The following is a 72,089-nucleotide window of genomic DNA, read 5'->3' on the forward strand; positions in this document are numbered from 1 at the left end:
GGCTATCGACGAATGGCCCACTACAAAAAAATCAAGTTTTAGCTACCACCAAAATCGGTCGCTATTTAGGTAAATTCAGTCGCTATTTCATTCAGCGACCGAATTAGCGACCGAAAAATTGCGTCGCTAAAACCCTGGTCGCTATTTCAAATAGCGACCAAAATTTTTTCCGTCGCAATTTAGCGACCGAAAATTCAGTCGCTAGACAATAAAAATCCGTCGCTAAAATTTTGGTCACCTAACTTCTGGAGACCAATTTTGCGACCGAATTTTTTGGTAGCAAATTCCGTCGCTATTTTTTGTATTTATTTAATAAAAACATTTTATGAATCAGTCGCTACTTCGGTCGCTAAAAAACTGATATAGCTACGGATAAAATCGGTCGCTATTTCGGTCGCTAAAAAACTAATGTAGCTACGGATAAAATCGATCGCTATTTCGGTCGCTAAAAAATTGATGTAGCTACGGATAAAATCGATCGCTATTTCGGTCGCTAATAGGTCGCTAAAATATACCAGTATTTTAAATTCTTTTTAAATTATAAATTTATACCTGTTAACGAATATGAAATTAATAATATATTTATTACACAATTTATAATAATAAACTAGAACATATTAAAAGACATAATCTTATCGATGTAAATTTATATTATAATGAAAACTAAATAAAATATAAGTATGTTAATATAGTATGCTAAAAACAAAATAATAACATAAAACGTTTAAACTTCAACAAAGTAATAGTAAAATACAATAAAATATCCTGAAACAAGTAAAATAAAGAAGCTTAATTAAGGGTCTTCTGCTATGTCATCAAGAACATCATCAACAGCATGGTCAGGATCATCTGGGGTAGTACTCGGTGCAGGAGGGGTTGGCCTTAAAGGGTCAATGTTGAGATGGCGTAGTATATACCGCATCTGCTCATCATGCTGTCGTATATGCTCTTCTAATGCTTTTTCCTTTGCTTCCTTTGCAGCAAGCTCAGCATTTAATTTAGTTATCCTATTTTGCATTTCTTCTATCACCCCTGCAGTGACTGGTGATGGCTGTGACTTGGAAGATTGTGGAAGTGTTGAACGAATGAAATCATCGGTCAATCCAGCAAGCCCATACAAGTTCCCCTTCGGATTCTTTTTAACCACCTGCAAATAAACTTCATTATCACTAATACAAGTAGAAGCAGAGCCCTCTGTATCATCCTGTGTAGCTTGTTGCTTGACTTCAATTAGATGCTCCTTATATTTCTCCTAAAAAAATAAAAAATATTATTTCAACAAAAATTTCAAGACAACATATTCTTTGATTTTAACTCCAATCAAACAAGGCCAAAAAAAACAGCCAAAACATAAAAGTCTACAACAAGGGGTCTCCCATCAATGCAAAAGAAGCTTAGATGGATAGCACTATGTCTCCAAAGTACATGCAACTTTTACATATAAAAGCAAAGACATAGCTGGACTTTCCAAGAATGAAAGATGAGAAGGGAGCATAGAGATTACAGAGAATATAATCTGTGAAGCAGTGTGGATAGAAATGATGCAAGTAGTGGAAAGTATATGAGCAGACAAAAGAAGATTAACTATAATGCATGGTAAAGTTATGGCATGAAAGAAGGGCTACACATAGATAGGTCCGAGAGATAATTTATATCCTAAGTTGACCAGTGCCACTACCATGGAGAAAAGATTAATTACCCACCGCCCATGCCAAGCCACATTGCATCCAACAACCCTTATCTCAATAACTATAACTTACTAAGCATAGTTATATAACAAAGAAAGCGCTTAAAATTTATATTTCATGCGTATTCATTACAAAATCATAAATCATAATTATTTATTGCTTTATAATACAAACCATTAATTTATTTTTTTTTGGAGAATTAGTTTGTTAGAGCTAATTGCTAGTTGTAATTAGCTCAACATACAGAGCATCTTGTATCGTTTATCAACCATACAAATTGATTTTCTATAGTTCTCTTGAGGTTTTTCAAACAATTAATAAAATTTGATGCAGGGATGAAAAAAGTAGAAGGTAAAAATGCAATTTCATGAAATCTATTATATTGTACAAGCATGTTTTCTTCATTTTCCACCATTTTTATCTAGAAAACATTTTGAAGTGTTAAATTTAACTAGAGAAAGGGAAACGTACATCTTTTTTATTTTTCCAAAAATCAGTAAATCCACCAAACGAGACAAACCAAAAATAAAAAATTTCTAACATCCTTATAGAATTTGGGAAATTGTGTATCAAATGCAGACCACACACTATTGTTATTTATATTTACATGAGTTGGGTAAGGTAATAAATGCTAATAAAGTCCTAATCAAATGTTAGTATGTCACTTACGTTACATGTGCTGAAATTGGAAATCTGATTAGGCACATGATTCATCATACATGTGTAATATATGTCATATCTAACAATCCTACTATAGAAAGACTGAGCCAATTATGACAGTAGTAGAGTATACATATATTCATTTTATTTCACTGTAATTTCACTTGTAATTTTGTTACTCTAAAACAGAGTTAGCTTTGCTGTTATGAATTACTTACTTGCTGACTCAACAGTGAGTTATCTAGAATAGGTTTATAATGATCATCTCTCTGTATTTTCCAGCTAATGAATCAATTTCTGTTTTCTCTATCACTGCTCTCAATTATCTCTCTATTATAAATTTTATTAAACGGAACACGTGACACTCTCATTTGATTAAAACTTAAATCCATAGAGGTTTACTTTAATATATAACATTTTCTGTCCTTATTCCTGAATTTAGCGAACCTCGCCTGTTTTGAATATGTAACAGAAATATACTTCATTTTTGGCATAGACACATAACACTACATAATGTGAAAAATAAAAATTCAGAAGCCCAATTTACTCTTCTCAAAACTGGACAAAATGTACAAATACCCAAGAACATGAAGATAAGCAAATTTCCAGGATGCTACTTCACCATGAAACAAACAGAGGGTATTGATTAATCAACTTAAAAAAGTATATATAGATGTCTGCACAGCCAACAGGATTGTATTTGTAAGTTGTAACCCAATTGGAACCAACCCAAGTCAGGCTCTATCCTCCAGGAGCCCACTTATTCCCCTACCCTACCAAGGTGCTTGCATTTTCCATCACGAGTCACAACACCAAACAACTCTTGATCCCAAGTGTGGGATTTTGGAAAAAGGATGAATACTCTAAAAAAAATCACAACATTTAAGGAGAATATTCAACTAAAGGTCGTCCATTCTATATATTTACCTCAGACTTAGTGAATTCGTATGGTAATTCCTTAGCTTCTTTTCTCAAACTTTGGCTATTGGATCCTGGATTTTGGACTATGGTGCTTGTGATCATACATACACAAAGGGTGCGTTTTGTGAAGAAATTTTTTTTCATGTCCGAAAATCATACGTTAAATGCCCTCTTAAGTATTTTTTTCCAACTATATAACTAGCACACACACAGTGAAACATGCTCAAACAACAAAGTTCAGTTTTCCTTATACTTTCCTGATGAATATCTATGACTAGAGTTAATTCATTAAGACAGCAGCCATTCACAAATCAAAAGGAATGTTGACAACAACACACACACACAAATAAAAAATAAATAAAATAAAAGATTTAAAAAAATAAAAAAGAAGATTGGTTTGCTTTACCTCTGCAGATTTTTCTGGACCCTCAAATGCTCTTGTTACCTGCAATACCTCAAATGCTATACAACAAGTGCACAACATATTCCTAAGTTGTACTATATCATTAGAACCGCAAGGGAGCATATCTTAGCCAAATTAACACCTAAAGATCAACTATAGGTCTATGTTTACTGTTTAAATTAATGGAAAATAATGAAATGGAGTAAAAAGAGAAATGAAATAATACTAGGTTCCATTGTTTACGAATTGCATGTTTAAAATAGGATGAAATCGAATGGAACATAAAAGAATACATTCCATTCCATTCAATCAAATACCTTTCTCTTCCCATAGGTTCACCTAAAACAGGACCAAGTTAAGAACTCACCGCCGGCAAGAGAGTGTTGGAGCGATTTAACGGAGAAGGAAGCATAGTGGCCGGCGTTGGAACAGAAAAGAACGGAGAAACGGAGAAGAAGGGCTCTGCTAGGGCAAGAGTCACTCGTATCACCGAGAAGGAGGAAGGTTTCACAAAACTAAATTATAAAAGTAAAAAAAAATTAATTCTTTATAATCATTTTTTTAAATTTTAATTTGTGCTTTGTTTATTTAAAATAAATAAATAAATAAACATTTATTTTAAAATTTTATTTGAATCAAACATGTTATTATTGAATTAGATTAAAATAAAGGAATTATTTTAAATTTCACTCGAATAGGATAATCATATTAATTTATTATCAAATTTTTAATTAGTTTCACATCCTATTAATATAATTAAATAATTATGTTAATAAATAAAGTTTATAAATAATTAAATAATATTTATCTTAAAAATAAACATTATTTTTAAACGTTAAATTGTTAGATTATGAAAATTAAATCATAATAAATCAAAAGATTATAAAAATTATAATTCAAATCAAAAGAAATAAAAAATATTAAATACATTAAAATATTATGATTAAAAAAATTTCAGTATTAAATCAAAAGAGTATAAAAATCATAACTAAAATTATAATAAATATTCTAATATTAAATATTTGTATCAAAGAAATGCTATAGATTTAAATTTTATTTATTATGTTTTATAATCAAAAGATAGCTAATATTAATTCAAAAGATTATAATAATTATATCTCAAATCATAATAAATAATTTGATATTAAATTTATTATATATTAAACCTAATTAAATATTTTTTATTAAAGAAACTGATAGATTTTAGATTTTATTTACTATATTTTATAATCAAAAGAAATCTAATATTAAATTACATATAACTAAAATCATAATAATTTTTCTAATATTAAATTTAATATATACTAAAATTAATTAAATATTTGTATTTAAGAAATTGTTATAGGTTTTAAATACATATTTTAAAGTTTTTATTTTATTAAATTAATTGAATATAAATTATATTTTATCACTTTTTAATAAAGTGAGTGAATGATAATAAATTAATTAAAATTTTAAAATATATTTTAATTAAAAATATTTTTTTTATCAATATAGTGACTAAAAATATTATAATAAATAATAAAATTAAACAAATTAAATCTTATAATAGTTATTTTTAATAATGCTAAATTAAATATTCTTATTCTTTTACAATAAATTAAAATGAAAAGGTAATAAAATATTTTAATTGATATTTTAAATAAAATATATTAAAATATTATAATCAAAAGAAATCCAGTATTAAATTAAAAGATTATAAAAATCATAACTAAATTTATAATAAATATTTTCATATTAAATATTTGTATCAAATAAATTATTACAGATTTTAAATTTGATTTATTATATTTTATAATTAAAAGATATTTAATATTAAATTAAAAGATATCTAATATAATGCGGAGGATTTTTCAAAGTTTAGAAAAGATATTATATTATATATGTATATTATTTTTAATATTTTACAAAGAAATTAAAGTGGCACAGCGGTACCATGCGTGGCTCATAATCTCCATGTCCATGGTTCGAATCCTAACTTTGACATTTTAATAAAAATTGCCACATCAAATTGACATTTGAATGATAAAAAAAAAAAAAAAATTTAGCGACCGATTTTAATTCGGTCGCTAAAATATTCAAAAGTTTAGGATTAGCGACCGAATTAAAATCGGTCGCAATTTATTTTGATATTTATTCAAAATTGGTCGCTAATTCCGTCGCAAGCCATGCTTTCATAAAACACAATTAAATAGCGACCGATTTAGCGACCAATTTTCTCGCTACCACACTATTCCGTAGCTAATTTGGTCGCTAAATAGCGACTGAAAAATTTCGGTCGCTAAATCGGTCGCTATTTTAATCAGTCGCTAATTCGGTCGCAAAATAGCGACCGAAAAATTTCGGTCGCTAATTTCGGTCGCTATTTAGTATTTTTCTTGTAGTGGCCCGGGCTTGGGTGCCATGAGCATGGCATGTAGGGCGACCTCGGGATTCAGGTTCCTGATCTTGACCGAGGTGGCAGCGAATCGTTCCATGAACGCCCGAAGCGGTTCATCGTCGTTTTGCCTGAGACTGGCCAGGGCGGCTGAAGTCACATGGTGAGGTCGGCTCGTTGCATATTGCGCGGTGAACCTCCTGACTAGGGTGCCGAAGCTGTCAATGGACTCGGCAGGCAGTTGGGTGTACCAGTTGAGCGCGGCCCCCTTAAGTGAGGTCAGAAACACCCTACACAAGATGGCATCGTTGTTAGTGTAGAGATTTACCTGTGTTGTGTACAGGTCGATGTGCTCATCCGGGTCCGTCGTGCCATCGTAGCGATCGAGGTGGAGAGGCTTCCACCCGTGAGGGAGTGGTGTTTTCATAATTCCATCCACAAAGGGGTGGCAGCGGAAGGTTGCATGATCTCCTGCGGTGTGAGTAGGATCCTTGCTGACATCATGGGTCGGCTTGTGCGTCGGTGCATGAAACCGATGTGAAACAGGTCTAGGGGTTGGAACCCTAGTTGTAGTCCGGGATTGGGAGACTGAGTGCTCCTCTTCCTCATTGTGGTTGCCCGTATGAGGAGGATGATCGGAGTGGTGTCGAGGGAGTTGAGCGCGGATTCGCTCGTTCTCGGCGCGTAGCGCCGCCAGGTCGGCTTCATTAGTGGTACGCATTGTCGCTAGGTTAGTGTTGTGCTTGGCACGCATGTTTTGTAGGTCGGCGGCGTGTTGCTGCCGCATCTGTTCGACCTGGTTGATTAGTCTCCTCAACGCTGCTTCGTTACCCATGGTAGTTGAGTGATTTGCATCGTCTGTTGTGCGTCTACTATGGCTTCTGGTGAAAACCATAAGCGTGGCTGATAAGAGCTGTCTTGATTGGCCCCACGGTGGGCGCCAAATGTTCTTACCGAAAATCTGCTGTAGAGCTGATCCGCCAGGTAAGATCGATGAGCCTCCTTCGCTAGTACGCTTAATGCTCCAAGATGGGGGTGATACCTGCAAAAGAGACTCCGATGCTAAAGTTAGTGTTTGTGGGAGTATCAGTCTCATATAAGTAATGCACGTACCTTAGTGTGAATTAGGGTTGCTTTGGGCCCTGGGCCTGAGATAAGATATGATAAGATTAGATGATGGATCTCGTCTAGAGCGAGATCCATTGAGATCAGTTATGATCCACTTAAATGCCGAGCTGACGTTGTGTAGCGCGTGCCCGAGGTCATCTTGCGCTGTGATGCCGAGCTCCCGAGCTCGGAGCTCGGCTTCACAGTTCGGACATTACACTATTTTTACTAAATTATTAACTTTATTCATTTTTTTTTCTAAATTATGTTTATTCATTTTTTTTAACAAATAAAAAATTAAACTTAAAATTCATAAATTAAATGTGTTTCTCAACTTTAATCATGTTTTACCATAAAATTATGTTAATTTCTACAATAAATATTAAACTAAATAATATTTACTCAATTTTTATTTTTTATATAATTTTTTTATTAAACTTAAAATAATAAATTCAATGTATTTTTCAACTTTAATCATTTATTACCATGAAATTATATTAATTTTATAAGTTATGTTTTTCATATCATAACAACCAATGTTTATTTATTTTGTATTATTCAACTTTTTTTCTTAATGTAATTTAATTAATTTTTAACTTTTCAACTCTATATAGTCATTTACCATTTTTTTAAGATTGTACATACGTCAGTTAGGTGAGTTGTGAAAGTCTCTACAATATATTTCTTATATATATATTGTTCTTACCGGAAATCTGCTGTAGAGCTGATCTGCCAGGTAAGATCGGTGAGCCTCCTTTGTTGGTACGCTTGATGCTCCAAGATGGGGGTAGTACCTGCAAAAGAGACTCCGATGCTAAAGTTAGTGTTTGTGGGAGTATCAGTCTCGTATATGTAATGCACGTACCTTAGTGTGAATTAGGGTTGCTTTGGGCCCTGGGCCTGAGATAAGATATGATAAGATTAGATGATGGATCTCGTCTGGAGCGAGATCCCTTGAGATCAGTTATGATCTACTTAAATGCCGAGCTGACGTCGCGTAGCGCGTGCCCGAGGTCATCTTGTGTTGTGGTGCCAAGCTCCCGAGCTCGGAGCTCGGCTTCGCAGTACGGACAGTACACTAGCCCCTCGAGCTCCGAAGACCGCAGGTCGAGGAGTTAAGACCGAGCTTGTTGGGGAAAGTGAACTTTCATATGCACTGGCCTGTTAAGGTGTCGTGTTTCGTAACTGTCATTTCCAAAAACGTGCAAGTGGCGCGTTAATGGGGGGTGACGGTTATGTACTGATGATTTGCGCTTGTCATGATGGTTTTCCATTAATGTGTCGTCAGACGTGTCCCTAGGCTAACACGTGGCGCAACCGTTTTGAATTTGGGGGAAAACCTTTTCTCTCCCTCGCGCCTCTTCCTCTTTTCACTTTATCCTTTTTTCGCTTTTCGGCTTCTCGAGTACGATAGTTCTTCTTGCTTTCTTGCCTTCGTTCGTTTTTCGTCTCCGTTTTCACAGTTCCTCTTCGAGTCTTGTTGCTCCTCTTGATGGCTGGTGGACGTGGCGCCGGTTCTTCTGCGCCTGCCAGGGGCAAGGCGCGCGACAAGGCGGTGGCTACCGCGAGGGGCGCCACCGAGAGGAAGGTCCCGCCTCCGCCCAAGGACCTGGAGTCGGGCGTTCCTGGCTACGACTGGGTTAAGCGCGAAATGGGGGGGTCCAAAGTGTGTTCAGGTCGCCTCTAGAGGTCAATGCGGTTTGGAAGACGCACCGGATTTGTGACCCTTCCATTTCCCGGATGATTCGACTCAAGTCCTGTCCGGCCGATGAGGGTGTGTACATGGGGAGGTCTACCAACCCTCCTCATTTCTATGTCTATCAGTGTTTCTTCAGGGACCTGGGCGTTTGTCTTCCTTTCACTCAGTTTGAGTGTGATTTCTTGAACTACATCAACGCGGCTCCTTGCCAGCTACACCCCAATAGCTGGGGTTTTTTGAGGGCGTTTCAAGTCCTGTGTGCGGTCCTAGGGATAGAGTTGTCCCTTCACGTTTTCCTTCACTTTTATCAGTTGAAGCTGGGTGTTCTGCCTTATGGCGTTCTTTCTTTGAACGGGAGTAAAGAGGGGGGTTTATTCACTCTTTACTCCCAGTCTTATAAAAATTTTAAAACCGAGTTCTTCTGGGTTGCCCTCGTGGACGTTGACCCCTTAGAGGATGGGGGCTTCTACTTCGGTGGATTGCCGAAGTTCCCTTTCTATTGGTGCCCCAAACCGTCTACGTTCCACGGGATGGACCCTTCGCAATTGACGGCCTCGGAGGCTGCCGCCATTGGGAATCTTTCGGCACTTCCTCGCCCATTGGACTGCAAGTCGATCTTGTCGCTGGTGAACTCAGCGCATAGGGAGAGGGGCCTCGAGGGTGAGTATCTTATGTTTTGGTAGCTTGTTGAGGTTTGTGTAATTCTTCTTTGCTGATGTGCCCTATTTTCTGTCTGCAGGCATTATAGGGGAGGATTTGTGGCTTGAACTGAAGCACTGCTTCAACGTGACCGAGCTCGAGGTCCCCAAGCCTCCAGAGGAGGAGGTTTCCCCCATGAAAGTGAACTGGAAAAGAAAGAGGGGCGGGAGAGAAGTCGGGGGGACCTCTGCCCCTCGTGGAATAGGGGAGGTTGCCTCCGAGGCTGCTGAAGCCGGCGTGGTGGACCTTGCTGGAAGTCCGCCGTCGGAGGGGGTCGTTTGTGTGGTCGCCGAAGAGGTGGCATCGGCTGTTGAGCCTATCGCTTAGCCTAGCGAGGTGCTGGCCCAAGCTGCTGAGCGAGTTATCCAGGCCGCCGCGGTGAGTATTTTTCTTTTCTTAGTCTTGTTTCTATTTTCTTCATTTTATGTTGTTTTTCTACATTTTGACTTGAGGTTGTTTCCTGTAGGCAGGGGATGCTGCCGAGGAAGTGGTCCTTGCTGCCGGGTGGGTCACCTCGGCTGCTGAGGAGGCGATCCGGGGTGTTGTGCCTGCTGCTCTGGTTGGCGAGGTAAGCGGTTGGCCCTTATGTGGCATTGTCGTTTTACCCTTCTGTTTACCTTTTATTCTCAGAAGAGTGTCTTTGTTTCTTGCAGGCGGGGAACGACACCGGGGTCTCGGGCCCTCCGAGTTCAGGGGTGTCGGAAGGGAATCCTTCCGTGGTCGCGCAGGGGTACCTGCCTCTACTTCTGCCGAGGCTCGCAGGGAGGGGCCGAGCTCCGGGTTTCCCACCCCTGGTCCAGTGCCAAAGCCGAAGCGACCGTATCTTGCGTACCGCTATGTGCAAGAGGGCGCGCCCATGCGATTAGAGCATTTGAGCGCATCGGAGGGGGTCGACTCTCTGTGGAGCGCCGCGGTGACTCCGGAGAAGTTTTTCCCAAAGGGGTCACTGAGCACGGCTGATCAGGTGATGATCGAGTCAGCCGGGCCAATGGGGAGTTTCGATGCCGCCCAGATCTTCCTGCAAAGAGGCACGACCATTGTGGATTACTGGAAACACAAGTGGTCGAGGCAGCAAGAGGACATGGCGAAGCTGAGGAGTCTTGTTCAGCCTCTGAAGGATAAAAATAGAGTCCTGAGGGAGGAGAACAGGGTTCTGACTGCCGCCCTTGGCGAAGCAAAGATGCAGGGGGCCGAGCTCCAGGCGGCGAGGGGGGGCCTCGCCAGGGTCCAAGAGTCATTGGAGATCGCCTTGCGCTCCAATGAAAACTATGCCTCCCGAGTGGGTGAGTTGTGGGGGCTTGTTACCTCGTCCCGAGGCGAGGTGATGTCTTCTCGGGAGCAGGTTTGCTCTTTGGAAGATGAGGTCGCATTTTTGAAGAGTGAACTGGTGTCGTTAACCGAGGAGCGTCTTCGCGATGAAGTCATCATTGGTAGCAAAGAGGAGGAGATTGTTGCCCAGAGAGTGGACCTTTCGTCGCTGGAGGCCGAGAAGGCGGCGCTGGAGAGGAGACTTGAGGAGGTAGAGCGCTCCATCATGGTGGAGCATAAGAGGGGCTTCCTCAAGGCTGCTCGCCAGGCCAGGCTCCTTACGCCCGGGTTTGACTTCCCCGACATGCACGTGGAGAAGGTCGTTCGCTTTGGGAAGCTGGTCAAGGAGGATGATGTCGAGGACAACTCCAGCGAGAATGCCTCTGTGTAGGCCATTTTTTTTGTAATAGTTTAGTTTTCCTGTTTTCGCTTTACTTTCCTTTGAATTCATGTATTGAACTTGGTAAGCATAGCTCTGTATATACGTATTTTGCTTTGTTTATTTGCGCTTGGTTTTTACTGTTTTGCGCATTTTGAGACACGTTTGGTGTCTGTTGTGTGTTTTTATGGATCCGAGGTGGTCATGCCGAGGTTAGACCTCGACCTCGGTTTTTCATAAATGAATCTTTTCGGGGGGTTCGAATCCGACCTAAGGTTCGGATTCGACCTCGAATTAAAGTGAGCTGAGTTGTACGAAAGTTCGGATTCGTCCTGGTATTTTTGTTGAGTGACACGTTGCGAAGGTTCGGGCTCGACCTTAATCATTCCGAGGTTTGAACTTGACCTCGGATTAATGTTTTAGCGTTCGCACTCGACCTCGAATTTGTGTAAAGCGTGTTAGGGTTCGTATTGGACCCTACATCAGAGTAAAATGAATCATGCCAAAGTTTTGGACTCGACTTCGGACGGGTGTTTCTACGGTTCGTTCTCGACCTCGAATTTGTGTAAAGTGTGTTGGGGTTCGTATTCGACCCTAAGTCGGTGTAGAATGGATCATGCCGAGGTTCGGACTCGACCTCGAACGTTCGTATCGAAGGTTCATTCTCGACCTCGAATTTGTGTAAAGCGTGATAGGGTTCGTATTGGACCCTACATCAGAGTAAAATGAATCATGCCAAAGTTTTGGGCTCGACTTCGGACGGGCGTTTCTACGGTTCGTTCTCGACCTCGAATTTGTGTAAAGTGTGTTGGGGTTCGTATTTGACCCTAAGTCGGTGTAGAATGGATCATGCCGAGGTTCGGACTCGACCTCGAACGTTCGTATCGAAGGTTCATTCTCGACCTCGAATTTGTGTAAAGCGTGATAGGGTTCGTATTGGACCCTACATCAGAGTAAAATGAATCATGCCAAAGTTTTGGGCTCGACTTCGGACGGGCATTTCTACGGTTCGTTCTCGACCTCGAATTTGTGTAAAGTTTGTTGGGGTTCGTATTCGACCCTAAGTCGGTGTAGAATGGATCATGCCGAGGTTCGGACTCGACCTCGGACGTTCGTATCGAAGGTTCGTTCTCGACCTCGAATTTAGAGTAATATGTGCTTCATCAAGGTTCGAATTCGACCTCGGATAAGTGGTTCGTACTCGACCTCAGATTAAGAGTAATATGTGTTTTATCAAGGTTCGGATTCGACCTCGGATAAGTGGTTCGTACTCGACCTCAGATTTAGAGTAATATGCGTTTTGTCAAGGTTCGGATTCGACCTCGGATAAGTGTGTTAAACGTAAGGCATTTTGTAGTAAAACAGTGAAGGTAAAAGAGTGTGAATAAAAGGGAATGAGTTATCTTATTGATGGAAATATGTGCCTCGTTAAAAACCCTCTCAACCAAAACCCATTTTCTTGTTTTTTGGGATAAAAGACTGAGGTGGGAAAAGAGTGCACAACTCATTGATACAAAATTCAGCTGAAGTAGAACTTGAGATGCGTAGCATTCCATGTCCCCGGTATGGGCTTCCCGCTGAGTTCTTCTAGCCTATACGCTCCATTTTCCAAGTCTTCTGTAACTCGAAATGGGCCACCCCAAGTAGGTGCAAGCTTTCCATCCGTCGTGTCCTTTCGAGCTTCGCCTAGCAATCGCTAGACCAAGTCACCAGTCCGGAAAGAGCGAGGTTGTACTCGGGTGTTGTATCTTCGGGAAGCTCGGAGTTTGCATGCTTCTTCGTGGATTTGAGCTTTGTCTCTAAGCTCGTCCACCAAGTCGAGGTCAGCTGCCAACTCTTGAGCGTTCTGCTCGGTATCGAAGACCTGCCGTCGGTGGGACGTCTCTCCGACTTCTACTGGGATCATTGCATCAACTCCATAAGTTAGCCTGTAGGGTGTTTCTTGCGTGGTTGATTGGGGGGTGCAATGATACGCCCAGAGGATGCTGGGAAGTTCGTCGGGCCACTGTCCCTTGGCGTTTCCCAGCCGTTTCTTGAGTTCCCGGAGGATGACTTTGTTGGCTGCTTCGGCTTGGCCGTTGGTTTGGGGGTGTTCCACCGAGGTCGGGAGATGCTTGATACCGAGCTCTCGGAGGAAGTCCTCGAATCCCTGCGCGATGAACTGTCGGTCGTTATCGGTTACGAGAGTGTGAGGGATTCCGAACCTGCAAATGATGTTCTTCCATGTGAATTTTTGCACGTTCTCAGTGGTAATTTTGGCGAGTGGACATGCTTCAATCCACTTGGTGAAATAATCGATTGCCACCAGGAGGAATTTCAGTTGACCTTTCGCAGGGGGGAATGGTCCGAGAATGTGCATTCCCCACTGGGGAAAAGGCCATGCCGACATCATGTGGTGGAGAGTTTCGGGTGGTTGCCGGTGTGTGTCGCCGAATTGCTGGCACTCTTTACATTTTTGAATATAGCTTTGGCAGTCCAACTTCAGAGTGGGCCAGTAGTACCTAGCTCGGAGTACCCTGGTTGCCATTGAGCGCGCCCCGGAGTGCATGCCGCATATCCCCTGGTGAATTTCCCTGATAACATAGGCTGCCTGAGACGCAGTCAAGCATTTGAGTAGTGGAGAAGAAACTCCACGTTTGAATAACTCATCTTCGATGATGATGAACTTAGCCGATCTCATCCTTATCTTCCGAGCTTCATCTTTGGCCTCGGGCAGGGTTCCTTCTTTCAAGTAGTTCCAGATGCCTGCCATCCATCCCAGGTCTTCATTGTCACTGATGTTGATGACTTTATCGTCTAAGCTGGGTGAGTGCAAGGTTTCCTGAATGATGGTTCGGTGCTGTCCAGGCCTTTTGGTGTTGGTGAGCTTTGATAGGAGGTCAGCTCGGGCGTTTTGTTCTCGCGGCACATGCTTTATGGTGAATTCGTCGAAGGACGAGATCTGGTGGGACGCAGTGTGAAAGTACCGCTGCAACAGAGTGTCTTTTGCTTGGTTAGTTCCGCTGAGCTGCTCCACCATGAGTTTTGAGTCGATGTTGCAACTCACCTTTCGGGCTTCGAGGTCGCGGGCTAGCCTTAATCCCGCGAGAAGTGCCTCGTACTCCGCCTGGTTGTTGGTCACTTTGAAGCCAAACTTAAGGGATTGTTCCAGAGTGACTTGGTTTGGTCCCTCCAATATGATGCCTGCACCACCACCCTTAGAGTTGGAGGATCCGTCCACATGTAAGGTCCACACCTGAGGATCCTCGGCAGTGGTAGGCGTGAGCTCGGCTACGAAGTCGGCCAGGCACTGGGCTTTCAGGGGTCCGCGACTTTCGTACTGGATGCCAAACTCAAACAATTCTACTAACCACGCAATCATTCGTCCGACGAGCTCGGGCTTTCACAGAATTTGCTTGATGGGGTAGTCGGTTTTGACTACCACTTGGTGACTCTGGAAGTAGGGTCGGAGACGCCGAGCTGCGGTGACGAGTGCTAGTGCCAGCTTCTTGATCATCTGGTATCGCTTCTCTGCATCTTGGAGGACTCAGCTGATGAAATAGATTGGTGTCTGCATTTTCTGGTGCTCTTGTACTATTATTGCGCTGATAGCGCCTTCTGCTACGGCCAAGTAAAGGAGGAGGTCGGTCTTGTGATCCGGCCTCTGTAGGATCGGCGGGGTTGTGAGGAAGGTTTTGAAGCTTCGGAAAGCTTCTTCACACCGATCCATCCATTGGAAGTCTTTTGGTTTTCGCAGTAGGGTGAAAATGGGCCTTGCCTTTTCCGCGAGTTTGGGGATGAAACGGGATAATGAGACCAGCCGTCCAGCTAGGCGTTGGACCTCTTTTACCGTTTGTGGGCTTTGCATCTGTATGATTGCTTTACACTTCTCGGGATTGGCCTCAATTCCTCTGCTAGTGATCATGAAGCCGAGGAACTTGCCTCCCTGGATGCCAAAGACACATTTCTCCGGGTTGAGGCGCATGTTGTGCTTCGTGACCTGGGCGAATACTTCCGCGAGGTCGGCAGCATGGTCTGCTGCCGAGGTGGTCTTGACTACCATGTCGTCGACGTAGACTTCCATGTTCCTACCGATCTGTTGTTGAAAAACCTTATCCATCAGCCGCTGGTAGGTTGCGCCTGTGTTTTTGAGGCCGAAGGGCATCACCCGGGTAGCAGTAGTTGGCGTGGTCGGTGATGAAGGATATATGCACTTCGTCAGGTGGGTGCATCATTATCTGGTTGTACCCGGAGTAGGCATCGAGGAAACTGAGGAGGGCGTGTCTGGAGGCTCCGTCGACCAACCTATCAATGCTCGGCAAGGGGTATGAGTCCTTGGGGCATGCTTTGTTCAGATCAGTGTAGTCGATGAACATCCGCCACTTCCCCGAGTTCTTCTTTACCAGGACCACGTTCGCCAGCCATGTGGTGTACCTGACCTCACGGATGAAGCCAGCATTCAGCAGTTTCTGCGTTTCGGCGACGATGGCCTCCCGCCTTTTGCCGCCTACCTTCCTCTTCCGCTGGGCGACTGGTTTTGCCTCCTTGTGTATTGCTAGCTTGTGGCAGATGAAATCAGCGTCTATGCCCAACATATCAGCGCTGGACCAGGCGAAGAGGTCGGCGTTTTTGAAGATTTCCGCTTCGAGTTGTTGTCGCAACTCTGGGTCAACTGTCTGCTGATCTTCGTGGATTGCCCGGAGAGTTTCCCGATCTGAAGGTCATCGAGCTCGTCAACGGGGCTAGGCCGTTCGTCATGAGAGTCGGATCTTGGATCGAGATCGGTGATTTCTTCGTGGTTGGTGTGAGCCATGGAGGTGGGGTCGCTCTTGCACTGTTCACCGAGTGAGGCGATTTCCAGGCTTTCGGTGTAGCATTGTCGTGCCTTCTTCTGGTTTGCCTTGACGGAGATAATTTTCCCATCATGCCCTGGGAATTTCATAGTGAGGTGTGGGGTGGATACCATCGCTCCGAGCTGGTTCAAGGTTGGCCTCCCGATGATGATGTTATAGGAGGTGTCGGCTTCCACGAGGAGGTATCGAACCATGATCCGTCTTGTATCCGGAGGTGCTCCGAAAGTTGTCAGTAAGTCCACGTACCCCGCGTGTGAACGCTTCTTCCTGCAAAACCAACTAGGGGCTCTGTGTGAGGTTGTATGAGAGAGTGGGGGACGTCTAACCTGAGGAACGTTGGCCAATACAGGATGTCGGCCGAGCTCCCTTGGTCGATCAGCGTTTTGTGAACCTCCCAATTGGCTAACGCTACGGCTATAACCATGGGATCGTCCTGGTTGGGGTTGACCCCGGCATAGTCGTCATTTGTGAAAGTAATCGTCGGTGCACTCTGGTGCGAAGCTGAGGTGGCGAAGTGTATGTGGTTGACGTTGCGCAGGTGTCTTTTCCGGGCCGAGCTGCTGGCGCCCCCTCCTGCGAAACCACCCGCGATTGTACTGATTACTCCCTGTAGGGGAGTTGGTCCTTTTTCCTGGCTTACCTCGGCTCGCATTGCTCCGCCGGGGTTGAGTTGGGAGGCAGAGGGCTGTTCCGTGCGAGCTCCTGAATCATGACCTCTGTCTCGTCCTTGTCCTTTTCTTCGACCTTGGTCGGGGAGAGTGGAGTGTTTCTCTTCCTCATTGTGGTTGTTTGTATGAGGGGGGGTGATCAGAGTGTCGCCGCGGGAGTTGAGCGCGAATCCTTTTGTTTTCCTTGCGTAGAGTCGCTAGGTCAGTCTCATTGGCGGTTCGCATCGCGGCTAGGTCGGTTTCGTGCTTGGCACGCATACTTTGTACATCTGCGGCGTGTTGCTGCCGCATCTGCTCGACCTGCTCGATCAGTTGTCTTAATGTTGCTTCGTTTTCCATGTTAGTGGTGTGATCTAGGTCGTCTGTTACGCGTCTGCTATGGCTTCTGGTGAAAACCATAAGCGTGGCCGAAAAGAGCTATCTTGATCGGCCCCACGGTGGGCGCCAAATGTTCTTACCGAAAATCTGCTGTAGAGCTGATCCGCCAGGTAAGATCGGTGAGCCTCCTTTGCTGGTACGCTTGATGCTCCAAGATGGGGGTGGTACCTGCAAAAGAGACTCCGATGCTAAAGTTAGTGTTTGTGGGAGTATCAATCTCGTATATGTAATGCACGTACCTTAGTGTGAATTAGGGTTGCTTTGGGCCCTGAGCCTGAGATAAGATATGATAAGATATGATAAGATTAGGGCTTATATTCAAAATTGGTGTGGAGCCCGATCTCGTGACGTTTAGCACCCTGGTTAATGGGCTTTGCATAGAAGGTAATGTGGCTCAAGCAATGAGGTTGGTGGAGCATTTGGAAGACATGGGATATCAACCCAGCTTCCACATGAATGCTACAATAATTAATGGATTGTGTAAGGTGGGAGACACTTCTGTTGCTATCTCATATTTCAAGAAGATGGAACATTCTTTGAATTTTGCAGCTTGGAATACAGCTATCGACAGCCTTTGCAAGGATGGCAAGGTATGCGAGGCTTTGGATTTCTTTTCAAAAATGACTCGCAAAGGTATTCATCATACTCCCGCCACTTACAATTCCTTAATTGACGGCCTTTGTAATTTTGGTAGATGGAAAGAGGCTGCAACTCTACTGGGTCATATGATGAGAAAGGGAATCATGCCAGCAAACTTTTAGTGTTTTTGTTAACCATTTTTGCAAAGAGGGGATGATTGCAAGGGCTAAAAGTATAATGGACTTCATGGTTCATTTTGGAGTGGAACCTGATGTTTTCACATATACTTCACTGATTAGTGCTCATTGTTTGCTAAATCAAATGGAGGATGCTATCAAAGTATTTGATTTGATGATTCAGAAGGGCAGCATACCAACTGCTGTGACTTATAGTTCATTGATCCATGGATGTGTAAAATTAGAAACATAAATAAGGCTATGCATCTCTTGGGTGAAATGGTTAATTGTGGACTAAGTCCAGATGTTGCCACTTGGAACATTCTTATTGGGGGGTTTTGTAAAGCGGGGAAACCATTAGCTGCGAAAGAATTGATTTCTATAATGCACAAGTATGACCAACTTCCTACTCTCCAAACTTGTGCAATTATTTTGGATGGCCTATTCAAATGTCATTTACATTTTGAGGCAATATCATTGTTTAGGGAGATGGAGAAGATGAATTTTGATCTCCATATCGATATTTACAATATTGTGCTAAATGGATTGTGTAGGTTTGGAAAACTGAATGATGCACGAGAATTGTTTTCTTGTTTGCAAAGTGAAGGCAAGAAAATTGATGTTGCTTCTTATACGATAATGATTAAAGGTCTATGTAACGCGGGACTATTGGATGACGCTGAAGACTTGCTGATGAAAATGGAAGAGAATGGTTGTCCCCCAAATCAGAGGACTTATAATGTGTTTGTCCAAGGATTACTGTGGAGATATGATATTTCAAGGTCAACAAAATACCTTTTACTGATGAGAGGCAAAGGTTTTTCTGCAAATGCTACCACCACAAAATTGCTTATCAGATATTTCTCAACTAATAAAGAAAATCCTACATTACAAGAATTCTTGCAGAAATTTGTTTGAGTATATAACCGGTATATTTGAATACCAACATTTCCTTCAGGGCTAACCTGTTAGCATAGTCAGACTCTATGTGCTTGGTTTTATATAAGTTACTATGTCATTCCTCTTTCAAATATACCCATGAACTATGTTAAGGACCCTAGTTGTAATCTTGTTTCGTGTAATTTTTAATAACAGCCTCAATGTGCCATTATTTTTGTCATTACTCTGTTTTAGTTGGTAGGTATACTTACATTTTAGTCTCAATATATACGGGGTTGTGTTTGGCATTAAAATTCAGTATTATTCATAGGCACTTAAAGTAGTACCATCTAATATTTGTGATGAATAGATGAAAGAGACTTTTTTTTGGGCTAGTAGATGTGCACCCATGCCCTATCTATCTATTATTAGGGGGGGGGGGGGGGGGGGGGGGCAGTAGTTCATACATAAATATAATTATAGTGCTTCACCACAGACTACTAGTGCTAGGGAAATTTATTCATCATTATCCGTGTCTTAACCCTCAAGGAATGAGCAAAATCCCATTTTAACATTTTATCTTGTTTGTCTATTTATTGTATATCAACTACTTGTGGTATTCAATGTCCTATATAATGAGCATCTTTACCTGGACCTGTAAACATCCGAGTTTGATACAGTTTCCAATCCTCTGATCCATTGAGCTTAATTAGTTTAATTTTAAAACAACAAATGGCGTACTGTGTCTTGACAACAGTAGCCAATTGTGGATACACCCCTATTATGCTGTGCAAGGTTGTGTTAACTAGGTTAACATCAGGTGCAATTTGGTTGTCACTTGTCAGTAATTAATGGAGCTTAAGGGTTATTATTATTATTATTATTATTATTATTATTATTATTACTAAATGAACAAACTTGAAAACCAATTTTATAGTTACTGTACAAGAAAGCTAATTTGTGATTTAAGTTTTAGTAATGGTTCTATGGACTGTTATTTTTAAAGTTTGTTGTTAAATCATGTTATATGATGTTTCAGATTGACTGTCAGTGATGGAGATTGGGTCACACTCTGATCAGAGTAAATCAACATTTTGTCTGGTGGATGAGGATCATACATTTGCCAATCCTGTCCGATTCACCCTAAATCAAGAGTTAGTAGTGTGGATTTTGAGTTTTCTTATGTGACTACCTCTGTATTTGTCTGTAATTTTGTGAATTCATATATTTTCAATCAATGAGGTATGTTGTGTCCTCTGGTGCCCAAAGAGCATGCAATATCAATGTGTGTTCTTTTATTTGTATTAAATCATTGAAACATAGATATTTTTAGAGAAGAGCAAAAGTAGAAACAAGTGGAAAATATGATATACTCCAAAACAGAAAATTGTGGACACAAAAAGAACATTAAAAAGTGAAGAAGCCATGTGCAGAGCTTGTAGTTGTGGTACAAACTAGATCCTATCCCGCATCAAATTTTGGAGCCAAGAAATACACAAAGATGCAAAATCATTTCACTACGCACATGTGTGCAAAACCATAAACTGCACATTGCTCTAAATTTAGGCCATCATTATGATGGACTGTCAAAATTTGCTCCAACATAGGACACAATGCACCCAAATCATTATGATTATCTGCAAAGGATCGTGAAATAAACATAAACCGTATCCTTGTGTTATGAAACAACAAATAGGTTGACGTATCCCTACTACTCTCTTCCTTGCATTCTTTGAAGAAGGAAGAGACCTAAGATTAAGACATATAAATCTTTATTTTTATTGATTTCATTGTATACTTTATTTAGGAAATAATTGATTAATCCATTTTGATGCTTGTTAAATTAAGTTTGAGCCTTTGTTTGGAATGGTTTTTGGTTGTGGAAAGGAAGGGAAGAAGCCAAAGGATTAGCTTGGTATCAATTTAGTAGTTGAAAGGAAGATATTTGGAGTGATTTACTTTTCATTTTCCTTTTTTGTACTTATGAGAAATGTCAAGTTTTGTTTGGCTTTTAAATGTCTCTCTGTGTGCCTCCTTTCTTCCTTATCGTGGGTTCAGTTCAATATATCCTGATAAGTTGAGGTCATCAATATTGTTTTGCAGTCCAAGAGTGACATTTTGCGGGTACAGCATTCCTCATCCTTCAGATAATCGTGTAAATATCAGAGTCCCGACAACAGGTAACAACACATGAAATGTTTTGATGTTAGTCCACACAAAATAATTGCAGTCAACAAATTTGTGCCACGACAAGTGCTGGAATCTCTATTTCCATTAACACAATCACAAATGAATGGCTAGCCTTGAACCAACTATAAGGTTGCTACCTTATGGTTTTGAGGTTATTATATGTTTTAAATCTTGGAAAAAGTCTTTCCACATGGATGTGTATAAGGATGTGGGTCCTTTTGCACTGGATTGCCCTTTTTTACAATCACAAGTTTTATAGTCTGCTACACAATCTATATATGCTGCTGGACCTATATTTTTGCTAGTTTTGTTAGATAGTTTATATGACATTTGTCATCTAATGATACTAAAATTGTCAAAGCAAGTTTAATTTATCACACTAGATATCATGATACTAAAAATTTTCTCATGGTTTTCTCTCTTGACGTTGAACTTGAGATGTTTTTGTGGATAGCATAGGGTTTAGGTAGTGCACTATAATCACTGCAGGGGAAAAAATGATAGGGTCAGTGTAAAGATAGAGCATCTTAAAGTACCTTTCTGAATCCGATGTTTGCATAAAATTTATTATTTATTACAATCTGCTTTGACATTGCAATTTTCTGTTCAATGTTCATGTTTAGGGGATCCGGCAAAAGAGGTGTTAAAAGATGGATGCCAGGAACTGATGCATGTGTGCCAGCATGTTAGGGGAACTTTTGATAAAGCTGTGATTGATTTTAAAAGGACCAAAACCAATCCTGAACAGAATATGGATACAAAATAAAGTCTGCTTTAGACTATTTATAATTTGGATACTGACCTGGCTGTGTATTGTTGGTCTTAATAGTTTAGTCTATAAGCATTGGCAAATGCTTATATATTTGTTTGAGTATATAACCGGTATATATGAATACCAACATTTCCTTCAGGGCTAACCTGTTATCATAGTCAGACTCTATGTGCTAGGTTTTATATAAGTTATTATGTCATTCCTCTTTCAAATATACCCATGAACAATGTTAAGGACTAATATTTTTAATATCTTCTATCTATCACTTTCATTCATAACATTCCTCAGGACAAGCTCTGGTTTTTATTTTGTTAGAAATATCAGTAAATCCAATTAGGAGAATATATTTCATTGGTACAGTCTGTAACATCCCGAATTTTCTACTAGTATGATGGTTATTTATTATTTATTTTATATCTGTGGAGATTATTTTCTTATAACTATTTTAATAATAAATATTTATGAAAACTATTTTTGTAATATTTTTATTTTTAATAGCCCAGAACGGGTCGTTCTCAAACTGAAACGGGCCGTTCCAGATTACTAAAATGGCCTATAAAGACTAGGTTGGAACGGACCGTTCCAACACATGATTTTATGAGTAAAACTCGAACTCAGAACGAGATGTTTCACTTTGGGAACGGACCGCTCCAAACATGGCTGTTGTAAGGAATATGTAACTTCAGAACGGGTCGTTCTAGTTTTGGAACAGGCCGTTCTAGACGTGAAATTTACGTATGACGCATGAGCCCAGAATGGGCCGTTCCGGATTTGAAACGGGCCATTCTGGTCACATCTAATGCTTATAAATAGAATGTTCTGACACTCCAAAAACACATTTTTTCATTTTGACCTTTTTTCTTCTACACTCTCTGAAGACCGAGGGGAACTCAGAGAAGGAGATTAGCAAGATCCTGTTTTGGTTTCAGCTCCAGCTTATCGAAGGGGGAGTGAGAAACCTTGCTCTGGGTGTGGGAATGTATGCTGGGTAGTGGGATTGGCCCCCAATCCTATGTTTGTTATTGTTGTTGTATGATCCCATGTTTGTTGTTGTTGTATACTTATGTATGAGGGGGTTTTTCTAATTATATATGTTTCTTCTATTGCCCTTTCGATATTTAAATATAAATGTATAATTTTAATATATCTATGGGTTTCTATGAGAAACCCTAAGAGAATGCATTGATGATTGTAAGAGGAGATTGTTTGAAGAGATAATTATATGAGTAAATTGTACTGTTTTAAATATTTATTGTATGAATGAGAGTGCTCTATAGGTTCCTGTGGGAACCCTATGAGAAACAGACATATTTTTAATATTTTTTGTTTTACGTTTTGATTGTTCTGTTGTATTCCTTGCTGTATGAGATGTATGAATATGTGTTTAATTTTACAAATAGATGAGTTTTGTTATGAATTAAAGTGCTCTGTAAAAATTGTGAATGACATGTGATAATGTGATGTGACAATGAAATGTGAATATAATGATGAAATATGATGATGAAATATGATGATGAAATGTGGTGATGAAATGTGATGATGAGATGTGATATGAGAATGAGACATGATAATGTGATATGAGAATGCATAGTCTTGATTGACATGCATCATGTGTATAAATGTTTTTAAGGGTACGATATGGAATACACTGCCAAAGAAGGCACCCTAGTGTAAAAGCTTTGGGGATTAGTTCTTGGGGATAACTCGGTTTGTAAGTCTCAGTCTCGCCCATTGTGTGCATGAGATGTATCTTCCGTGGCTTAGCTATCCCGACGAGACTCTGCTAGTATATCCTTCTAGTGAGAGTGCGTAGAGGGTATGACCTGACATGTACTCCTAGATTACTCTTCGTGTATTGCTAGCGACAATATGTCATGTGATATGTTACTGGCGCCACATGCATGATAAAATGTAGTCCGTGTCCATACATGTGCATTTTAATGTTATATGAAAAATTGATGTCTTGGATGAGTGAGATGTGATGTTTTTATTAATTTATCTATGTTATACTTGTTTTGTTTGTGTTTGACTATCTGGCGTATATTTCTACACTGTGAGCTAGAGTGAGATGTTTTTCACTCCTTTTTCTTGTGTTATTTTTCCTTGACTGTCTTACGGGTAATTATCCGCATGAAGCTGAGGATGTTGGTGATGAAGCTTAGGCTTCTATGTTGGGATTTGCTCTGATAGGACATATGACATCGGGGCGTAGATAAGATTAGATTATGATGTTATTTCTGTTAAATTATTTTGAAAATCTTATCCTTATTTCTTTTGTAATTACAAATGATTACGTTATTTATTTAAGTTATGAATGTGGTGCTCTCTATCTGAACGTGTTTGGTATTTAAAAAAAAAATGAAAAACTATGGTATTCAAATTTTATTATTTGTATTATGATATGCGGGGTAGAGGGTGTCACACAGTCTAAGCTATAGGACAAGTTGTGTTTACTTTCCCAATGAATGGCATGTGCAACAAGAAATTTTATTTTATGATGCTATTACACACTTCCTTCTGGCCGCAGGAAAGAAAAGATAGTGCACTGGTGATGATTAATTCATTGAAGTTGTTTGGCATGAACATCTATTTCATTTATGGTATAATCTTTTAGTCATTGGTAGTTTGATAAGTGCCTTGTTTTCTACAAGTTTTTTGAAGACCCAATAGCAGTTTATGGTGCAAAACATGCTATTCGGTCTCACTGCATGAACACATGTCTAATACCGAGTGTTTTTAGTATTAACTACGATTTTTCTATCTTTTGATTATAATCTAGGGTAGATTTTCCCGGTAAATATCAAGATTGGTCAGTCGCAGATCCATGAGATCTTTTTTGGCTCCAGTTATAAAGACAGCATCAAACCTAAAGGTATTTATTTACAAATATTTCCTTTCAGTATTAGCTCCTACTCTTCTATGATATCCTTGGTTTGTGTGTGAACATGATTCACAATAGAACACTTTGGTGTTGTTTGATCCTTATAATCCTTGGTTTGTTTGGAAATCTAATACCAGTTCCGTCAGTGTCACACTGCTAGATTTCTTGATGGTTGATCAATTTACTAGCCATGGCAATGAAAACCCAAAAAGGGATTATACTTTGCTTTGCTACCCCCCATACCATAGCTTTTATGCCCATTGTCCCTTCAATGATCATTCAGACACAATGATCCTTTTTACTCATTCAGGGTCAAGCCTTGAGAAGTTGAGTTCTACATATGCTACTATGGTTGGGGTGACTTCAAACACATGCAAGTCAAGCAGGATATTCATAGCCTTTTCATTCATTATTGGTGATTCAATCCTAGTGTCATTTCATTTTTACTTGTTGAGAAGAAAGATAGGATATAACGGGTTGAAGTATTTCCTCACTATTGCAGTTGTTTGCCTAAGGCAACTTATAAAACCTTTTATAAGAAAAATGTCTCCCCAAACCTTTTTAAAATCCTAATATAACACACTTCCCTTGCAAGCAAAACATGCAATTAAACTTTTTTAATGTTATATCTCATCTTTCCTTTAAATATGCATTTTACGTACTATTCTTACTAACTAAAAAATTTCTTCCTAAACCATCTCATACTTTTTGATTTCAATCTACATTCCTTTTTGATTTTGTACTTTAATTTATAATTACTTTTAATCAAAATACTTTATTTTCATTATTATTTTTTATGTTTTCATTTATCATAATTTTTAATCATAAAAATAATATTATCTGAATAAGAAAATTCTTTTAAGTCACAAGCTATCCTACGTTTTTTTTTTTCAAGATTATACCACGAAATCCACCACCATTATATTTATACCAATAAGAGTTAAATTTTCAAATAGATGAAATATAATTATTTCATCAAACTCACTTGGGTCATCCTAGTGAGAGGCTTGTGTAATAAGTAAAAGATCTTAAATTTAACTTTGTTATTATCATTGTATATCATATATATATATATATATATATATATATATATATATATATATATATATATATATATGTATATGTTATTTTTGTTTTTTAGCTTATCTTTGTATGTTTTCATGTAATTTGGACTACGATGATTATACTTGATATGGGAACAAGACAAGGGTATGGTTAGAGTGTTGCAGTGGAAGTCATACAGTAGCGTAGGAGTTGGATGGTTTTGATGACTACTTGTTGGTGGTAGATTTGTGTAGATGACTATAGTTGCTTGACTGAAAACTTAGTTGTATATTTACATATGTAGGACTTATATGTATATTACACATTGGATTAGTTGTTTTCTCCTTATATGCATGCAATATTGTATTTATTCTAGTATTTGTAAGTATATGATCTTAAGTTAGTAGTTGTGTCATTCAGTGTAGGGATCATAACAGATCGTTACAATTGTAATTTGAAATCTCATTTTTTTTTCTAGCTAGTTATAAAACTCTTAAATGATACCAATTGGTAAAACTATTTGATGATGCATATTATATTAGCTCAATAAAAGAATAAAAGACAAGCTTATTGGTGTTTTACTTTTGGGTTTTTGGTATAAATAATTTTAAATTGTAATATAATTTTGAAATGCATTTTTTTTCCTTCAATGTCAATTATTCCTTTAAATAAAAATATTTTTTTGGTGTACACTAACAACTTAATATTATAACGTAGTAAGTTGATTCAGAGGTTTAGTTGAGGCTAGAGAGAAGAGTATATAAGGTTTGCTCTTAGAAGGGAGCCTCATAAGCTCATTCTCAAAGAAATTCTAGAGAGAAGTTTTAGAGAGAAGGACTCTGGGTCCATGAGCTCCTTTCTCTCCCAAATTTCTCTGTGTGATTCTTCTACTTCTTTAGATCACTAATCCCTTCCGTCTTTTCTTAGAATTTAGGCTAGGAAGCTTGTTTTTGGAGGATTGAAGTCCGCAGGTCGAGCTTTGGAATAATTTCTTCTTCTTCCTAGTTCTTGGCTATTTTGAGCCAAATTTCAGGTGAGGGAAGTTAGAACGTAGGTTGTTTGGTTGTGTGTGAGTTTAGGAACTCAATTGATGCATAAATTTTGAGAATCCAAGGTTGGATTGAAGGAATTGCTCATTTTCTGGGTTTTGGGAAAAATGAGGTTTTTGGTGATTTTGATGCATCTAATGGGTGCATGTTGAATCTGGGAACGTTTTTGAATTGTATGGGGTTTAAGTATTATATTGCATGGATTGCATGTGATGGAAATCTTCTGATTTTCAGGTTTTGATGATAATTTCGAAGTTTTAGAGGTTGTTGTTTGAATTTGAGCTAGGCGCATGTTCTTGGCGCCAGGTGCGAGGTTAGTCGTGCCAAACGCGAATTTAGATGGGAGTCTCTAGATGAGTCACGTTGGGCGTGAAGAGAACCACGCCGGGTGTGATATCAGATAGTGACCCTGTTTGACATTTTACTAATATGGCGCTGAGCGCAGGGTGAGTGCTCTGGGCGTGGAGCAAATTGGAGGTCTCTGTTTGATTTGGCTCGGGCACAGGGTAGGTGCATTGGGCGTGGAGACTCATGTGAGTCTCTTTTTGAATGACACTGGGAGCGAGTTGATTGCGACGAGCGTGAATGAGCCTTAGAGCTCTCGGGTTGGATGTTAGGCCGGGTGCGAGCTGGCTGCGTCGGGCGTGAGTATGTTTAGAAATATTAATTGAAAATGATTCTTATACATGTTTAAAGTTGAAGATTTGATCATGTATGTATGATATATGATGTATGGTGATGTATGATTCATATGTATGCTTGGTAATGATATATATGAATGTTTAACACTATAAGAAAAATGTAAATTTCTGACAGACATAAATCCGTCAGAAATTTTAGACGGATTTATATTCGTCAGAAATTTTTGAAGGATTTAAATCCGTATGAATTTTTGACAGAATTTTCGACAGATTTAAATCCGTATGAAATTTTCGATGGATTTTTCGACGGATATAAATCCGTCTGAAATTATTAAATAAAATACAAGCCAATTGCTTTTCAAATGCAGGCAATCGTGATCCCGTCGATACACACAACAATGCACTATATAATATTTTCATTATTATATGGGTGTTTTCAAAATATAAATATATTGTAATGAATAAGATAAATGAAAATCAGAGTGAGTGAGGTATGACTTACCTATATATAATTATATCTTTAGGTTATTATAAATTATAAACTAATTAGCATAAATGTGTTTTTTTTACTTATCTTGAAAAATACCAACACATGATGTCCAAATTTAAGAATAACATATCTTTTCTTTAATTTTTAAAAATTACTCATCTCTTTCAAAATAATGTTATTAATTAAATAAGGGGAGGGGGGAGTTAATTAAATTATGTTCTGCAAGTCATATGTGTCTATCATTTATTTCTAAATTACATCCAATACAATGTCATTTTGATGAAAACTTTCATTGATTTTCAATTTTGAAAATAAGATTTTTTTCAATTCATTTTTTAAATTATTACTTAAAGTTAATATATTTTTTAAATCACAGTGTGCATGATATTTAAAATATATTTCAAAAAAGTTGAAATGAAATAAGAGATCAAATCTCATTTAATTATTGATATTTGTATTAATAAATTATTTTTTCTTAATAATATATAAATAGTATTATCTTATATAAGTAGTTGTATGTGCCACTTAAATAAATAAATAAGAAAATTAATACTCATTTAAAAATTTGAGAAGAGATATACGACGTCATTGAGAAAAACTTCAAGTAGGGATTAATAGAATTTTTTCTAGATTAAATCTTCTTTATTTAAAACTCAAAACATTATATTTAAAATAATTACACTAAATAATTATTTTTGTTCCTAATAATTGATTGATTTAAAAGTATCTCTCCAAGCTGTAGTAATTTCTTAAATTTACATTTTATTGATTTCTGAATTTTATATTTAAGTAAATCAGTAAAATACAAGTAACGAGTATAAAAATAAGTATTTAAAACTTCAATGAATCTATATATAAAAAGTATAAATAAGTAGATTGTTAATTATAAAAATAAGTATATATAAATAAAGATTAATTAAATATATTATTATTATTATTATTCGTAATATAATTATTATATATTATTATATTTGCATAGTAATCTAACGGTTGGATTTACAAAATTCACATTTAATATAAAATTATTGAGCTGTGTATAATACTTAATTAGTAAAAGTTACACCAGTGTTAGTATAACCTATATATATATGTATATATATATATATATATATATATAGAGAGAGAGAGAGAGAGAGAGAGAGAGATAGAGACAGAGAAAATGAATGGAAGAAAAATAGTTAAATATATAGTTATTTGATTATCTATAGTAATATATAAAGGGAAATGTACGTCATCTTGTAACTAATTTTTGTCTAAAAAATAATGGATAATTATACCCTTAATTATTAAGAAATAAATAAATAATTTTTAATTATTTTACTTTTAAAAAGATTTAACGACACAAAGTGTCTATCTATAACATTATATAAAAGGAATAAGAAAAGTCTTAGTTTCCACTTTTCTTTGGTCTCTTTTACCCTTTAGTAGAAAATAAAATTACCTCTTAAATTTGTAACTACTTCTTTCAAAATTTATAAACCGTCAAACTGCTACTTCACTTCTTATTATAATTTCTATTAATTTCTCTTGCATCTCTCACTTTTCATCTCTATCACACCCAATTCTTTTTATCATCCGTACAATCTTTGTCTCTCATCTTCATTTTTTTCTACTACGTGTTTTTTTTATTGAGTTCGCTATATCTCTCGCATCTCCCACTTTCCATCTCTCTCACACCTTATTCTTTTTAGAGTTAATCATCTGCTACAATCTTTGTCTCTCACATCTTCATGTTTTTCTACTACGTTTTTTTTTGTTTTACTGACTTCGCTATATTTGTTGTTCGCATTTTCAAGGTAAAACTCTTCTTTGTGTGTGGTCACTGTGATAGCAACCGTAGAGAAGTCATTCTTTCATACAACGCAGTTGGTAATTTCTATTTTTTGCTTTGTATCAATAATTGAGTCCTCATTTATCATATTTAAAGATAAATTACATAAATAAATAAATGGTCAAACTATCTTATGACACCTTTCGAATATACGACGGATAAATTTGATAGAGGCACAAATACGATTTTAAAACTTTACTCCGTATTCATCCATCCACAAGATAGCAGAATTGTTCTTTATCAGATTTTGCCTATATAATAAATAAATTTATATAAAGAAATCAAAACCTTTCTTCATTTAACATGGAGAAAGATGAAGGCAAAATCTGATAAAGTTTTTTTTGAAATGAATATTTATAACGGTTTTAAAACTATAGAAATTCAATTTAAAAATTATAATCAAATAAATTTAATCAACATTTTAAAGTTGAGTTTTCAGAAGATAAAACATAATGTCAGAGGGTGAAGCTTTGATATTTCAGAAATACGCGCAGAAGTTGAAGAAAGATATCAAAGTGCTCTAAAGAATGAGCGGTTTCTTTAAGAATAGTAACCAACTCATAACTGATTGTACCAATGGGTAGTTTGCAAAGGTTATATATTGAATGGTAACTTCATTGGCCAATAAGATAAAGAAAAATAATGTATTTGATTTTTAAAAATGTTTAGTTAATTCTGGAAATTATTTTTTATTATTTAGAAAGAATACAATAGTTCAAAAATTAAAATATGTATAGATTTAATTTCTTTTCAGTTTTTTTTTTAAATTATTATTATTTTTTAACTAAATTATTAACTTTAGTCATTTTTTTAAAATTATGTTTATTCATTTTTTTAACAAATAAAAAATTAAACTTAAAATTCATAAATTAAATGTGTTTCTCAACTTTTATCATTTTTTTACCATGAAATTATGTTAATAATTTATACAATAAACATTAAATTTAGTAATTTTTTAAACTAAATAATATTTACTCAATTTTTATTTTTTTTATAAATTTTTTTATTAAACTTAAAAATAATAATTTCAATGTGTTTCTCAACTTTAATCATTTATTACCATGAAATTATGTTAATTTTATAAGTTATGTTTTTAATATCATAACAAACAATGTTTATTTATTTTGTATTATAATATTTCCTACCTTTTTTATTTTTCAATTTTGTTTTTTCTCTTTATGAATAATCATACTTTGATTTATTCATGAATTTTTAAATTATTTTTTTTATTATTGATATAGTTGATTTTTAGTTTCTTCATTACATTTTTGTTTTCAATTATTTTGATGATTTAAATTTTTTCATATAGGATTTTATTGGAACCTTACACAACAAATAAAGTTTTGGTGATTAGATTTGCTTCTTTGATGGTTTTGGGTATGTACTCTTGCTTTTTTTCTTTCCTTCTTTATTATACTATTTATATTGAACTCAATTAAGTGTATGTTTAACTCTTTCTATAATTTTCAAAATTCTATACAATGGTACATAGACATTTTTAGTTCCTCAATATTTATATATTTATATTGTATTTTGGTATCTATAACATATATCTATCTATAATATTCATAATCCATAATTTACAATCTATAATTTATGATCTATAATCTATAACATCTATAATCCATAATCTATAATTTATAACAATGGATATAAGCCTCTCTAGAAAGAATTTGGAAGGATCAATATTCACTCTCAATAATTTACTAGAAAGAATAAATTTTGAAACCTTTTTTCTTTCTATAGTCAAATTAAGATTCAATGAGATCTTCCTATTATATGAAGAGATTAATAAAAAGAATTTGAACATGTATTTTGACACACAGGTAAGTGATAATGTATTTTTTAATTTTTTAATATGAAAATTTATTATCATCACTTTTTCATAATATTACTTATATTTACTAGGAAGGTGACTTTGAAAAGTTATGGAGCATTTGGAAGGATCAATATTCACTCTCAACAATTTGCCAAATTGATAACAAGGTTAAATTTAATTTAAATGTGACATCTTCATATTTTTTTTGTTATTTATTTAATTTTAAATTTCTTTATTACAAATTCACCATTTTAAAAGTATATTCTATTAGATGGAATTCTACAGTAATAGTAGATAAAACTCAACTTCGGAAAATGGTGAAAAAATAATTGTTGTCTCAAAAATTAGAAAGGTAATATAATAATATAGTTATAAAAATAACTCCTTATATGTGTCAATTTGATAAATATAAGAATATAATTGTAACATTTCTTCATTTAAATCAATTCTAACTCCTATTTTTTAACAATATTAGAACACTTGAAAATGTAAGATTGAGTAATATTTCTCGTATTAATAACTTATTTCATGTAAAACAAAATATCTCTATTTTTGAGGTTGAGGTTATTTTTTTCATAAGCTATAAATAATTACATGAAATGTTAAATATCTCATATTGATACATGACATTATATTATTTATTTTTTATAGTTTTTTAAAATCAAAGAAATTATGGATGACGTATTCTATAAAGAATTGAGATTAATTCTTGAAAGGTATGAGACTATTCAATTTAATTATTATTTAATTCTTATATATGTTGTCTCCTATGTTAATGCTAACTAAAAATAATAACAAAATGATATTTATTTTCTTTCATAAATTGCAGGAAAGCTAAAAATCGTTCTGATGTAGAATCATTATTTAGTCTTCGTATCAAGAAAATTTTATAAATATTATTACATCATAATGTACATAAAATAAATATATAAGTTTTTTTTTACTTTAGTCCATTCTTACAAATATAATTATGTACAACATAAATCATTTACTATATTTTAACCATTGTTATACTTATATATAAAATAAATAAAAACTAAAACCAAATTGTTTTTATTTAAAAAAAACAATAAAGACATAAAGTAAAACAATTTGACAAATATTTAAAATTTTACAATATTACAATGCAATTAATATACACTTCATCAATGAATAATAATCAAATTAATCATATTAATAGTGTAAAATTATGAATACCAATATATGTCAACAAATGAATTCATTTCTTAGATAAGTTATTTTAAATTTTAAGGTAAAATACATATAGAGGCACGAAGTGCCTCGACTCCGCTAGTATTAGTATTAGAAGACACCCTTTTCACTAACCACCTTGGTCTCCACTTTTTTTTTACTATTATACCATTTTATTTTAAAAAATTAAAAAAATATTTTTTAATCAAATTTAAGAACTTTAAACTAATACATTAATCATAATACTAATTAGATAAATATACTTTTATTATTTAATTTTTATTTTATTTTATCTATTAATATATTTAATTTGTTTCTGTTACTTGGTCTCCTTGGCTTTTTCCTCTCCCGTATGGGCAAAGTTTGCGAAGATGTAGCATCCTAGACGCGACAAACTTGTTTTTTAATAGAGGCTCCTCAATTCCAATGGTAATAATAAAGTATATTAAAAAAAAACTCACATTTCTACTTCATGTACAACTTTAAAGTATTACTCAAATTGATAAATAACATTGTGATTCTTGTAAGTACCTGGAATTTTGGGACCCTGTGTAGGAAAAGGAGAAATGATCAGACTCGAAGAAAGTCCTCGAATGAGAAGAACTTGTCAGTATAGTACTTGAACCACCAAATGAGAAAACACTTCGATACTAAGAATGAAGAAGAAAAAGTAATGGGAACAAAATATTCTCACGAAATAGAATTTCAGAAGCTTCATCCAAACAAGTATATAGAGCAGCCAATAACAACTTACTTAAACACACTTTCTTACGCAAGTGCAAAGACTGGGCTAAAATATAGTAGTATTTTGGTACTTGGAGAGAGGGTGGGCATTGATGAAGGCCAAATAAGTCTTCTTGTCCTAAACAATAGAAATATCTTTAAGGGAAATTTCTTCCTCGAAGGCATCAGGATGATATTTTTGACCTATGGGCATCAACCCGGTAATAGCAGCAACATCCAGCAAAGTCGGGTATACAGGACCACAAGGAAACTCGAAGGCTCCAGTCTCCCTGTTCTAGAAAAAGATTGCAGACAATAACATTTGTGGGTCGAAAATATGCAAGTCTGACTTTGCTAATTGAACAAAATCAAGAATACCAGTTTCCAACCAAATAGACTTCATCGAAGAGTCAACACATTCTAACCATTGTATGTGCCTTTCTTTAGTGGGGGAAAAGTCCTAAAAATCTTAGTAATATCATTAAAAAGAGATAGGTCAATATGGGGAGTATAGATAAAGGGGAGAGACTCGTTATCATCAAGAAGAAGAGCGTTGGCATACTTTCTTGTATTCTGACCAGAAAAGGGACCTAAGAAAGCACGAAGAGAACCATCTTGAGTGGAGAGGGGAATCAATACCTGGGATTGATAAATCCTTCTGCTTGCTTCCTCCATACTGGGAATAGGTACAAAGGGATCACTGCCTCCTTCCACCGTAGAGATAGGAATATTTTCCATCAAGAGTGGCAGAGACTGTGTAGAAGAAACAGATAAAAGGGTTGGTGAAAAGCCGGAAGCAGTGGCTGAAGTGGATGCTGCAGAAGAGGCCATGGCAATCACAAAAAGCGAAAGCAATCACAAGAAACAAGAAGAACCAGAAGAAGAACAAAGGAGCAAGAAACCAAGAGCAAAAGAACTTAGATGAGCATAGCACAAAAATGGTAAAAGGAATTTTTACCCTAAAAATTTTAACAAGTGTAAAACGGGCCTGGGTAAGAACAGCCTAAACAAGTCAGATCAACCATCAACATTTCAAATCTATTTCAAATCAACGGACAAAAGCATTGGGGAATGAGAGCAGGCGCCGTCAAAATTTATTAGAGGCAGTAAAATTTCAAATATAACGGTAGCCACATTTAATGCATGTTTGGTTAGGGTTTTATCGAGCAGGTGACTCAAAAGTTAATCAGTATTGATCGAAAACATGAAAGTCGTAGGAATTTAGTCTTTCATCGCCTTAACGCATGCTCCAAAAACTGAATTCCTAGGGGGGCATTTGTTATGATCACTCAAAAAGATTTCTACTCGAAGGAGTTGATTGGTGAACTGGCAAAGATAAGAAAGAATCTTGAAAGAATCCGAGAATATTCATATTCAAGAAACGCTCGAGATTAAAGGAGAAAGGCTATTAGCGGTTATGCGTATTCGAGAAACGCTCGAGATTAAAGGAGAAAGACTATGAGCGGTTGAGGTTATGAGGAAGTTATCAGATAGAGAAGTACCATACCATCTCTAAGGAACACTTTCGAGAGTCGAACAACAAAAACGTGGGATAAGCAGTTACAAGAGGTTAACGCAGGTTACGAAGAAATCATGCAAGTCACGTAGTGGGCAGCGGTTATACACCCCACGATGATCCTTCATGTAAATAACTGCTCCCAATGATCTTTATAAATATGAGAAGCAATCTCATACATGAGGTCGGAAAAAAATCATACTTACACTCTCAAGCACTCACTACCTGCGCATATAGCTTTCGTGCATGGAATTGCTGAGTATGGCAAATTCTTGACCACATTTCTTTGCTTTTTCTAGGATTAGTGTAGTTAGTTTCAATTCGTAATTAGTTTAATTCTGGTATTGTAATTTGATCGTTATGCGAAGTGGACTATGATTTATATTGCCAATATATTTATTGTTCATTAGAGCATCTACGACTACGTGCATGAACATTATTGCTTGATAATCATTGATGAAAATCTAGAAACAAGTAATTATTAGTCACTCTACTCCATTTGTCCTCATTCTTGATAAAGTATAAACGTAAAATACCTAAATTGAAACAAACTAGTACTAGTTCGAATAAAAAGAACTCATAAACGAATTCCACCACAAACACCATTGTAATAACAACTATAAAGGAGTCATTCTTTCTCTGGCATGTGCATCTTTTCTTCAGTTTCTATTTCAGGGCATTGTTTCCCTTCGCTTCTTCATTGGAATTAATTAACCCAGTCTTTGCTTTCCTTTTTATTTGATCTTCATATCAATTTGGCCAAGTCCAATTTCAGTGGCCTACCTTTTTTGCTTTTAACGGATGTGAAGATTTTATTCATATTTATCCTAATTGCACTTCATTCATTAGAATTAGATCCCATAACTTTAGCTTTCAATTTCACTATTTATACCTTTTTTGCTTTTAACGGATGTGAAGATTTTATTCATATTTATCCTAATTGCACTTCATTAGAATTAGATCCCATAACTTTAGCTTTCAATTTCACTATTTAAATCATTGACGTGAAAATTATATCCACACCGAGTTAAATTTAATTTAAATGTGACATCTTCATATTTTTTTTTGTTATTTATTTAATTTTAAATTTATTTATTACAAATTTACCATTTTAAAAGTATATTCTATTGGATGGAATTCTACAGTAATAGTAGATAAAACTCAACTTTGGAAAATGGTGAAAAAATAATTATTGCCTCAAAAATTAGAAAGGTAATATAATAATATAGTTATAAAAATCACTCCTTATATGTGTCAATTTGATAAATATAAGAATATAATTGTAACATTTCTTCATTTAAATCAATTCTAACTCCTATTTTTTAACAATATTAGAACACTTGAAAATGTAAGATTGAGTAATATTTCTCGTATTAATAACTTATTTCATGCAAAACAAAATATCTCTATTTTTGAGGTTGAGGTTATTTTTTTCATAAGCTATAAATAATTACATGAAATGTTAAATATCTCATATTGATACATGACATTATATTATTTATTTTTTATAGTTTTTTAAAATCAAAGAAATTATGGATGACGTATTTTATAAAGAATTGAGATTAATTCTTGAAAGGTATGAGACTATTCAATTTAATTATTATTTGATTCTTATATATGTTGTCTCTTATGTTAATGCTAACTAAAAATAATAACAAAATGATATTTATTTTCTTTCATAAATTGCAGGAAATCTAAAAATCGTTCTGATGTAGAATCATTATTTGGTCTTCGTATCAAGAAAATTTTATAAATATTATTACATCATAATGTACATAAAATAAATATATAAGTTTTTTTACTTTAGTCCATGCTTACAAATATAATTATGTACAACATAAATCATTTACTATATTTTAACCATTGTTATATATAAAATAAATAAAAACTAAAACTAAATTGTTTTTATTTAAAACAAAACAATAAAGACATAAAGTAAAACAATTTGACAAATATTTAAAATTTTACAATATTATAATGCAATTAATATACACTTCATCAATGAATAATAATCAAATTAATCATATTAATAGTTTAAAATTATGAATATCGAAATATGTCAACAAATGAATTCATTTTCTAGATTAGTTATTTTAAATTTTAAGGTAAAATACACATAGAGACACGAAGTGCCTCAACTCCGCTAGTATTAGTATTAGATGACACCCTTTTCACTAACCACCTTGGTCTCTACTTTTTTTTACTATTATACCATTTTATTTTAAAAAATTAGAAAAAATATTTTTTAATCAAATTTAAGAACTTTAAACTAATACATTAATCATAATACTAATTAGATAAATATACTTTTATTATTTAATTTTTATTTTATTTTATCTATTAATATATTTAATTTGTTTCTGTTACTTGGTCTCCTTGGCTTTTTCCTCTCCCGTATCGGCGACAAACTTGTTTTTAATAGAGGCTCCTCAATTCCAATGGTAATAATAAAGTATATTAAAAAAAAAACTCACATTTCTACTTCATGTACAACTTTCCCTTTGCACAATTCTTTCTTTCTTTTCACTTTTGTATTTATAGGTTTTCTTCCCTTCAATGGGTTTAAGGATGTTGCGAGGAAGAGCTCTTCGGCACTTGGGTTCAATTCATAACCACAGAGATTTCCTTCTTCGCCCATCGCATTCTTCTTCAACTTTCTCCACCGTAGTTAGTGGCAGTGTTATAGACAGAGCCAAACTACTGGATTCCATCAGAAACATCAGAAATTTGGGCACTGCTTTGGATTTGTTCCACCAAATGGTTGCAATGAAGCCTCTCCCACGTGAACAGGCCTTCACCTTATTGTTCGGCATCATTGCAAAGATGAAACATTACACAACTGTCATTTCCCTTACCAAACACATGTGTTCCCTTGGAGTGAAACCAGATGTTTACACGCTCAATATCGTCATCAATTGTATTTGTCGTTTAAATCACACAGTGTATGGCTTCTCCATTTTAGGGCTTATATTCAAAATTGGTTTGGAGCCCGATCTCGTGACGTTTGGCACCCTCGTTAATGGGCTTTGCATAGAAGGTAATGTGGCTCAAGCAATGAGGTTGGTGGGGCATTTGGAAGACATGGGATATCAGCCCAACTTCTACATGAATGGTACAATAATTAATGGATTGTGTAAGGTGGGAGACACTTCTGCTGCTATCTCATACTTCAAGAAGATGGAACATTCTTTGAATTTTGCAGCTTGGAATACAGTTATCGACAGCCTTTGCAAGGATGGCAAGGTATGCGAGGCTTTGGATTTCTTTTCAGAAATGACTCGCAAAGGTATTCATCTTACTCTCGCCACTTACAATTCCTTAATTGACGGCCTTTGTAATTTTGGTAGATGGAAAGAGGCTGCAACTCTACTGGGTCATATGATGAGAAAGGGAATCATGCCAGATGTGCAAATTTTTAGTGTTTTTGTTAACCATATTTGCAACGAGGGGATGATTACAAGGGCTAAAAGTATAATGGACTTCATGGTTCATTTTGGAGTGGAACCTGATGTTTTCACATATACTTCACTGATTAGTGCTCATTGTTTGCTAAATCAAATGGAGGATGCTATGAAAGTATTTGATTTGATGATTCAGAAGGGCAGCATACCAACTGCTGTGACTTATAATTCATTGATCCATGGATGGTGTAAAATTAGAAACATAAATAAGGCTATGCATCTCTTGGGTGAAATGGTTAATTGTGGACTAAGTCCAGATGTTATCACTTGGAACATTCTTATTGGGGGGTTTTGTAAAGCAGGGAAACCATTAGCTGCAAAAGAATTGATTTCTATAATGCACAAGCATGACCAACTTCCTAATCTCCAAACTTGTGCCATTATTTTGGATGGCCTATTCAAATGTCATTTTCCTTTCGAGGCAATATCATTGTTTAGGGAGATGGAAAAGATGAATTTTGATCTCCATATCGATATTTACAATATTGTGCTAAATGGATTGTGTAGGTTTGGAAAACTGAATGATGCACGAGAATTGTTTTCTTGTTTGCAAAGTGAAGGCAAGAAAATTGATGTTGCTTCTTATACGACAATGATTAAAGGTCTATGTAACGTGGGACTATTGGATGAAGCTGAAGACTTGCTGATGAAAATGGAAGAGATTGGTTGTCCCCCAGATGAGAGGACTTATAATGTGTTTGTCCAAGGATTGCTGTGGAGATATGATATTTCAAGGTCAACAAAATACCTTTTACTGATGAGAGGCAATGGTTTTTCTGCAAATGCTACCACCACAAAATTGCTTATCAGATATTTCTCAGCTAATAAAGAAAATCCTACATTACAAGAATTCTTGCAGCAATTTGTTTGAGTATATAACCGGTATATTTGAATACCAACATTTCCTTCAGGGCTAACCTGTTAGCATAGTCAGACTCTATGTGCTTGGTTTTATATAAGTTATTATGTCATTCCTCTTTCAAATATACCCATGAACAATGTTAAGGACTAATATTTTTAATATCTTCTCTCTATCACTTTCATTCCTAACATTCCTCTTTCAAATGTACCCATGAACTATGTTAAGGATCCTATTTGTAATCTTGTTTCGTGTCTATTCTTGTGTTCTACATAATTTTTAATAACAGCCTCGATGTGCCATTATTTTTGTCATGACTCTGTTTTAGTTGGTAGGTATACTTACATTTTAGTCTCAATATATACGGGGTTGTGTTTGGCATTAAAATTCAGTATTATTCATAGGCACTTAAAGTAGTACCATCTAATATTTGTGATGAATAGGTGAAAGAGACTTTTTTTTGGGCTAGTAGATGTGCACCCATGCCCTATATATCTATTATTGGGGGGGGGGGGGGGGGGCAGTAGTTCATACATAAATATAAATTATAGTGCTTCACCACAGACTACTAGTGCTAGGGAAATTCATTCATCATTATCCGTGTCTTAACCCTCAAGGAATGAGCAAAATCCCATTTTCACATTTTATCTTGTTTGTTTATTGTATATCAACTACTTGTGGTATTCAATGTCCTATATAATGAGCATCTTTACCTGGACCTGTAAACATCCGAGTTTGATACAGTTTCCAATCCTCTGATCCATTGAGCTTTTAGTTTAATTTTAAAACAACAAATGGCGTACTGTGTGTTGACAACAGTAGCCAATTGTGGATACACCCCTATTATGCTGTGGAAGGTTGTGTTAACTAGGTTAACATCAGGTGCAATTTGGTTGTCACCTGTCAGTAATTAATGGAGCTTAAGGGTTATTATTATTATTATTATTATTATTATTATTATTATTATTATTATTATTATTATTAAATGAACAAACTTGAAAAGCAATTTTATAGTTACTGTACAAGAAAGCTAATTTGTGATTTAAGTTTTAGTAATGGTTCTATGGACTGTTATTTTTAAAGTCTGTTGTTAAATCACGTTATATGATGTTTCAGATTGACTCTTAGCATAGTCAGACTCTATGTGCTTGGTTTTATATGAGTTATTATGTCATTCCTCTTTCAAATATACCCATGAACAATGTTAAGGACTAATATTTTTAATATCTTCTCTCTATCACTTTCATTCATAACATTCCTCAGGACAAGCTCTGTTTTGTTTTTTTTGTTTGTTTGTTAGAAATACCATTAAATCCAATTAGGAAAATATATTTCATTGGTACAGTTTAAGCTATAGGAGAAGTTGTGTTTACTTTCACAATGAATGGCATGTGCAATAAGAAATTTTATTTTATGATGTTATTACACAACTTCCTTCTGGCCGCAGGAGAGAAAAGATAGTGCACTGGTGATGATTAAGTCACTGAAGTTGTTTGGCATGAACATCTATTTGGTTTATGGTATAATCTTTTAGTCATTGGTAGTTTGATAAGTGCCTTGTTTTCTATAGGTTTTTTGAAGATCCAATAGCAGTTTATGGAGCAAAACATGCTATTTGGTCTCACTGCATGAACACGTCTAATACCGAGTGTTTTTAGTATTCACTACAGTTTTTCTATCTTTTGTTGATAATCTAGGGTAGATTTTCCCGGTAAATATCAAGATTGGTCAGCCGCAGATCCATTAGATCTTTTTTGGCCTCCAGTTATAAAGACAACATCAAACCTAAAGGTATTTATTTACAAATATTTCCTTTCAGTATTAGCTCCTGCTCTTCTATGATATCCTCGGTTTGTGTGTGAACATGATTCACAATAGAACACTTTGGTGTTGTTTGATCCTTATAGTCATTGGTTTGTTTGAAAATCTAATACCAGTTCAGGTCAGTGTCACACTGCCAGATTTCTTGATGGTTGATCAATTTACTAGCCATGGCAGTGAAAACCCAAAAAGGGATTATACTTTGCTTTGCTACCTCCCATACCATAGCTTTTATGCCCATTGTCCCTTCAATGATCATTCAGACACAATGATCCTTTCTACTCATTCAGGGTCAAGCCTTGAGAAGTTGAGTTCTACATATGCTACTATGGTTGGGGTGACTTCAAACACATGCAAGTCAAGCAGGATATTCATAGCCTTTTTATTCATTATTGTTGTGATTCAATCCTGTTGTAATTTCATTTTCACTTGTTGAGAAGAAAGATATAATGCAAGGATGTAACGGGTTGAAGTATTTCCTCACTATTGCAGTTGTTTGCCTAAGGCAACTTATAAAATCTTTTATAAGAAATTAAACTTTCTTAATGTTATATCTCATCATTCCTTTCAATATGCATTTTACGTACTATTCTTAGTAACTAAAAATTTTCTTCCTAAACCATCTCATACTTTTTAATTTCAATCTACATTCCTTTTTGATTTTGTACTTTTATAATTACTTTTAATCAAAATACTTTATTTTCATTATTATTTTTTATGTTTTCATTTATCATAATTTTTAATCATAAAAGTAATATTAACTAAATAAGAAAATTCTTCTAAGCCACAAGCTATCCTACTTTTTTTTTTGGTTCAAGATTATACAACGAAATCCACCACCATTATATTTATACCGATAAGAGTTAACTTTTCAAATAGATGAAATATAATTATTTCATCAAACTCACTTGGGTCATCCTAATGAGAGGCTTGTGTAATAAGTAAAAAAAGATCTTAAATTTAACTTTATTATTGTCATTGTATATATACATATATATTTCTTTTTCTTAGCTTATCTTTGCATGTTTTTATGTGATTTGGATTAAGATGATCATACTTGATATGAGAATAGGACTTGAGTGTTACAGTGGAAGTCATATAGTAACGTAGGAGTTGGATGATTTTGATAATTACTTGTTGGTGGTAGATTTGTGTAGATAACTATATTTGTTTGATTGATAACTTAATTATATATTTACACATGCAAGATTACTATATGTATATTACACATATTGAATTAGTCGTTTTATCCTTATATGCATGCAATATTATATCTATTATAGTATTTATAAATATATAATCTTAAAATAGTAATTGTGTCATTTAGTATAAAGATTATTACAGATCGTTACAATTGTAATTTAAAATCTCAATTTTTTTTAAAGCTAGTTATAAAACTTAAATGATATCAATTGGTAAAACTCTTTGATGATGCATATTATATTAGCTCAATAAAAGAATAGAAGACAAGCTTATTGGTGTTTTACTTTTGGGTTTTTGGTATAAATAATTTTAAATTGTAATATAATTTTGAAATGCAGTTTTTTCCTTCAGTGTCAATTGTTCCTTTAAATAAATATTTTTTTTGGTGTACACACTAACAACTTAATATAATTATGATACGGTGTAAAAGAATATAACTATGATATTTATCTTTGGTACATTAGTGAAAGAAAGAGTCCTAGAAGGCTAAGACATCTTAAGCGGATTCATTTTGTAAATGATAACGCATGTTTCCTAATTCTCTATTTATTATAGTCAAAGTCAGAATACATCGTGTTCTATAATGATGCATATTACGTTTCTAATTTTAAGAAATTTACCGACTTTTGACAAGTTATTTATGATTAAATAAATTAGCTAGTGTCCATATATATATATATATATATATATATATATATAAATAAAAGGAGGGATTCTTTTGTTCAAGGAGTAAGTTTACCTAAATTTATTTTGTTCAATAACTCTTCTACATCAAATTTTAATGATCCAACCATTCAATTTAAAGTTCTTAATGCATAGATCAAATTTGTAAATTTTTTAAAAATTTAAAAATTATTTGATACTTCATTTCATTAATTTAAATTGACGGATAATCATAAAATTATTTTATACATTGATTCAAATTAATGAAGTATCAAATAATTTTTTAATTTTCTAAAATTTTACATATTTGATCTATGCATTAAGAACTTTAAATTGAACAGTTAGATCGCTAAAATTTGATGTAAAACATGAATTATTGAACGAAATAAGTTTAGGTAAACTTACTTCTAAAGTAAAAAGATCCTTCTTTTATATATATATATATAAAACATTTGGCCCGATTCACTTTCTCACCATATTATCTACTAGAGTTACATTCTTTTTTCATCTATCAATATATTAAAGGTTGTGAATTAAGAAAGTGTAAGTGACGATATCATATTGAATACCTTTGTCAATCATTTCTGGAAACTAATCTAAAGACTCACATACCTTGCCATTCTTACATAGACTCTCCATCATAATGTTGTAATATATAACCTATTTAAATATTATGACAACTGTTTATCTAATTTATTTTTCTTTTTAATGTATAACCATATAAAAATAATAATTTTAAATACAAGAGTTTTTAATTATTTTATGCGAACAAAAAATTTAAGACATTTATAAGTAAAATGCCATTTTAAACATTGAAAAATTGATAGTAAGAGTTGCTGTAACAAATATTAAGAGACTTGTTCATATTAGTAGAATTAGTTGGCAATAATATCAACATTATTTTTCATGTTAAATTAAATAAAATAATTATTTTATTTAAATAATATGACATGAATGAAAAAATTATTTATAATTTTTAAATGATAGAAATTTAATTTTTTATTCAAATACAAAATTTTTTAAAAGAAGAAATTTGATTATTTTTATCAAAATCAAAAATTTTAGAAATAAAGAAATTTAATTGCTTATCCAAACATAAAAAAAACTAAGGAACTTAATTTCCTCGTCCAAACAATAACTTTTTAAAAAGTAGAAATTTCAATTAAAGTAATTGAATTTCTAAAATTTTAAAATTTCCTAGAATTATAAAATTTTCTATCTAAACATAACCTAAGGGATAACAATATATAAACTTAAATATGTTTTTAGTCACAATAAAATAAATAAATTTTGATTTTGGTCATTGTAATTTATTTTTAGTTTTTCATCTGTCTAAAATTTGAAATAATATTTTTAGTCCTTCATATTATGTTATCCGTTTTAACTACTTATTTGTTTGGAAAGTCTAGTGACCATCTCACGTGGTATCGTTTGTGCTCGTAACACTCCAAGTTTCTAAATAAATTAATAAGAGTTTTAAATAATTAATTGGGTTATTTATAATTATGAGTGTTGGTAAATAAAATGAAATATTTCAAAATTAATTGACTATATATGTGTCTGAGAAATCATTAGCATTTTATACAGTTATTTTTTTAGCTTTTAATGAATAAAAAGAGGAGAATGAGTAACTACAATTATTTTTTTAACTAATGGGTTAAAAAAAAGTTAAGGGTCTTGAAAAAGAGAATAGAAGTTACATCAGTTTTACACTTCTCATTTTTATGCATGTGAAAAACTTGGAGAACCAAAGACATTTGAAAAGCATCCCAGAGATCCGCACCCAACAAGAGGGATTGAGTAATATCACTCTAGGGTGTGTGATGTTTTCAAGGTAATGAAATTGGTCCACAATCTTATTTTCTATAATGTATGTTGTACGAGGGAGAAATCTTAAATTATGATTGTAACTTGTGGTTATGAACTCCATTTGATTCTCTTGTACTCTAATTGAAGTTGTGGAGAAAAGATGAACACTAAAAGGGGTTTGAATAGTGTGTATCAAAAGCTCACACTTTTTACATATTGAAGTAATAATACTAGTTAGATGGAGTGCAAAGGGAAGTTAGACGAAATACTAGGTATTTCTATATTGGTTCATCTTAATCACCAAGACTACATCTAGTTCCCAATCCAACCAGATTGAGTTCTATTATCTTTAAACAAAGATACAAGTATTCTTTCAACAAGCCCCTTCTAGCTCAATCCTAAGTATTCTTTGACTTTCCTCTTCAAGAAACTACCCAAGTATTCTTTTCACAACAAGTCTCTCTAGAGTTAACAATCAAGTATTCTCTTACAGTCAAACCTCTTTAAAATAAAAATGAGTATTCTTTTATAAATAAGCCTTTTCAGGCTCAACCTTATAACATTGATTATGAAGGTTATAGAGATGTTGTTGCGTCTCACTTATATACAACAATAAGGTTTCACAAGAAAGAATGAAAATTATACACATGTAAGCTTTACAAATTGTGTTTCTTTGTGTATGTTTTTGTACAAGTCTCTACTTGTTCTTTCTTGAGCTTTGAACCTTCTTATATAATAGTTCGGAGAAGATAATTGTTGCAACACTTTGATTCCATCTCATAAGTTTTTTTCATCTATCTTCGTTATTTTTTCTTATGATGACAGGTAACCATTTGATTCATTTAATGCAAGTATTAAATGCATTTCACCAAATGGTACCTCTTATCTAATCAAGGAAGCTATTTATCATATTTCTATATCAAATGAAACTTGTAGAAGTAATGTCAATGCAGTGCAACAACTGTAGTGACTTTATCTACTTTTCTCCATGATTTCAAGGATCTTTGATGGAAAACCTTGTTGAGAAACCGGATTGATGTTGATTCCTCTTCAAGCTTCTCCCTAGATCTTTGACTTCTTGATTCTTCTCAAGCTTCTCCAAAGGCTTCCAATGGAAGGAGAAGCCTTGGAATCACCACAGTTGGTGAAGAAAACCCTTCAAGAGGTGCCACTCCTTGGAGGAAAGATAAGCCCCTTCAATCCTCACCACACTCTTCTATGGAAAGGATAAAAGGATTGGATGAATATCAAAAAGGTTAAAGACTTTTGGAAGAGAGAATTTTCGTGCAAATTCTGATCTCACTCAAAAATATCATCAAAAGTGATTACAAAAGTAAGAAAAAGGTTTATATATGGTGGGGTAAACTTATGGTGCAAGCTAGGCTAACTATGGTTCAAGAGAAGCATGGTTAGCTTAACTTGACAGGTGTAGTTAGCTTAGGAAGCTTGTGGAGCAAGCGTCTAACATAGAAGCTTGAAAAGCAAGCTAAGTTAGAAGCTTGTAACATAAGCTTCTCAAGTGTGAAAGGGAACTAAGTAATTCCGACCAAAGTACCAAGCTAGGCGGCCAACTTGCTTTTCTCCAAGTTTAATCCAATCCAAAATTTGGAATTGGTTTAGTTAGGTTCACCATATGATGGTGAGGCCTAGCTAAATCAATTCCTTGAAAAATATGGAGCAAAACAAGCCCAATACGTAAAATTTGGCCTAGGCCCAGTCCTGGCCCAATTACTAGTTGCACCTACACACCTTGCTAATTGTCACCCCACTTCTACTACTGAAAATACAAAAATGATACAAGGTCAAATGGAGCAAAAGTCTCCAAGTAACATACCATAAATTCCTAAAGGATAACCTAAAATAAAAGAAAGAAAGTGCCTCACAAATTCAAAGGCAAAATACACCTATACAAGTATCTATTATATACAAGGTACAAGAAATCAAACTATATAATGTATGTACAATAGAGACTATGAGACTAAACAGAGGAATCATACTCAATACTCATATTGAGCATAGGTCTAAGAAACATCTCCTCTATAAAAGCCTCCTCTAGCCTCCTAACCATGGACCTAGTTAAAGGCCCAATGGTCTTCAAGTGTGAGCCTCCTTGGATCAACCTTCACCCTTCTTGGTCTTACCTCTTCCAAAGGGATCCTTAGGGATTAGATTTCCATCATACCCTTCCCCTTCGAAAGGATTTGTCCTCATATCCAGTGGTCCTTCCACAAAGATAGCATCACCTATAATGAAAATAAGAAACAAAGCATTAGGGATGATATATTCATATAACATATGTGGAAAGTGCACCCTATGAGGAATTTCTTCTATAGTCCTAACAAGGGTCCTTAGACTAGGAAGGATGAATTCTCTAAGCATAAGAATAGGATCCTCACTATAGTGTAGTCTAAGAGTAAAACTAAATCCTTTAAATGTTAAAGTACTAAAACTATAAGAAACTAATGAAGTACTCCTACATACTAAGGTATCTTGCCTAAAGTACCCTTTATAGTAACCTATGCTTTTACAAGAAAACAAAGTGAATATAATAAGAAAACTACCTAGGCAACCATTGATCATATTATTTGTTAGATACAACATAGAAGAGGGTGTAAAGATTTTAAAAGAGTTATATAGTCTAATTTGGTCTTGAAGGGAAGTAGTCAAATTAAGTCCAAAGAAGTTTGAACTTCCCTTAAGATCAAAAATAGAAAATAAGACACCATGAAATGTATCTAATAAACAATATAAACCAAAGGTTGGGTGTTTTATTAGAACAACTAAAGTAAGAGAAGTCCTAAATAGACAATGGCTGTCTACTTTGGGCACCACCAAAGTAGTAGCATAAGAAGTAGAACTAGGTGAAGTCCATTTCTTCTTCACAAGACTAAGAACTTGAGATCCTTTATTTTCAAAAATATTTAGGTTGTGGATCTTAAGCTCTAAGGTTGTGGTAGCAGTAGAAAAAGAGCTAAAATCTTTGTGAAGAAGAAAAGTCTTTTTGCAATCATTTTGAATTAAAAATTAACTTTCCTTTTGCACAAGATTTTTGGAGGAGACACTATCCTCCTTACTCTTTTCCAAGAGTAGTGTCTTTTTAGCATTAAGAAGGTAAAGTGGTTGTTCAACTAGAAGACATTTTTTAATAGAATGTTTTATTAAAAATTGACTTTTGGGAACAACTTCCTTGGAGGAGACACTACCCTCCAACTCTAGAACCTTCTTTTTCTCCTCTTTTCTTTTTTTTGATTTCATAAATACTTGATCCTCCAACACTTGTGAAGGTGAAAGAGGAGTCAAGGTGTGTTTCTTGCCTAGGTGGACTAGGCAAATTTTGATTGTAACACCATCATGAATGACCTTCCTATCATGCTGCCAAGGCCTTCCAAGTAAAATATGGCTTGCATCCATTGGAATTATATCACATAAAATTTCATCTTTATATTTTCCAATGGAGAAAGGAACATTTACTTGATCTTTAACTTCTATAGGTCCATCCTCATTAAGCCATTAAAGTTTATAAGATTTAGGATGAACTATAGTAGTTAAGTTAAGCTTATCAACCAACCTTTGGCTTACAAAGTTATTACAAGATCCACTATCAACAATGAGAGAACAAGTTTTCTTAAAAATTTTGCATCTAGAATGGAAAAGGTTCTCTCTTTGTGATTGGTCTTGTTCATTAGGTTGGTTGGTAAGTAACCTTCGGACAACCAATAGGTCACCTTCACATAGTGCTTCCTCACTAGAACTAGGGCTAGCATCTTCTTCACTTGAGGATGATGAAGAAGATGAAGTGCTTTCCCCACTTAGGATCTCATTGCCCATAATGATCATGGTCTTTTTTGTGGGGCATTGGGAAGCTATGTGTCCCCTCCCTAAGCACTTAAAGCAGTTAATGGAACTAGTTCTAGGCTCATCGGAAGGTTTTTCTTTTTCTTTTTCTTTTTCTAGTGGTCTATCCTTTGAATAAGAGGAGTAACCCTCATTCTTGAAGTCCTTCTTAGGGTAGGAGGTAGTTTCTTTCCTAAAGCTAGGCTTTCTTCTAAGTTGTTGCTCTACCCTTACACAAAGTTGAACTAGTTCATTAAAATCTCTATAGGGTAATAGTTCAACCTTGTCCCTAATTTCTAGGTTAAGACCACTTTGGAACCTAGCAATGGTGGTTATCTCTTCTTCCCTAATTCCAGCCCTTAGCATAAGCAACTCCATTTGTTGCCTATATTCCTCCACACTTTGATTTCTTTGTTGGAGTCTTTGAAGCTTGTCCATTAACTCTCTCTCATAATAGAGAGGAATGTGCCTTCTCCTTAGGGCACTCCTAAGTTCATTCCAATATTTAATGGAGGGCTCTCTCATAATTTGTTTTTCTCTCATTAGGGAAGTCCACCAATGTATGGCACTCCCTTGAAAACTAAGGGTGACCATAGGAACTCTTTTCTCTTCACTCACATTGTGGCAAGTGAAGAGTTGTTCAACTTTCATCTCCCAATCCAAGTAATCATCAACATTATCCTTTCCATGAAAGGGAGGAAGGTAAACTCTAGGTTCTCTTAGAGAGCTTGAGTCATGCCTAGGCCTATGTTGCCTAGGGGGTCTTTGATAGTAGCCATCATCATGGTGACTACTATAAAACCCTTCACTTGAAGATGAGTGAGTGTGTGAATGGTGACTTTTGGGCTGTGATCGTTCTTCATCATGTTTGCCTCTATGAGGCTTAGAAGGCCCTTCACCATCATGCCTTTTAGGCCTAGAAGGCCCATTGTCCTCATTGACCTTGGGTTTGCTAGAATTACCCCCACCACAAGTTTGTTTAACAACTCTCTAATGGTTTCATTGTTTTTTTCATTTTCTATTTCTTTTTTCCTAATATAATCCCTAAGTTCCTTAAGTTCATCTTTAGAACTCCTATGACTTCTAGGAGCATGATGACCATGCACACTACTTTCATGAGAATGATCACTCATTTTTGCAAGAGAAAGGTTTTCACAAATTTTAAAGAGTTTTGCAAATTGAGTGATAAATATTTTCACAAAAGGTTTTCTCTTTTTGGTGCAAGACTAATTACTTGGAGGTCTAAGTATACAAGTTGCACTATCAAGGGTGGTGAGCTACAAGGAGCCACTTAATAACCAAGCCTTTTCAAGTGGAAATTACTAAACCCCCTTATACTTATCTCACAAAACAACTTTTTCACAAAAGCAAGTCAAGTAGTTGTGTGTGTGTGCATGAAACCCCAATTAGGCAAAGGAAGCCTTCTAAACGAACTTAGAATTAAAACAAGTAAAGGAAAGCAAGTGAAGCATACACTAGTCGTATTGCCCTAGGGTGGAAGTCCAAGTGACACTTAGAATCCCTTGGAACACTTCCACAAGTCCTAAACGTATTATGAAAGCAATTAAACTAGGCATCTCCTAGTGGAAGCCCAAATGACACTTGAAGCCCTTTGGGGACCCTTCCACAAGTACTAAACGGATCTAAGAATCTTTATTTGGAACTATTTAGGAAGTGGTGGGACTTAATCAAAAAGTTTTCCCAAACAATCACTCCTAAATGTAAGTTTGTCTTAACAAAAGAAAGTTAAAAGTTAACTCAAGGGTAGAGTTAAGGAGTTACAATCAAGAAAGCAACACAATTCAAGAAAATTGAAGAATTCCACCAAAGGAGGTTGGTGACCGAATTTGGAACAGCCTTGGTATCAAGTTTAGTGACCAATTTGAGGGTAGCTAGGTGGTCTCCACAAATCCGTCTCTAGTCTCCAAAATCCGTCACTAGTTTCTTCAAAAATCCGTCACTAGTTCCTTCCAAAATCCGTCTCTAATCTTTAACCTAAAATAAGAAAAATTCTTGGCTGCAAAATGAACAAACAAGTGAGCCTTTCCAAAGTGTATCACTCAAGGATTTTTTGTACCTCAATCTTCCTCAAGTGGTGGCCTCTTTGAGATGAACCCAATATGTCTCAATTAGCCTTTCCTTCCAAGTGTAATGGCTTGAAAAAGAATTATCTCCCACCAAGGCTTAACAATCATCAAGAGAAAGTAGAGGCCAAAGAAATCAAAACTGAAAATGCACAATTAGAATAGGCTACACTCTCATAGGAAGTAATATGAAAAAACCAAAGAAGGCCAAGAAAGACACAAAGCAACAATTAAAGGTTTATTTCATCACTAGCACTCAAAGGAATAGTCCTAGGAATGGCTCTAGAATTGATTATAAAAACCAAAAAAAAAATGTGATAATATTTTGAGTATTTAAAAGTCTTTTTCCAGCAACTGGAAAGCAAACAAACCTCAAGAAAAATCACACAAAAATTCAAGGCCAAGTGCTCCTGATAGTTTCTTGTTTTCACTTTTCTTTTTATAGGTTTTTTTCTTTTGTTTTCTTTTCTTTTTCTTGTCTTTTTGTCTCTTTCTTTTCTTTTTCCTTTTAATAAAGAATATGATCACTTAAAAAAGAGGTCAAACAATTAACAAAGAGGTTTCCAAGTGGTGGAGAAAAGAGAAGTGAGAAGAGTAAGAAGTGTAAGTGTACTAGTCAAAAATTTCAATCACAAAATGTTACTAGTTTTGGTACTAGTTTGATCTTCTTTTTTGTACACTTTGATTTTCGTTTTTAATACACTTATAACTCTATTTTATTTTTCAAAACAAGCACAAGAAAACACAAGGAATTTCTGGCTACAAATTGCTAAGAAACTAATCGCAATTGAAGTTCATAAAAATTGACTCTAGAACATGTTAGGACTAATAACATGAATTGGAATCATTTTATGAGCACTCTAAGATTTATTAAGGTTCAGCCAGCAATGACACCATACACGAACAGAGATTAATGCATATAGATTCAAAAATAAAAAGGCACACAAAGGATTTAATGACAAGCAAAGCAACTACACATGACTCTAAGACAAAACTAGAAGATTAAGAAATGAAAAATGCTTGTATTCTTGTTTCTTTTTAGGAGTTTTTTTTTTGACTGAATTATTAGGAGTCCAATTGAAGATAAAAGCAATCCTAAAGGCACACACAAAGATTGATTCACAAGAATTAGAGTATGAATCAAAAACAAGCAAGACAATATGAGTTTGTTCTATAAATTTATTAATGTGACACAAGAACAACTCAAGGCACACAAACTCAAGACAATAAAAGGAAATACATGTTGGAACAGTTTAGACACAATATTACATGTTTTTGACCGAACAAAATTGAAAGAAAATTCTCAATAACGAATTTACCAAGGAGACCTAGCTCTTGATACCAAATGGTGGAAAACCTTGTTGAGAAACTAGATTGATGTTGATTCCTCTTCAAGCTTCTCCCTAGATCTTTGGCTCCTTGATTCTTCTCAAGCTTCTCCAAAGGCTTCCAATGGAAGGAGAAGCCTTGGAATCACCACGGTTGGTGAAGAACACCCTTCAAGAGGCGCCACTCCTTGGAGGAAAGATAAGCCCCTTCAATCCTCACCACATTCTTCTATGAAAAGGATAAGAGGATTGGATGAATATCAAAAAGGTTAAATACTTTTGCAAGAGATAATTTTCGTGCAAATTCTGATCTCACTCAAAAATATCATCAAAAGTGATTACAAAAGTAAGAAAAAGGTTTATATATGGTGGGGGAAACTTATGGTGCAAGCTAGGCTAACTATGGTTCAAAGAACCATGGTTAGCTTAACTTGACTGGTCTAGTTAGCTTAGGAAGCTTGTGGAGCAAGCGTCTAACTTAGAAGCTTGAAAAGAAAACTAAGTTAGAAGCTTGTAACATAAGCTTCTCAAGTGTGAAAGGGAACTACGTAATTCCAGCCAAAGTACCAAGCTAGGCGGCCAACTTGCTTTTCTCCAAGTTTAATCCAATCTAAAATTTTGGAATTGGTTTAGTTAGGTTCATCATATGATGGTGAGGCCTAGCTAAATCAATTCCTTGAAAAATATGGAGCAAAACAAGCCCAATATGTAAAATTTGGCCTAGGCCCAGTCCTGGCTCAATTACTAGTTGCACATACACACCTTGCTATTTGTCACCACACTTCTACTACTGAAAAATACAAAAATGAATGACCCTTAATACAAGGTCAAATGGAGAAAAAGTCTCCAAGTAACATACCATAAATTCCTAAAGGATAGCCTAAAATAAAAGAAAGAAAGTGTTTCACAAATACAAAGGTAAAATACACCTATACAAGTATCTACTATATACAAGGTACAAGAAATCAAACTATACAATGTATGTACAATAGAGACTATGAGACTAAAAAGAGGAATCATACTCAATACTCATATTGAGCATAGGTCTAAGAAACACCTCCTTTGTAGAAGCCTCTTCTAGTCTCCTAACCATGGATCTAGTTAAAGGCCCAATGGTCTTCAAGTGTGAGCCTCCTTGGATCAACCTTCACCCTTCTTGGTCTTACCTCTTCCAAAGGGATCCTTGGGGATTAGATTTCCATCAATCTTTATCCTTGGTCTTGATGGAAAGCATGATCTTTTTCTCTTTAATAGATTTGTGAGCTTTAAGACACGTTTCTAGTTTGATCTGTTAAGGAATATAACATTTAAATGGATTTTGTCATTAGTCTCAATAAATAATGAACATTTAATGAATATAAGATATATTGTATGCTTCATTTGACTGTCTTATAGATGATAAGTGTCTTACACTTCGTTTGATAAACATATTTCAAAGATGTTTTTGAAGATATTTTCTCATGTAAAAATGTTTAGTTTGTTAACATTAAAAATTCAAAACTTGAGGGGAACCAAGATCATCTTTTTGACTTAATAATCTCTCCCTTTTTGTTGGTGATAAACATGTGTTTTTTGAATTTTTTGAAATGTCTACTTTTCTTTGTCTTAAAAAATAATTTTGCATTGGTAAGATGAAAAAGCTTTTAACTTTTTGAAATGCTTTCATATTTCAAAATATATGTTCTTAAAAACTTATGGTCTTCAGGAAAATATTTTTAAGATTTCATTTTTGTTGTTGATGGTGAAGTACAAAATTGGGGGAAGGAGTTAAGTTAGTATGTTCAAGATTGCAATTTTGTTGGCTTGACATGATTTCAAGGAAGATGAATATAGGAGAATCAAACATTTGTTTTCAGAGATAAGGATAGAGGATGGTAAGAAATAATGTTCCTTTAGAAGGATGCAAAATCTAGACAAAAGGATTTTACACTAGCAAAGTTCACATAAAAGGTATTTGATTTCCCCTTCACTATCACATGGCCTATCACATAGCTCCATGACAAAATCTTCTTTTCCATTATTATTGTTGAGACTTGATCATGTAAGCAATTATTTCATATAAATTGTTCTAATATCCTTCGTGAACATAATCATTAGCAAGATGCATGTCAGATCTTACAAATTGAGGTTTCAAACTCCTAAACATTCTAAATTTGCATATTCTCCAAGTGATTTCTATCATGTTCAAGTGCAATAGTGGAGGGATAATCAAATTCTGATATACACACATACATATATATGTATGTATGTATGCAAGTATGTATATATGTATGTGTGTATGTGTGTATGTATCTTCTTATATGCGAGGAAAGATAGAAAGAGGCTTAACCAAAACTAATTTAGAAAAAAAATTTGTGGGTTAATTATCAATCTTTTTGTTTGCACTTCAATATTAAAGAGGGGATGAAAGCTACAATTTTGCCATGGTGCTCCATTCTCATAGAAAGTCTTAAGTGTTACCCATGGTCCAAGTGTGGGAATCAATGGATCACGTAATTGAATGGGAAAATGATGTTTAGCTCATTTGATTTTCAAACCCTTAAATTTAACAATAGGAAGTTGACAAGTATTATCTATGTACTTAAATTGTATGATACTACACATTAATATATTGAAGTGTTTTATTGTGGAAAATAGTTCATATAAATGTCAAATTGTAAGCATTTTCTCTTTTCTAAATTAATTTTTGTCAACATGTGTACCTAACTAAGAGACACAAAACATATCCTTGCTATAAAACCACTTAACAAAGATTTTAAAGGATACTCCAAAATCACAATAACATGTCAAATTCAATCATATCCATTAATACTAATATAAGAAACACTGCTTGAAATTTAATCATAACAAGCAATAGGAAAACATGCTATTAAAAATATTACAAAGAGATATTAATAATACCCAATAACAACAAAGGTTAAATCGGAACAAAAATCAAAAACACAATCGAAGAATCAAATTTAAGTTTACCAAATAAACAAAATAAATTACCAAAGATCAATCAACAAACCATACATTAGAGAATAAATCCAAAGATGATAATGAAAAGGAGAGATAGGCAAGGAAGGGAAAGAGAGAAGAATTTCCAAATTCCTTCTTTTAGGTTGGAAATTAAAAATTTTATTTTTTAGTTAAACAAAATTCCTCATTAAAATCCTGTAAATTTAAATTTTGGGGGGAAAATTTTCTACAAAGAATTTATCAAACAATAATTTTAGATTTCCTTTTAAATTACTTTCTTTCTTTAAAATCTCAAATCCAAGCACATTATTAATTTAGTCAAGGCATGGTTGGTCATAAAAATTTTTCCTAGTCCTCACTTCCACAAGAGAAAAGACAATGAAAGAAAAAATTTCTTATCATGCCAACTAAGGGAAAAATTCCTCACATGTACTCAAATGACTTTATTAGGTACCAATACCACCCTGGTTAAAACCCTAACATAGTCTTGTGCTCTAGAGTAGACCATGTGCCTTTAAAGCTCATTCTTGTTTTTGACTTTGAAGCCAAGCCAACACTATGTCCTATGTCACTATACTCGACTTATATATATATATATATATATATATATATATATATATATATATATATATATATATATATATATATATATATATATATAACAAGAGGAGATAAAACATGTTACTCATTTATAATAAATCACATTAATTTTTGAAATTTCAATCACTTATCTATTCAAACAAGTGAAGTTAGTATTTTACTTTAATAATGAGTACTTAAAATAAATGGAGTTTAAGAGATCCTTTAGATAATATAGAAAATTCAGCTTTATGAATATGAACCTTGTAAACATCTGTTGTTTCAAGATAGCAAACATCAAGTCCTACATATCACTACAGTTTTTATTCAAACAAAGTAGTTCAACCTGCTATTTGCTAGCTCTAACTAAAATACCTTTTCCAACTCCAGATAATGTATAAGAGTATCATACCATAACCAAAGAAGAGACAACTTATTTGAGTTTTATAAACTATCTGTACAAAAAGGATGAGAAAAAGGGTCAAAAATAGTATTGTAAATTAACATTTTGCTTAATTATATTAAAAATTCTCCTTAATTTTATTATAAATTGTTATGCTTGAGGCACTTGTTGTAACACAATACTTTAAAGTTACAAAAGTTACTACCTCATGGAGGAGGCACATGCACACTACTCCATGCTATAATCTTTCATGGGAAATATTCCTTCAAAGATTAACAATATAGGAAACATCTACAATGAAATAGTAAGGTGAATAAGTCACGAATAAGGCACCAAAGTTGTGGGAGAGTTTTTGCTCTTAGTGGAATTGAAGCTGCTCACTCTAATAGTTTAATACAAGGTACTTGTCTCATAGGTGGTAATCCTTTTGTTGTACTATTTGATTCTAGTGTAACACATTCCTTCATATCTGTCGCCTGTGTTACAAGGATGAAATTGCCTATGTCTCAATTGCCTTTTGATCTGGTTGTAGAAACTCCAGCTGATGGTCCCATAACTACTTATGATGTATGTGTTCATTGCCTTGTTATTTTTGATAGGCAGTTCTTAGTTGACTTGATATGTTTGCCTCTTACTCAACTTGATGTGATTCTTGGCATGGATTGGTTATCTTCTAACCATGTCCTTTTGAACTACTTTGACAAAACTATATCTTTTGATGAATGTAAGTCAGATGAATTGATCTTTGCAAGCCATGTCCAAAGCTATTTGAAAAATGATGATGATGTGTTTATGTTAATTGTCTATATTAAACTCGAAAATAGTAATGAGTTGAGCGTTATTCATATGGTGAGAGAATTTCTTGAGGTATTCCCTAGTGATGTTGCCAGTTTACCACTAGAGAGGGAAGTTGAGTTTAGTATAGACTTAGTGCTAGGTACTACCCCTATTTCTATTTCACCCTATAGGATGTCCCCAAAGGAGTTAAGTGAACTTAATAAGCAGATAAAAGAGTTGCAAGAGAAGTATTTTATTAGGTCGAGTGTTTCACCTTGGGGAATGCCTGTTTTGTTGGTTAAGAAGAAAGATGGGAGTATCAGACTGTGTGTGGATTATAGGTAGCTGAATAAGGTGACCATTAAGAATAAGTATCCATTGCCCATGATAGATGACATAATGGACTAGTTAGTAGGAGCTAGAGTTTTCCCCAATTGAAGTTAGACACAAAACACATAGAAGAGGGGTTGAATATGTGTGTGCGTGAACGAAGAAATTTTGAAAACGTTTTCATAGAGAGACTCTTTTACGTACAATAAAAATTATTTTGAATATCTAAATACTATGCAGGATTGACTTAACAAAAGATTTTCCATTTGAAAGTTTATCGTCTACAAAGGGAAAATATTTCCTAATAAATATTAAGTTAAGCAAGTTTATATTATGTTTGAAAAGAGTCATAGTGAAGAATAAGCTTTGGACGAAGTTTTCGATATGATATATCAGTTAGCAAAATTACGTCTGAAACATAGATAAACAGTGCAAGGATTTTTACACTGGTTTACTCAGACTAAGCTACGTCTAGTGTCTTTCAATTGAAGGGTTCCACTAGATATTCAATGAAGTACAAGTATTATCACCACTTCTAGTTTGCCAAGTATTGTCGATCACTTCTGGCCTGCCAAATTCACTCATCAGCACTAGTATTCTTTGTTCAGCCTCTTCAGGCTCTTAGTGAGTATTCTCGACCACTCCTGTTCCCGAGTATTATCAATCACTCATGGTTGGCTAACTTCACTCATTAGCTCTAGTATTCTTTGTTCAACCTCTTCAGGCTCTTAGTGAGTATTCTCGATCACTCCTGGTCCTGAGTATTATCAACCACTCCTTGTTGGCTAACTTCACTCATTAGCTCTAGTATTCTTTATTCAGTCTCTTCAGGCTCTCAATGAGGATTATTGACCACTCCTATCCCGCTAACTTCACCCATTAGCGCTAGTATTCTTTATTTAGCCTCTTCAGGCTCTTAGCGAGGATTATTGACCACTCTTGGCCTACTAACTTCACTCATTAGCTCTAGTATTCTTTGTTCAGCTTCTTCAAGCTCTCAATGATGATTATCCACATTCCTGGCCTACTAACTTCACTAATTAGTGCTAGTATTCTTTGTTTAGTGTCTTCAAGCTCACAGTGAGGATTCTTTGACAAGCCTCTCTAGGCTTATACAAGTATTCTTTCCCTAGCCTCTTTAGGCTTTACAAATGATAGATAATTTTGTTTTTGAGTATATGGTTTACTCTCACAAAGAGGATACAAAGATTTACTACACTCACTAAGGTGCATGTTCCTAAGTTATACTCAGAACTCTTTAGTCTACAAAGATAAATACAACATTGTACATTTGACGATATACGCTCTATCGCTGGTTCCATTGCTTCATGGGCTTGGAATCATTCTTCGCCAACCTTTCAGGTTTGAAGTCATGACATATATATATTCTCTGTAAAATTTTCCCGTTACAAGTGTCCATTTAAGCAGAAATATAGTCGTTCATGACTAGTTCAATCTTTTCATTTAATGCATTAGATCTTGCATTAAATGTTGCTTCCTGTTTATAGACATTGCGTGAAGTCTTCTTCATTTTGTTAGCTACAATGTTTGACTTTGACTGGGACCTAGAGATGTTGTCCTTATCTGAAAAGGTAATGTACTTTTTCTGACACATGCATGCTTTTACTTTTGCGCTTGCTTTTCTTTTTTTCTTTTCTTTTCATCACAGATCATATTGAGAGCTCTTGTATGGTCATAGACGATGCTTGAGTTGTCCCTCGAGACATGATTCTTCAAATGCTTACATGGTAGTCTTTGTTTGCGTCTGATAGTCCACGTGCATCTCAAGTCTTGATCTTCATCTGAGCATTTGTTATTAATGCTTTGACTTTCTTCGGTCTGGTCAACATTATAGATGGACAGACCTCGTTTCCGTCTGGAATGTTTTTTAGTCTATGTTATCCTTCATCTGATATGTAGTTGACTTTCTTCTGATTCTTGACCAGTATTCGTCTGAGTTCTTATGTTGCGCTCTAGGTTGTGCTTGACACACCTTTGTCTGGTTGATTATTCAGCTTCATCTGACGTTTGTATGGACTTCATCCGATGCTTACCCCACTTTTGTCTTGTTCTTAACTTAGCCTTGTTTGATACTTGTTTTGGCCTTTCGTCTGGCTTGGGATCATGCTTAGTCTTAATGCTTGATTAGTTTCTTTCTTGTGTTAGGTTTGGCTTCGTTTGACCTTTCCATTTGATGCTTGAAGCTTTCCTTCTTTTATATATCTTGGTTCTAGTGTGAGAAGTTTCACGTGCTTTGGTCATCAACTTGCCTGTACTTAAGTTTTTCGGAACACACTTGTTATAAATAACAAAATGTATTATATTTGTCTCATTCAAAACCTTGCTGGTAATTGCTTCATCTGACTTAACAATCTCCCCTTTTTTGATGATGACAAATATAATTGATCAAATTGTTTTAGATAAAACTGAATCATAGCAATTTGTAGTTCATAGCAAGTTTGCATATTATTATATATTGATGTATGTAAAACTGCGTTTATAAATCAAATAGCAATGCACATAGTTATATACCAGTTCACTCGATCTGAGCTATGTCTAATCTCCTTCAACCGAAGGGTTCCACTAATCACGAATGGTTACAAGTATTCTCAACCACTTCTAACTTGTCAACTTCACTTGTTAACGCTAGTATTCTTAAACCACTTTTAGTTCTCCAAGTATTTTCAACCACTTCTGACTCGTCAACTTCACTTGTTAATGCTAATATTCTTAAACCACTTCTGGTTCTCCAAGTACTCTTTCAAGTAGCCTCTTCAGGCTTTACAATAGTTGATTGTTTTGAATGCATGTTTTACTCTCACAAAGAGGATAGGATTGATTCTACACTCTACTAAGGTATGTAACCTTAGTTTTTCAGGGATACATGTTTTGAGTGTGTATGTAACTCTTGTAGAGAGGTTAGGCTAATTTCTACACTCACTATCACAAGTTTTCAGTATTATACAGAAAGAGATATAAGGAGTTTGTTTTTTGCTTTTGCTTGTGCTTCCCCTTGTTCTTCTTCTTTTTCTCAAAACTTGATATTTATAGCCTCTTAATAATCTGTCCGTTGTTTGAATTCAAATGTGTCCATTGGCGCGGAGCTCTCTATTGCTACAGATAGTTGTTCATTCATGGCTTATGAGATCTTCACATTTAATGCGTTTAATCTTGCATTCAATGTTTGCTTCCCGATTCTCTGTTGCATGAGGTTCGTTCACTTCAATGCTTGACTTCAATCATAATCTAGGCATTTTTGTTCTCTCTCTATGTTAGAGTAGCTGCAGAGGTGTTACCTATTTCTGACACATGCAGTTTATACTTGTGGATTCACGCTTTGTCTCTTTTTCTTCGTTCTTTCCTCAAGGTTAATGTCTTCGTGTGTTCCTTTATGGTTTGAGATGATACTTCTTATTTCTCGATGTGACTTAGTGGAGTTTAGACGCTTCTTCAATATTCTTTGTCTATGTCTCGCACTTAGTGGACTTTAGATGCTTCTTCAATATTCTTTGTCTACGTCTCATGTGTTCCTTTCGCATATTTTGTTTGATACGTAGGTATTGACTTTTCTATTCGTCTGGTTAATCATGAGGATGGTTAACATGTATCCGTGTCTTGTGTTGTCCAGCGTCTGATGATTTTTCTTGTTGACCTTTGTGTGGCTGATTAGCAATCTTCATCTGATATTTGACTCTGAGCTAACTTTGTCTTGGTCTCGTTTTGCTCTTGTTTCTGATTTCTTATGTTGCGCTTTGGGTTTCTCCTGGCATTTCTTCATTTGATATTTATTGTCGACTGATGCATAATTTATGATCCTTCTTTTATTTGACTTGATTTGTCTAATCTTTGTTTTTCTTGACCATGCTTTAGTTTTGCCTATTCTTATATATCTGAAACACTTCTTCATAGGTTAGTAATAACAATATGTATTATATTTTTCATATTCAAAATCTTGAAGGAAATTTCTTCGTCTAACTTAACAATCTCCCTCTTTTTGATGATGACAAATATAATCTATTAATTTGTTACAGATATAATATGGTAGATATTGTAGACACCCAATTTCGTCCGGGGGGCTTACAAACAAGGAAATGGACCTATGTTTTTGAAAGGAAGGAGCTCCCGAAGCATGCAAACAAAAGGATAGGACATCAGAGGGCCCAAAAGCCGAAATCAACTTTTTAGTGGCCCGGAACGGGCCGTTCCAGAATTAGAACGGGCCGTTCCCAAGTCCAGAATGGGCCGTTCTAGATTTGGAACGGGTCGTTCCAAGTTTTTAAAAAGGGGCAAAAAAACCTAAATTGGAACTGGCCGTTCCAAAATCGGAACGGACCGTTCCAAACCTAAAAAAGGTGTTAAAATCCTTAAACCGGAACGGGCCGTTCTGGTATATTAAAAGGGACCCAAAATTTGTACCCAGAACGGGCAGTTCTCATTTCAGAACGGGCTGTTCTGGTTCCCCGGAACGGGCCGTTCTGGACCCTTTCTGAAGTCTATAAATAGACTGCTTGGGCTCATTTCTCAAGGACCTCCAAAATTTCATCCAAAGCTCCATAGAGCTCGAAATTTCTCCCTTTTTTTTCTCTCTCTCTCTTATTGTACTTCTTGAGTTTTGTGAGACTTATTGTAGTGTGAAAGGTTGCCACAAAGCACCTAAAATCTCCATAGTTGAAGATCCAATAAAGCTTGTTACGAGGTATTACTCATCAATCTCTTGTTTTATCTTTCTCTTCTTTTATTTTACATATTACTATAATAAACGCAATTATGTAGATATTTTAAAGTTAATTGTTTAATTTAAATTTCAAGCATGTAAATATTATCAATAAAAGGGGATTCAATATTTATATTATTATTGTTTGTAATGTTAACTTCATCATAGGGTACCGATTAAGGGCGTTGTAGGGGTGCTTAATACCTTCTCTACACGTAACCGACTCCCGAACCCAATTCTGGTTATCAAGACCATTATTGAACCTTTAAAAACCTTTACTTTTTCCAATGTTTTGAGTAAAACATTGGTGGCGACTCCATAGAACTTTTTTTCAAAACCATTAATTAAGGATTAGTCTGGTGTCCGGGCATTCCTTAATTGATGAGACTTTTAAAAGGACGTCTAAACCATTAGTCGCGAGATCGGAAAATTTCGGGTTGCGACAGATGGCGACTCCACTGGGGACGTTTAAAGAGGGTCAGACCCATTTAATTGATGAAGTTAATAAAATAAAAATAATAATTTATATATTTTTTCCCCTTTACTTTGTTTGCGTTATTTGTTTGGCTTTAATATCTGTTTGCCTGTTTAAATTCTGCATCTTTTTGAATAAAAAATTATACACAAACCTTTGCACACAACAGTTCCCCCTACACCCGGGGGCATGAGGGTATTAAACATAGGGAGTGGTTGACATACGACCGGCCCAAGCTTGGCCTTGGAGCCTGCGAGCCTTGTCAGAAATCACACTCAAGGTGATAACTAGTTACTCTACCCGAAATACTGTGACAGACCTTAGAGTTTGCCAGGTGACGGCGACAGAGATACTGGGTCCCTATAATGGGGGCACCTTGGGGGCCTTAAGACTAGTGAGATTAGAACTTTCCTATACAATGCACTTTTCTTGCAGGGACCACAGACCAAGGATTTAAACGTGGTTGTTCGTGGGTGTACATTTGTTTGAGCATATGTGTGTTGCATCTATTTGTGTTTATTTATTTCAAATGGATAAGAATTACAAACGAATAGATATTAATAAAAAAAATGATAAAAATTTAACTCCCTTCTATACACCTAAACCTCAAAGCATCATATAGGATAGTTTATTTATAAAAAAAAAATAACAAAAACAAATAAAAATATAGCAAAAAAATCATGCATCATAACCCTTAGCCAAAAACATGATAAAATTTAGGCAGAAAATAAATATCATGCATCTCCTAGGATAGTGCATTAGCATGCATTCATTAGAAATGGAAGGCACATATAATAGTATGCAAAGAATGTTCTCTAAATAAAAAATCAATGAGAATGATATCCGTTGAATTTCTCATGTGTCTTTACATCCTATTTTACGTTCCATATAGATAGCACACCTTCCTTGTAAATAATAAATAAGAATAAAAAGGGAAATCTAATTTGAGCGTGTTAGCCGGATAATGGAAATTACTGTAATCAAATGCGAACCTTGACACATCAATCGGGGAACACTTATCAGTAATTGGGGGCATCACACGCCCAAATCGATGATTCAAATGCGAAGACTTTCCCTGCGGAAACGGTAATTGCCGGGATAGGAGGAATGATCAAAAATGAACGAATCCTTGCTTCTAGGGAATTACAAGACAAAATCCAATTGAAGAATAAAGACATTGCGCGATAAAAACCCGCTAGGATGAAAACCCATAAAAGGCGTCCTTGGCAAAAATTAGCGTAAAGAAAAAAGAATCAAAATCCCGATAGGATACGTCCTATGAAAAAGTTAGGGATATATAAAAATGTTTATCTGAGTTGAAATCGAAAGGTGGCTCGAGTATTCCCTTCAAAAGCAAGAATTCATAAAGATTTCACTCCTAGTTTGAAACACCGACGTCCAAGCAAGTGGAACGGTTTTTTGAAATTATCAAATCATCCACGACTTTCTAGGGGGCAACCTTCGTCTATCTCTCTGTGTATGAATCACGAACTCGGGGCATGCCCAGGCCTTTGAGCTTTGTTAAAGGGGCACGTGTAAATTGAAAGTACTGTTTTAAATGCCATAACACTCTTTCATTTCTCTTCTCCCTCTAAATATCCACTCTAGGCCTCATCCATCAACCCTTAACAAACAAAATGTATTTGCAACAAAGATGTTACTCAATAATAGCATGGAAAGGATAACAACGGAACAATCAAGAATTCAAACATGACTAGGGTTTGATAAAATAAAGACATCCCATACCTCATGAGTGCTGCAAAAAAAAAAATGAAGGCCCGGCAGGAAACCCACTAAGGGGGCTGTGCAAAAGTTAGAGGAAGATCTGCTAGGCAACCCACAAGTAAAAAATGGGTAACCTAGGCAAAAGAAAAGATTGAAAGAAAAATGTCTGCTAGGGAACACATCTCAAGTGACCTAGGCAAAAGTTAGGTAGTTAAAGCAGCAACCTGAGTTGAAAATCAAAAGGCGGCTCAGAGGAATCATCCAATTAGAGTACGACCCCGAGTCATCACTTCACTTTCCAAAAAGGCTAAACACAATGATAGCTTCTTTGTAGCAAATATGCTTTGTTTAATATCCATAAACACTAAAGTCCACCTTGGCCAGCCATTCTTCTAAAAACCCCTTTTGAAAAAAAAAATCCCTTCTAACAACTATTTGAAAAAATACAAACATCCCTTTTCTTCTTTTCTCTTGACCCTTATGGCATTAAAATGATACCGAAAAGATACACGGAAAATGCACAGTGAATACTCACAGAGGGAAGACTAAGATGTCCTCAAATAGAGGTTAGAGACGCTTGATTACACATCGACTAGATAATCAAGGAACTACTTAAACCTTTGGGTTTAAAGGAGTATATCCCGACAATAATCAAAAATGGCATGGATAAAAAGGAATCGTCATCATTAACCTTAACGCGTACAGGTTAATTTCCCGACATAAAAAAAATGAATTGCATCTTTAGGAACAAACACATGAGCATAAACTGCATCGCATGCATATGAGGTAGGGGCATATGGAAGGGCGTTACACAAAAAAGAATAAATAGAATAATAATAATAATAATAAAATCACTCCTGTCTTGCATTTTCATTGCATCCATGCATCCATGCATTCTGCTTGCTATGGGTCAGAAGGAGTCATCAGGACGAAGCACAAGCTAAATAGCCAACCATGAGCCAAGCAATGGCAAACGACAACCTTAAGTGATTCTATGTGCCCACTAAGCAAAGACATATCAACAGTGGAATAGAATAGAGTCGACCAAATAAGCAAGCCCATAAACAGAAAGAGGCCATCGTGCTTCACTTCTCAACTTAATGATGATCCATAAAAATGCCAAGACCAGGAATGTTTTCCTACCAAAGCCAGGAGTGGCTTCCAAAATAATACTCATCAATAAAGATTCAACAAATAACATCATCATGTGATCCCTCCACCAATGATGACAACAAAAGATAAAAATAGAAAAAGGAAAGTTTCATACACGTTGAAAAAAGCCGAAGCATTTAGAAAAATAGCAGAAAAAGGCAAGCTTCATACACATTGAAAAAAGCCGAAGCATTTAGAAAAATAGCAGAAAAAGGCAAGCTTCAAGCATGAAAGAGCCGAAGCTAAACAAAAATGAATTTCAGAAAAAATCTATCACAAGCAGCGCCTGGAGAGGCATCACAATACTCAAGTGGCAGGGGCAACATTGGAATCCATGTCAGCCATCTACTTCTCTGCCCACCAACACAGGGCACATCAAACATCTCCTGCCCATCCACCTAGGGGCAGTCTTTTATTCCACCACCATCCATCAATAATCAAACAATCGATCATCAAAAGGACTTAGCATGGCGCTTGGAGAGGCATCACAATACTCACACGACAGGGGCAACACTAGAATCCTTGTCACGCATCAACTTCCTTTGCCCACAATCATAAGGGAACCACCTACCAGCAATCCTCGTCTTCATCAGGCATCCTCCAAAAAAAAAAGGGGGAATCACATCATCACCATCAGCAGGTGGCCTGGAGAGGCTGGCACAATAATACTCACCATCAGCAGGCATCCTGGAGAGGCCGGCATAATAATACTCACCATCAGTAGGCGTCCTGGAGAGGTCGGCATAAAAATACTCATAATATCAGCAGACGGCCTGAAGAGGCTATGAAAATACTACGGCCTGAAGAGGCTACGAAAATACTACGGCCTGAAGAGGCTACGAAAATACTACGGCCTGGAGAGGCTACGAAAATACTACAACAACAAAGTGGGTTACCTGACCTTAGTGAAAGGGTTGCTAGATCCCTAAAACTAGTACAAGATCAGTAAGGGTTGCTAGATCCCTAAAACTAGTACAAGATCAGTAAGGGTTGCTAGATCCCTAAAACTAGTACAAGATCGGTAAGGGTTGCTAGACCCCAAAACTAGTAGTGGGCCGGCTGAAGCCCTAAATATCAGTCCAGCCTGGAGAGGCTGAGCTCAGAACATACTCCCTCTTTATCAAGCTACAAATAAAGAAACACACTACCATGAGACATGCAGAAGCAGTAGGAAGCATTTACATCAAGACCAGAAGCCTAGATGTTTCGGTTTACCATCCTTATCACCCGACGAAGCATATAAACCAACACTCAATTGCTCTTAGGGACAAGGATACCGATAAACACCATCTACCTGAAGGAAATGGTGTGGGGCATCTACACTACTGAAGTAAAGGAGAAGATTTGGACATAGCAAGCAACATAGGGCATTCACATGGATCTTGAAGCCTAGATGTTTCGGTTCACCATCCTTGGCACCTAATAGAGCATACAATCCAACACTCAGTTGCTCCAAGGGGCAAGGATATAGGGAACACCGTCTACCCGAAGGAAATAACGTGAAAGTATCTATTGTCAAAACAAGAGTGAAGATCCGAATTTTTACCTCACTATCACAAGAGAAACAATGGAGCTTCTACTCGAAGACTGAAGATCAGGTATACAACTTGTCAACCTTGTTACCCAATAGAGTACGCAATCAATGCTCAACTGCTCTAAAGGGTGAAGATACGAGCAAATACACCTTTCCAAGGGAAACAACGTAGAAGCATCAACACAGAGACGAGAAGAAGACCCAAACGAAATGTCTACGTCTTTACTTGCCTTTGGAAAAGCAACACAGCTATTCCAAAGGACAAGTAAAGAGGGGCAGCTGTAGACACCCAATTTCGTCCGGGGGGCTTACAAACAAGGAAATGGACCTCTGTTTTTGAAGGGAAGGAGCTCCCGAAGCATGAAAACAAAAGGATAGGACATAAGAGGGCCCAAAAGCCAAAATCAACATTTTAGTGGCCCGGAACGGGCCGTTCCAGAATTAGAACGGGCCGTTCCCAAGACCGGAACGGGCCGTTCTAGATTTGGAACGGGCCGTTCCAAGTTTTTAAAAAGGGGCAAAAAAACCTAAACCGGAACGGGCCGTTCCAAAATCGGAACGGACCGTTCCAAACCTAAAAAAGGTGTTAAAATCCTTAAACCGGAACGGGCCGTTCTGGTATATTAAAAGGGACCCAAAATTTGTACCCAGAACGGGCCGTTCTCATTTCAGAACGGGCCGTTCTAGTTCCCTGAAACGGGCCGTTTCGATTTCAGAACGGGCCGTTCTGGGGTACAAAAATAAGGCTCAACGGCCAGATCCAGAACGGGCCGTTTCGATTTTGGAACTGGCCGTTCTGGACCCTTTCTGAAGTCTATAAATAGACTGCTTGGGCTCATTTCTCAAGGACCTCCAAAATTTCGTCCAAAGCTCCATAGAGCTCGAAATTTCTCCCTTTTTTTTCTCTCTCTCTCTTATTGTACTTCTTGAGTTTTGTGAGACTTATTGTAGTGTGAAAGGTTGCCACAAAGCACCTAAAACCTCCATAGTTGAAGATCCAATAAAGCTTGTTACGAGGTATTACTCATCAATCTCTTGTTTTATCTTTCTCTTCTTTTATTTTACATATTACTATAATAAACGCAATTATGTAGATATTTTAAAGTTAATTGTTTAATTTAAATTTCAAGCATGTAAATATTATCAATAAAAGGGGATTCAATATTTATATTATTATTGTTTATAATGTTAACTTCGTCATAGGGTACCGATTAAGGGCGTTGTAGGGGTGCTTAATACCTTCTCTACACGTAACCGACTCCCGAACCCAATTCTGGTTATCAAGACCATTATTGGACCTTTAAAAACCTTTTCTTTTTCTAATGTTTTGAGTAAAACATTGGTGGCGACTCCATAGAACTTATTTTCAAAACCATTAGTTAAGGATTAGTCTGGTGTCCGGGCATTCCTTAATTGATGAGACTTTTAAAAGGACGTCTAAACCATTAGTCGCGAGATCGGAAAATTTCGGGTTGCGATAGGTATATAGTTTCATGTCAACCAAGCAGTTTGTGCACTTCATAGATTGATTTCTAGATATTTAGGACTTTTTAAGGTGCTAAGGCTCTCCCCCTTAGTATGTGCTCTCCCTCTCACTTGATTTTTCCTACTTCACCTTGAAAGTGACATCCTCCACTAGTGTTTTTTCTCTCCCATTTGTCCCTTGCATAATCTGCATCACAATATCCTAGTACGAAAAAATTCTAGCTTCTATAGAAGTTGTTCCTAAGTTAGTTGTTCCTTTAAGTTACCTTACTATACGTTTAACAGCTCGTAAATGTACCTCTTTAGGCCTCACTTGATATCTAGCACAGATGCACACTGAACATAATGTCAGGTTTGGATGTTGTTAGATATAAGAGTGAACCTACCATTCCTCAATACATGGTGCTATATACGTCTGGTGAATCTTCTTCCAGACCCAGAGTGGTTGATGGATGCATTGGAGTCTTCATAGGTTTCGCATCTTCCATCTTATACTTTTTTAGTAGCTCTTTCGCATATTTTGTCTGATGAATTTTTATCCCTTCATCTGACTAGATTATTTGAAGTCCTAAGAAGAACTTTAGTTCTCCCATCATGCTCATCTAAAATTCATCCTGCATAAGCTTGGAAAACTCTTAACAGAGATTGTCATTAGTGGCTCCAAATATTACGTGATCTACATAAATTTGAACTATTATAAAATCATCTTCGTTCTTTTCGAAATAGGGTGCTGTCAATTTTTCCTCTTATAAAATTGTTGCTTATTAGGAAAGAGCTTAATTTGTCGTACCACGCTTGTGGTGCTTGTTTCAGTCTATACAAGGCCTTGTTTAGTTTGAAAACATGGGATGGAAGCAAATTGCTCTCAAAACCAAGGGGTTGGGTTACATAAACTTCTTCTGAAATCGTTCCATTTAAAAATACACTTTTAACATCCATTTGATACAGTTTCATACCATTTCATGCAACAAAAGCAAGTAGTATTCTAATTGCTTCAATTGTAGCTACAGGTGCAAAAGTTTCAGTAAAGTCTATACCTTCCTATTGAGAATATCCTTTTGCAACTAACCTTACTTTGTTCTTACCATATTTCCTTATTCATCTAGCTTGTTTCTGTATACCCACTTTGTGCCAATGATTGTCCTATCTTTTGGTGCTTGCACAAGTTTTTAGACATCATTCTTTTAGAATTGGGAGAGTTCTTCTTGCATGGCTTGGACCCAGCTTTCGTCTAATAGGGCTTTGTCCGTGGTCTTCGGTACTATTTAAGACAATAGTGTAGTTTGTGCTTAGGTTTTGAATGAGCTTCTTGTTCTTAGTGCATCCTTTGCTACACCAATGATCTGCTCTTGAGGATGATGCACTTTCATTTGCTAGTTTTGATTGACAGGATCTCTTTCCTCTTTATCATCTTATTTACTTTTGGTTTCTTCATGCTTATTTTCCTTTGACTAATCTTTATTTACCTGCATATTCTCAAAGAAGGTTCCTAGCTTTGATATTTCTTTGTCAGGCTTATTTTCGTCAAACTTAACGTGAATGACTTCTTTAACAGTTTTTGCTCTGTTGTTGAAAACTCTGTAGGCTCTTAACCTTTGAGAGTATCCAAGTAGAATACCCTCACCAGGTTTTGAGTCAAATTTAGCTAAATTATCCTTAATATTTAAAATGAAGCATTTGCATCCGAATGGATGAAAGTATTATATGTTGGGTGCTCGTCCCTTCCATAATTCATAGGGATTTTTCTTCAAGATAAGTCTGAGATATATTCTGTTTTGTATATAATATGAAGTATTAACTATTTTTGCCCAAAAGTGTTTGGGAGTTGAAAAATCATTTAATAAAGTTCTTGCCATTTCTCGTAAAGACAAATTCTTTCTTTCTACGACTCCATTTTTCTGTGGAGTTCTAGGAGTTGAAAAATTGTGTTTGATTCCATTTTCTTCTCAAAAATCTTGAAATTGTTCATTTTCAAATTCTCCCCCATGATCACTTCTTATAAACGCGATTGATATTCCTTTTTTGTTTTGAACTCTTTTACATAATACATGGAATACCTTGAAGGACTCATCCTTGTAGGTTATAAACAACACCCTGTTAGAAAAGAATGGCACAATCCAAGAGGGGGGAGTAGATTGGATTCTATGACACTTTAAAAATTTCAGAGTATTTAGGATCTTTATTTCACTTAAACTTTTCTAAGACTGAATTTTCAATGAAGTTTCTTCAAAGACTTGTTATAGAAGAATGAATTCTATATGCTTTCTTGATTACACAATAATGAGGTTCAAAGTTAACACCAATATGTAATGCTTTAATTCAGTTTAAACCAACAATATTCATGCACACATGCTAATCAAGAATCATCTTCTTTAATGTACAATCAAGATATTACATAAAGTAAACGATAAGAGTAAGAGAAGATTGCACAAGTCTTTTATCCTGGTTCAGCCACTCCACATGTGACCTACATCCAATCCTCAATCAGAACCTGATCAAGATTTGTTCCACTATCTTAATGAAAAAGGTTTACAAGCACACCACACATGCATATACTCCTACATTCAAGATAACCACTTTCTTGACCTCAAGAAAGCACCCCTTGTAGAAACCCACTACAAGAATTCCTTACCACTTGAGAAACCCTCTCAAGATTTACAAGTATTCACAAAGAATTAAGGAACGAATTCACCTGGAATTTAGAAGCAAATCTTAATCTTTTCCTTTTCAAGAATGTGATGATGATGATGATCTTTTCTCAAAGTTTTTCACAAACGTTTTTCTTCTTGGATTCACAAAGAAAACTCTCCAAGATTGTCACAAAGACTCCACAAAAATGCTTTTTTAAATTTGATTCTCAATTCTAACTCTGTTCTGAAGTTTTAAAATGTTCAAACTATTTATAAAAGTTTTAGAACCAGATAATCGATTATTTTAAAGAATAATCGATTATTTTGTTCTTCAGGTTTTCTGGAAACCAACCAAGAACAATATAATCGATTATTTTGCTGGAAAATCAATTATTCCAGAGAGTCATTTCTGGGATAATTGATTATTTCACAAATAATCGATTATTGCAGCAAGGCATCCCATTTTTCCTGTTGCTGGAATAATCGATTATATTTAATGATAATCGATTATTTTTAGTTAGTTTTCAAAACTTCGTTTTATGTCTCAAAATAACTTTTCAGTCCCTTTAACTCATCATCATACACTCTCTAATTAGTTTAGATATAGATTTAGCTTATGTACACAACACACACAACAAATAAACTCATTCAAAACAATTTATACACTAATTCCTATTACATAGCACTTTCTTTGACTTTGTTTTTGCCTTCTAAGTTGTTGTTGTTTGTTGTTGTCCTTGACACACATTTGTGATCATCAAAACTCTTTAAGCTTCAGAGGTGACCTTTATCAAGTTCAGACTCCCCTAGTCTCAACAATCTACCCCTTTTTGATGATGACAAACCAAACTAGGCTTCAACACTTGCAGAACACAAAACCTGCAAAACCATACACACACAACAACCTTTCTCCCCATTTGGCATTATCAAAAACAAATCAAGCCATATTTGGTCACAATACACAATATAAGCTATATGCATACTCCTTAAGTACTTGTAACAATACCAAAACAAATCAAAGGTATTGATCAACCATTCAAACTTTTGAACTATGGGCACAAGATATTGATCAATCATCCAAGTCAGAATCATTAGTTCAGCAACTCAAGCATGACTTGGTCAGCCAAAACACACAAGATATAAATTTGGCTCACTAAAAACATCAAAATATCAAAGTTTAAAAATAGAACATCAATGAACATGCTCAAACCAAAGCATCAATGCACCAGCCAACCAAATCAGAATTTGGTATATCATTCAAACCAACATATCAGCAAACTAAACTTCAAATTTCATCAGAAATTTAACTGTTCAACAGATTAAAGCAAGTAAATTGTTCCATAATTAAAATATTACAACCAA

At 35.4% G+C, this 72,089-nt stretch overlaps 4 protein-coding genes and 1 long non-coding RNA gene across 5 annotated transcripts; 4 read left to right on the plus strand and 1 right to left on the minus strand.

The window, feature by feature from the left end:
- Window positions 1–12,760: 12,760 nt before the first annotated feature.
- On the minus strand, window positions 12,761–14,602 carry LOC145954749 (uncharacterized). Its single transcript, XM_083069436.1, has 2 exons — window positions 13,424–14,602; window positions 12,761–12,937 (listed from the first exon to the last, which is right to left on the minus strand). Exons 1-2 carry the CDS (start codon window positions 14,600–14,602, stop codon window positions 12,761–12,763), a joined length of 1,356 nt encoding a protein of 451 aa, XP_082925562.1.
- Window positions 14,603–19,196: 4,594 nt separating this feature from the next.
- LOC145954177 (uncharacterized) lies at window positions 19,197–21,709 on the plus strand. Its single transcript, XM_083067945.1, has 3 exons — window positions 19,197–19,907; window positions 20,857–20,933; window positions 21,567–21,709. The coding sequence occupies exons 1-3, from the start codon at window positions 19,807–19,809 to the stop codon at window positions 21,707–21,709; spliced, it is 321 nt and encodes a 106-aa protein (XP_082924071.1). The 5' UTR covers window positions 19,197–19,806.
- A 15,652-nt stretch (window positions 21,710–37,361) lies between these two features.
- On the plus strand, window positions 37,362–39,334 carry LOC109814012 (uncharacterized). The gene has a single exon (XM_020378330.3). The coding sequence runs from the start codon at window positions 37,457–37,459 to the stop codon at window positions 39,230–39,232; it is 1,776 nt and encodes a 591-aa protein (XP_020233919.2). The 5' UTR covers window positions 37,362–37,456; the 3' UTR covers window positions 39,233–39,334.
- Window positions 39,335–39,417: 83 nt separating this feature from the next.
- Window positions 39,418–41,578, plus strand: LOC145954179 (uncharacterized). The gene is made up of 2 exons (XR_014431332.1): window positions 39,418–40,740; window positions 40,918–41,578. It is a non-coding gene; the product is annotated as an uncharacterized LOC145954179 (long non-coding RNA).
- Window positions 41,579–56,394: 14,816 nt separating this feature from the next.
- LOC145954750 (uncharacterized) lies at window positions 56,395–57,027 on the plus strand. Its single transcript, XM_083069438.1, has one exon. The coding sequence runs from the start codon at window positions 56,395–56,397 to the stop codon at window positions 57,025–57,027; it is 633 nt and encodes a 210-aa protein (XP_082925564.1).
- Window positions 57,028–72,089: the final 15,062 nt, after the last annotated feature.

Source organism: Cajanus cajan, chromosome 2, assembly GCF_000230855.2.
Source record: "Cajanus cajan strain Asha chromosome 2, NIPB_CcT2T_4, whole genome shotgun sequence".
Taxonomy (NCBI): Eukaryota; Viridiplantae; Streptophyta; class Magnoliopsida; order Fabales; family Fabaceae; genus Cajanus; species Cajanus cajan.

Excerpts from the sequence above, each read along its gene's own strand:
- LOC145954177 (XM_083067945.1), top strand. The coding sequence starts at position 19,807 with ATGGAGATTGGGTCACACTCTGATCAGAGTAAATCAACATTTTGTCTG. Across the intron at positions 19,908-20,856 it reads CGATTCACCCTAAATCAAGA|TCCAAGAGTGACATTTTGCG; the intron begins GTTAGTAGTGTG and ends ATTGTTTTGCAG. Across the intron at positions 20,934-21,566 it reads TATCAGAGTCCCGACAACAG|GGGATCCGGCAAAAGAGGTG; the intron begins GTAACAACACAT and ends GTTCATGTTTAG.
- LOC109814012 (XM_020378330.3), top strand. The coding sequence starts at position 37,457 with ATGGGTTTAAGGATGTTGCGAGGAAGAGCTCTTCGGCACTTGGGTTCA.
- LOC145954749 (XM_083069436.1), bottom strand. The coding sequence starts at position 14,602 with ATGATTGCGTGGTTAGTAGAATTGTTTGAGTTTGGCATCCAGTACGAA. Across the intron at positions 12,938-13,423 it reads TCGGAATCCCTCACACTCTC|CGATTGCTAGGCGAAGCTCG; the intron begins GTAACCGATAAC and ends GACTTGGTCTAG.
- LOC145954750 (XM_083069438.1), top strand. The coding sequence starts at position 56,395 with ATGAAATTGCCTATGTCTCAATTGCCTTTTGATCTGGTTGTAGAAACT.